A 70,437-nucleotide genomic window follows, 5' to 3' on the forward strand; every position below is an offset into this window, starting at 1 on the left:
TTGTTTTACTTTGCATTCTCCAAGTTTGCACCCCACCCACCCTCCCTTCCCCACCTCCTCCTTCTGCCATCATTATTCTCATTCTGTTGTGCTCAAGCCTAAGGAGAAATGGAAGGCTGCTGCTATTCACTTGACTTCCCTAGAAGAGCAGAGACTCCCATTAGCATACCTAGGTATCAGCAGGGTTCAACTGTTCAGCATTGGACTTTGGGGAGATGGGAAAACTTATCTGTATTCCACCTAGCCTCACAGCCTTCTTCTCCTTCCTCTGTGGCTGCCCAAGTACAGGTGTTAAACATCAACCAGGCGGATGCAGGGACCTTGCCAGTGGACTCATCCCAGAAGGTTCGAGAAGCCCTGACCTGTGAGCTGAGCAGGGCTGAGTTTGCTGAGTCCCTGGGTCTCAGGCCTCAGGACATGTTTGTGGAGTCCATGTTCTCTTTGGCTGACAAAGATGGCAATGGTTACCTGTCCTTCCGCGAGTTCCTGGACATCCTGGTGGTCTTCATGAAAGGTAGAAGCATGGACGATGGTAGGCCATTTTGGGGTTCTGTAAACAGGGAAGTAGCCTGAATCCCCACCTCCACACACACGTATTTTTTTTTCCTCTCAGGCTCCCCGGAAGATAAGTCCCGACTGATGTTCACCATGTATGACCTGGATGGGAATGGCTTCCTCTCCAAGGATGAATTCTTCACCATGATGCGGTACCAAGTGGGCCCTGGCAATCCTAAGACAGCCTGATGGTTTCAATGGGAAAACAAGTCCAAAGGAGGACAGGCAAGGCTAGGTGTCCACCTGTGTTGAAAGGGGACATTACATCAGAGACTCTCAGAGCACTCACAGTTTACCTTGTCCACGCCTCTGCCTTGAGCAGGATCTATATTTCCATTGTCCACAACAGCCAGAAAAGTCTCCCTAGCTAACACGACAACAACGAAATACCAGTGTGGCCAGGCGCCAGTGGCTCACACCTGTAATCCAAGCTACTCAGGAAGCTGAGATCTGAGGATTGGGGTTCAAAGCCAGTCCGGGCAGGAAACCCTGTGAGATTTTTATCTCCAATAAACCACCAGAAAACCAGAAGCGGCACTGTGGCTCAAGTGGTAGAGCTCTAGCCTTGAGCTGAAGAGCTGAGGAACAGCACCCAGGCCCAGAGTTCAAGCCCCATGACTGACAAAAATAAATAGCAACAACAAAAAACACCAGTGTAACCAACAGCAAAAGTTCATATAATCCTTTTAGATATCTTTGAATTCTTGTCAACTCTTTTGTTGTATGCTGAACACTGAGCTTTACATGATGCAATGATGGATGAATGAAGGTTGTTCACCTAATGTTAATCAGTATGACAAGCTGGTAGGAGAAACATGGGGAGTTTCAGTCCTTTTATTCTGTGTGTGAAACCATGTTTGTTTTTTGTCAGTTGTGGGGCTTGAACTCTAGGCATGGGCACTGTCCCTCAGCTCTTCAGCTCAAGGCTAGCACTCTACCACTTGAGCCACAGTGCCACTTCCAGCTTTTTCTGTTTATGTGGTGCTGAGGAATTGAACCCAGGGCAAGGCATGCGAAGCAAGCACTCTACCATTGAGCCACCTTCCAAGCCCACCATGTCTTATTTGTATGTGCCAATTCTGGGGCTTGAACTTAAGGCCTGGGTGCTGTCCCTGAGCTTTTTTTTTTTGCATAAATCTAGTGTTCTACCACTTGAGCTATATCTCCATTTTTGGTTTTGTGGTGCTTAATTGGAGATAAGAGTCTCATGAACTTTCCTACCTGGGCTACCTTCTAACTGCAATCCTCAGATTTCAGATTCCTGAGTTGCTAGGATTACAGGTGTAAGCCACTAGTGCCCAGCCCATTTCTTGTTTTGATATGCCAAGAAAGACCAACTTTGGGCATCATGAACTTCTCATTCCTGAGGACCCAACATCAGTAACACACCCCGCTTCAGCACCACCAGGGCATATTTCTCTTTGTTTTTTTTTTAACATCTGTTTCTTCCATATTGACATTGATACAGAGCAGGGATCTGATACTTAGCTCAAGGAGTAAGACAGAGTGAAATAAATGAGCAAATAAACAAGGAATGAAAAATAGCAGCCCAGATACATTTCATGTTTCTGTCCCTCTACACTTTTACCTCTTACAGTCTAGATACCCCAGCTAGACACAGGCATGTATGTGTGTGTGTGTGTGTGTGTGTGTGTGTGTGTATGAGAGAGAGAGAGAGGAGGCTTGAACTCAGGACCTGAATGCTGTCCCTGAGTCTCTTTGTGCTCAAGGCTAGCACTCTACCACTTGAGCCATAGCCCCACTTTTCTGACACGGGCTCTTAAAAGAGCAAAACAGCCAGGTGCTGGTGACCCCTAGCCATTACCTTTCCCAGCTTAGGGTGAGTTAGCCAAGCTGAATTTATGAACTTAGCATGTTTTCAATGTTGTTTCTCAGGTCACTGGTAACCACTTTAAGGAATATGGGGTCTGCTCCTCCCTGTACTTGGCCTAAGCCTGACCTCACTGGGCAACAGGTTGTTTGTCTCTTGTCCTCCAGATCCTTCATCGAGATCTCTAACAACTGCCTATCCAAGGCCCAGCTGGCCGAGGTGATGGAGTCCATGTTCCGAGAGTCAGGTTTCCAGGACAAGGAGGAGCTGAACTGGGAGGACTTCCACTTTATGCTTCGGGACCACCACAGCGAGCTCCGCTTCACACAGCTCTGTGTCAAAGGTAGAGTTGGAGGTGTGGGAGTGTATAAAGAATGGTCACAGTCAGGTAGGGAGTGTGTCTTCAAAGCAGTTGTCCTGATGGACAAGACCCAGGTCTAATTCTTCTCTGCGTCCTTAGTGCCTTATACTGAGTCTGACATGGAACCAAGGGCTCCGTGTCAAGTAGTATTCTGCACAAAGTTGCTCACTGGAGTCACTGGAACTCAGCCTATACACTTTCCAAAGCTGTGGGCATTGACCTGGACTGTATCTGGCCAGAGGAGGACTTACTCTATTCTTTACACAAAGGACAGACAGGATTGCATCTAGTTGCCCTATGTACATACAGTCGATTCTTTGTGGGGGAGAGGGAGGAGAATAGGGCTAAAGGCTGAGATGTACACATGACCCAGAGGGGTTGAGAGAAGAACGCAGTTTCCCACCATGTGGAAGCCAGTCCAGTTTCTTCTTCTCCTTTTTCAGGTGTTGGAAACATCTTTAAACCAAATATCAGCTCTCGAGTCTCATTCATCACTCGGACTCCTGAGAACTGGTATTGGGGAACAAAGCACTGGGAGGTCTCCTTGGCTAGGGCCCCTGCGCCAATCAGCCCCTATGGTCAGATGTTTGCCCCAAGAAAGTAGTTCTTATCGACATGGCCAGTTTCAACCCAAATCCCAGTTGCCTCCCAAGCGAATACTTCCTAGGAGATTGGGTGTCTTCCTGCCATTCTAGACTCTTGTTATCCTGCGAACACATCAGCCAACCCTAACCACTCATTCCAGCATGTCCCCTGCCTGGTCCCAGGATCCCCCCCTCCCACCTCCACCCCACGCTTGCACCCAGTGCTTCTTTTCCTGGCTGGAAAGACCAGGGGTGAACAGGCTCCATTTTTCTTTTTCTCAGCTCTTACCCCAAGGAGCTGGTCCTCCCTGCCTCAGAAACCCCTGGTCTAAAGAAGAGATTTGGCAAAAAGTGAGTGCTTCTTAGAGCTCTGGGCCCAAGAAGACAAGGAGAAAAGTCTTGGGGGGGGTCTCTGGTCTTTGACATAAAGAGAGACCCTTCGAAATCTCATCCCTGATCTACCTGGTGGGGCTAGGGTGCCCAATGACTTTTCCTCCTCTCTCAGCCTCTATATCGCCTTCTCCAGCTGGCTCAGAACAACACCATAGTGGTAGTAAAGGCTCTCTTGGCCCCTGTGGCCTTGGGCACAGCAGTGGGTCTGTGCAGGGAGCAGGAGGAGGGAAGGACAGAACAAGTAAGGATGGAGAGAAAGAGTTGGGAGAAGCCGGGTACCGGTGGCCCACACCTCTAATCCTAGCTATTCAGGAGACTGAGATCTGGGGATCGTGGCTCCAAGCCAGACAAGGCAGGAATATCCGTGCAACTCTTATCTCCCATTAACCACCAGAAAACCAGAAGTGGTGCTGTGGCTCAAGTGGTAGAGTGCTTGCCTTGAGCTGAAGAGCTCAGGGACAGCGCCCAGGCCCAGAGTTCAAACCCCACAACTGACAGAAGAAAAAAAAAGAGTTGGGAGAATGACAGGTTGCCTTCTCTAGGGCAGTGGGGACCCCTGAGCTGTACACAGAAGCCCTTCAGGAGAAGATGCAACGGGGCCTTGTCGCCCAGAAACTACAGCAATTCAAGCGCTTTGTGGAGAACTACCGACGTCACATCATGTGTGTTGCAATCTTCTCAGCCATCTGTGTGGGCCTGTTTGCAGAACGATCCTACTGTAAGAGCTCTGGGCTGGGGGGGGGGTCCCCTCCCCTTGCCTTCAGGGAGGAATGGAGCTTGGGTTGCCTTTCTTGCTGCTCAATACTTGGATGGAGAACCCCGCCCCCCCTTCAGATGTTCCAAATGGGGCTCAAGAACCTACTTCTTCTTCTACCATGCCCCAGATTATGCATTTTCCTCACCACCCACCGACATTGAAGAGACCACCTACGTGGGCATCATCGTGTCCCGGGGCACGGCAGCCAGCATCTCCTTCATGTTCTCCTACATCCTGCTCACCATGTGCCGCAACCTCCTCACCTTCCTGCGGGAGACCTTCCTCAACCGCTACATCCCCTTCGATGCCGCCGTGGACTTCCACCGCTGGATCGCCATGGCGGCTGTCATCCTGGCCAGTAGGTGGCCCCTGACATTCTCCTCCTTTGCTGTAGCCCCCTACCGTGAGGAGCCAGGGAACTCCCTGTGTCTTCTTCTCTCCTCTCGGGTGTCTCTGCTCTCTCATGCAGGGCTAGAGGTCATCGGCCCTGGTTAACATCTTTGACAAGAATCTCTCTTTCAGTTTTGCACAGTGCTGGTCACGTGGTGAATTTCTACATCTTCTCAGTCAGCCCCCTCAGCCTGATGGCCTGTGTATTCCCCAACGTCTTTGTGAATGATGGGTCAGTTCTGGGGAAGGGGGTCTCCTGGGTCTCTTGCATGACCTGAGGGTATCTACGAAGACATAGATGGCCATAAGATACCCACACTGAACTCCTTCCTGAGTAAAGGTACAAAGCCAGCCCTCTGGAGGAAGATAAAAGGTGCCATGTTTGCCCTCAGGCAGGATGCTGGCTGTGATCAAGCAGAAAAAGAGCAGGAGAAGTACCTACCACATAGCTTACTATATCAGTTTACCAGCCATTCATCAGTCCAACATTTATGAGCCATGTTCTGGGTGGTGATTCACTTGCTAGAAGTGGGGATGCCAAAATCGATACAGATGTTCAACAGATGCTTATTGAATCTCTACCGCATATGTCAGTAGAGCTGTGAGCCTAGGGGTAGAGTAGTAAGTAAAATAGAAACCCTTTGCCCGCACAGAGCTTTCAAAACAGAAGACCGGATACTCAAGACAGAAAGAGAGTTTAGGATAACAGAGGAGCAAGATTGCTGAGGGTGTAGAGGAGAGGATCATGGGAGAATGAGGGCCATTAACTTCTTGGAAGGATCTCTTGGCCATCTGGGTGGAAGGGTCTGGTAACCTCAACAGTCAGGGCCAAGAGGAACAAAGTCAGCTTGGGGTGTGGTTGTAGTGGAACCCCTCCTGCCCCAGCCAGAGTTGCCATGTGCTTTTTTCCCCACAGATCTAAACTTCCCCAGAAGTTCTACTGGTGGTTCTTTGAGACGATTCCAGGTAGGAAGTGGACCAGTGAGTCTGTCTGAGAAACTCTGCTTCTGACTCCATTTCCCTGAATACACACTGGCCTGGAATAGGGCTGAAGAGATGAGAGGGGAGGGAGGGGGACATGGGGGAGTGCATTGTTATATTTTCAGTCCAGGCTGCAGTCCTGAGACCAGTCACTGACCCTATCCTCCGGCCTATCCCAGGTATGACAGGAGTTCTGTTGCTCCTGGTCCTGGCCATTATGTATGTCTTTGCCTCTCACCACTTCCGCCGCTGCAGCTTCCGGGGTTTCTGGCTGACTCATCACCTCTATGTCATTCTTTATGCCCTGGTAAGACAGTTCTGAGCTGTATCAGGCCATAGATGAGGGTCCTCAGGAGAGGGGTGGAGGGTAAAGGTGGATGCAGGAGAATGAGACCTACGATCTCAGACTGAGTCCCTGAGATTTGAGATCTTGGAGTCCAGCCTCAGGCCAGCGCTTCTGCACAGGGGTGCAGGACAGGGATCCCGCTGGAACTGAGCTATACTAATTGGCCATCATCTCCAGCTCATCATCCACGGCAGCTTCGCTCTCATCCAACTACCCAGTTTCCACATCTACTTCCTGGTCCCAGCCATTATCTTTGGTGGGGACAAGCTGGTGAGCCTGAGCCGGAAGAAGGTGGAGATCAGCATGATGAAGGTGGAGCTGCTGCCTTCAGGTACCAGCCAGCTTGGGTGAGGAAGCACCAAAGATCAGTTCCTCAGGTTCAACACAGGACAGGCCTCCTGACCTCTGGCACTGCCTCTGACACCCTCTTGGGAACTCCTGAAGCTTTCTCCGGATAGAAATGCAGCTGGCCCAAAGAAAGGCCAGAGTAGCTGGGCATCAGTGGCTCATTACGATCATTATGGGAGGTGGTGGAGATGATTTTAGGTGTCACATGACCATCACATCTTCAGGGCTCCCGTTGTAAGAAAATTGTTTCTCCTTTTCATTTGACTCCGATCCAACTGTCTCGGCGGTGTTAGTAAGCCTTTGGTTCTCACCAGCACCTCCTCCTTGTTCAAGAAAGATCCGGCAGGCCCCGAGGCTCAGCTTGGTCAAGGCATGGCAGTCACCATCAGTTCGATGGTAGCAGGTTGGATGGGGAACTTGAGTTCCCCTCTACCTGCAGGCCGGAATTCAGGGCAGTAACAAGAGGCCTGAACCGTTCATGGGAAGAAGGACAGAAAAAGAGAGAGGCTGGGTCAAGGAAGCAGAGAACTCCAACCCTTGTGCTAGCCACAAAATAAAGTTGGGGATGCTCCTATTCTCTGTCCCCAGGAACCCAGACCACATGACACTCCCTGGGCCTTTTTAGTGTGGAAAGGACAGACACCCATCAGTTGTCACCTACCCAGAAATAGACCTTCTGATCTATGCTTTTCCCCTCCTATGACACTTCCTCCCAGGTGTAACTCACCTGCAGTTCCAGCGGCCCCAAGACTTTGAGTACAAGTCAGGGCAGTGGGTGCAGATCGCTTGCCTGGCCCTGGGGACCACTGAGTACCACCCCTTCACGCTGACCTCGGCGCCCCACGAGGACACCCTCAGCCTGCACATCCGGGCAGTAGGACCCTGGACCACTCGGCTCCGGGAGATCTACTCCCCGCCAACGGGCCTAGGCTCTGCCAGATACCCAAAGGTATCTACAAATCTCCCTTTTTGGTCTCTGTCATTGGCTGAAGATCCCTATCTCTCATGCCCGGAGACCAGGCTCTCCAGCCACTCCAAGGCCAGGCTGTGAGGAGGCTGGGGTACCTTAGAGGAGAAGCTCTGGTCCCCTCCTGTCTGTGTTCCCCCTCTTCCCCCCTCCCTCCAGCTTCCATTGTGGCCTGCACACTGGGACAGGGTCAGGTTCATCTCTCTCCCGTTCTCTCAGCAGCTGTACCTCGATGGACCATTTGGGGAAGGCCACCAGGAGTGGCATAAGTTTGAGGTGTCCGTGCTGGTGGGAGGGGGCATTGGGGTCACCCCTTTTGCCTCCATCCTCAAAGACTTGGTCTTCAAATCCTCAGTGGGCACTCAGATGCTCTGCAAAAAGGTAACCCTCCCTCCCTCCCTCTTTCCCTTCCTCCCTCCCTCCCTCCCTCCCTCCCTCCCTCCCCGGTCCTTGAGGAACTCAGGGCTTGATGGTGTTCTGACCTTGCAGCAGGGTTAGGGAAGCTGTGTGCTGGGGCTCTGGGGTCTTCAGGAGCCGTTACATGCAGTTATCCAGATAACAGACTCAGAGGGAGGAAGGAGTGTGGTCAGACCCGGCATCAGGCCGGTGGGGCTTTCCAGTCTCCCAGGCAAAGGCACTTGGGATTGTACGGAGCCTGAGCAAAGTGTGTTCCCACTCAGATCTACTTCATCTGGGTGACCAGGACCCAGAGGCAGTTCGAGTGGCTGGCTGACATCATCCGGGAGGTGGAGGAGAATGACTGCCAGGACCTGGTGTCTGTGCACATCTACATCACCCAGCTGGCTGAGAAATTCGACCTCAGGACCACCATGCTGGTGGGTCACGACTGGCCAGGCTAGGGCAGGCAGAACCCGTGTCTGGGTGAGGGGGTTGGGCCTGGTGGTATCTGTGTGATCTTCCTCCGTGTCCCCTCCCCCAGTACATCTGTGAGCGACACTTCCAGAAGGTGCTGAACCGGAGTCTGTTCACGGGGCTGCGTTCCATCACCCACTTTGGCCGGCCGCCCTTTGAGCTCTTCTTCAACTCCCTGCAGGAGGTCCACCCACAGGTCAGTCATCTACTGTCACCCTGGGACTCTGGTCTTGCCCTGCCAGGATATCTTGGTCTTCAAGGTCCCCCCGCCTCCTCCCTAGCTCTGTCTTGAGCAGAGAAGTTCTATCCTGGCTAAGGTAGGGTATTGTTGCAAGAGGATTTTAACCCCCACTTCACCCCTAAATAGCTCAAGATTCCTCCCCAAAGTCTGGGGTAGAACTCTGGTCATTCTGGTCAGGCTGTGGAAGAATCTTTCTTTGGGGTTGTGAACATCACAAGGCTGCAGACCTCTCCTTTCCTTCCTTTCCCTCCCTCCCTCCCTCCCTCCCTTCCTTCCTTCCTTCCTTTCTTTCTTTCTTTTCTTTCTTTCTTTCTTTCTTTCTTTCTTTCTTTCTTTCTTTCTTTCTTTCTTTCTTTCTTTCTTTCTTTCTTTCTTTCTGTTTTTGTTTTTTGTTGTTGTTGGTTGTGGGACTTGAACTCTGGGCCTGGGCGCTGTCCCTCAGCTCTTCAGCTCAAAGGCAAGCACTCTACCACTTGATCCACACCACCGCTTCCTGTTTTCTGATGGTTTATTGGAGATAAGACTCTCATAGACCTTTCCTGGCCAGGCTGGCTTTGAACCGTGATCCTCAGATCTCAGCCTCCTGAGTAGCTAGGATTACAGGCGTGAGCCATTAGCGCCGGGCTAGACCTCTCCTTTTCTCTCCAATTACCTGACAGGTGCACAAGATCGGCGTGTTCAGCTGTGGCCCTCCAGGAATGACCAAGAACGTGGAGAAGGCCTGCCAGCTCATCAACAGACAGGACCGGGCCCACTTCGTGCACCACTATGAGAATTTCTAAGCTTGTCCTCCCTGGATCCTGCTTCCAGTCTCCCATTCCCCAGAAATGAGCTTGCCACCAATTGGGAATGGTGGCGGATGCCTGTAATCTCAGCCCTTGGAAGGCTGAAGCAAGAGGGTCTTGAGTTGGAGACCAGCCTGGGCTTCCCCCCCCCAAAAAAAAAAAATCCTGACCTGCTGGTGATATCTCTGTGAGCATTTGCCTCAGCCAGAATGCTTGTCTTTGCCTACCCATCCAGTGCTCTGGGAAGCTAGAGAAAGTCTCCGCTACCCTTGTCCTCGCTCAAGCCCTGCAAGTTGTCATAAACAATGTGGGGAAGGGACAGCTCTGCTGTCTCCACTGTTGCTCACAGTCTCAACTGTGAAAAGGTCCAAACTGGTCACTTCGGAGAACTCCTCCATTTTGTTCCTACAACATTGTTTGCAACTGGCTTCGCCAGAAGCCTTTGAAATAAAAGGAGAAGTGAGGATATCTCAGCGAGAGAATCTCCAAGCCCAGCTCAAGCACCATAATGCTAGAAATCTGGACAACCCAACCACCTCTGGGCCTTTCCTCCTCCTGCTCCAAAGAAAAGCAGCCTGACTCCCGCTTCCTGCCCCTTGGAAGAGTCTTAGGAGACCCCAGAGAAGAAAGATGCCTTTCCAAGCCCTAATGTTCCTGCTGTTGGCCAGGGTGTCTGCTGTTCTAACCACTCTGGGCAGGCCTCTCTCCAAACTGCTTGGAGCAGCCAGTCTACCAGATGTCCAGAGCTCTCTTTCAGTTCCCAACTTCCAGGGGAACTAGATAACTGACTGTCCAGGATTGCCCTGGACATAGTTAGCACCGGAAGTCTCTCATTCTCAGGCAGATCAGGGCACTTGATCACCTTACCTAGAAGCTAACCTGACATGTTAGCTCCACCAGCATTAAGATTTGTCCTTTTTCTTCTTTACCTTTTTACCCTCCCCCAGCCCCTACAAAGCTGGGCTTTGCTTATAGTAAGGTATACAGACTTTCTTTTGCCAATACTGGGGTTTTGAGCTCAGGGCTTCATGCCAACCGTGCCCCTCCCTCCTGAACTTATTTTGCTTTTAGTTATTATATTTCAGAAAAGGATTTCAAAAGGTTATATTTTGGAAAAGGATTTCAAAAGCTTTCAGAACCACAATTCTTCTACCTCTGAGTAACTGAATTACACATGTAAACCACCAGCTTATTCTTTGCCATAAGGTCTCAATAAATGATTTGTTCTGGGCCTTGAACCATGATCCTCCTATCTCTGCCTCCCAAGTAGCTGAAATTATAGGGATGCTCCACAGAACCCAGATGGAGGTATACAAATCTTAAAGTAATCATATAAAGGTTTTTCATCATTCAGGTTTAGAAATACAATAGTTCAAGAGTCCCATCACCCCAGAAACTTTCCTTGCATTCCCCTCCAGTCCTTCTTACCCCAACGCTTGGATGCAACTACTAATATGATTTCTGTCGCTCAAGTTTGGATCATACTGAATGTATTCCTATAAGCCCAGCCCATTTCATTCACCACAGTGCCTTTTAGACTCATTCATGCTGTTCTGTCTGTCAGTCAGTAGTTTGTTTCTTTTTATTGCTGAGTAGTATTCTGTTGCTGCCCCCATTCTTCTGTTGATGGGCTTTTGTGTTGTTTGGGTTTGTTTTGCTGTGAATAAACTGCTATGAGATTCTTGTACCTACCTTTTGGTGGACCAAATGTGCTCATTTCTCTTTGGTATATAGCTAAGGGATAGATGACAGGGCTGGGGGTGGAAGGTGGGGGGTGGGGTTCTCCAGTTTGGTAGAAGTTGTAATAGGAGGAGTTTCAGGCTATCTCAATCTCTCTGAGCCTGGCTCCTCTCTGCATTAGCTTTATTCAGATGCCAAATGTCTCTGCTTCCCAAGATATTGGAGATCCTTCTCTGACAACACTATAGTAATATGAGGGCAGAGCACAGGGACTCACATCTGTAAACCAAGTTCTTAGGAGGTTGAGGCCTTAGGATCACGGGTTTGACACCAGCTCGGGCAGGAAAGAGACTATGAGACTCTTCTCTCCAATTAACCACCAAAAAGCCAGAAGTGGAGTTGCCAATCAAGTGGTAGAGCCCTAGCCTTGAGCAAAGAGTTCAGGATCAGTACCCACCCAAAAACAAAACAAAACAAAAAAACCAATCCCCAGGAATCTAGCAACTAGTCAAAGAAAACAACAAGATTCAAGGGCAATGACTGGACTAAGAATATCATGAAGAAAGTACAAAGTCATTGTGGTTGAGGAAATGGCCTTTGGGGCCACCAAGCTGGGGCTCCAATCATACCACGCCAGTTACCTTTATCCAGGTTCCATTACTGTTCTGGGTCTCAATTTCCTCCCCCGTGAGGGTAAGATGATACAGTGTTTGTAAAACTCAGAAAGAAATATGATCCCCTATGACTTCTCCTGCAGCTCTACCTGCCAACTCCGAGACACCAATGCAGAGATACAATCAAGAAGGATCATATGAACATGAGTATAGGACTTGGTGAGGGGTTGGAAGGGAGAGAAAGAGATCTCTTAAGATGCTGGAAGTTGGGTGCTGGTGGCTCGAGCCTATAATCCTAGCTACTAAAGAGGCTGAGATCGGAGGATTGTAGTTCTTAGCAGTCAGGGCAGAAAAGTCCCTGCGAGACTCTTATCTCCAATAAACCACTAAAAACACTGGGAATGTGGCTCAGTGGTAGACTGTTTGCCTAGCATGCATGGGTTTGATTTCTCAGTACCACATAAAGAGAAAAAGCTAGAAGTGGTCCTGTGGCTCAAGTGGCAGAGTGCTAGCCTTGAGCAAAAGAAGCTCAGGGACAGTGCCCAGGCCCTGAGTTCAAGCCCCAGGACTGGCAAAAAACAAAAACAAGAACAACAACAACAACAAAAACAGAAGTGGTTTTGTGGCTCAAGTGATAAGAGTGTTAGCCTTGAGCACAAGAGGCTGGAGGATAGAACTCAGGCAATGAATTCAACCCCCACAGCTGACAAAAAAAAATGCTGGCATACGATGTTCCTAGAAATAATTTCTCCAGCCTCAGAAAATGAGAGCAGCTTTAAAGAAAAGAATCATAATCTTAGCTGGGTGCTGGTGGCTCACGCCTGTAATCCTAGCTCCTCAGGAGGCTGAGATCTGAGGATTGCAGTCCAAAGCCAGCCTGGAAAGTTCATGAGAGTCTTATCTCCAATAAACTACCCAGAAAAAAATGAAGTGGTGTGGTGGCTCAAAGTGGTAGAGCACTATCTTTGAGCAAAAAGAGGCTCAGGGACAGTGTCTAGGCCCTGAGTTCAATTCCCAGTGCAGGTGCGCACGTGCATGCGCACACACACACACACACATACAGAGAAGGAATGGAAGTCTCAAAAGAACATTAGAACATAAACAGAAAAATTATCTGAAAGGCTTGCTGATGGCATACTTAATGACCCCGAGGGCAGTTAACTAGTGGTAGGATTCACTATCATGAAAACAACTAAAAGAATGGATAGGAAGATCTGGCAGAAATAAATACCAACATGTGGATGAAGTTATTGGAGGAAATCTGAAATCCATGTTTCTCTAGAGCAATATTAAAAGACAACTCAAGGCTGGGAATGTGGCTTAGAGTATTTGTCTAGCACGCATAAGGCCCTGGGTTCAAATCCTCAATACCACATAAACAAACAAACAAAAAGACAACTCAATTGTTAATAGAAATCAGTACTAGCATTGGCTAGTTGGTAGTTCAGTGGTAAAGCATTTGCCTAGCACACACAGAGCCCTAAAAGGAAATTAATAGTAGAGTACCTAAGTCCAGTTATCTATCTATCTATATGTAAAAACTTCTTCTGATAAAGGAACCAGTTTTAAAAGTCAAGCATGGAGTTTCATGCCTGTATTCCCAGCACTCAGGAAGTCGAGGTAGAAGGAACAGAACTTGAAACTAGCCTGGGATATAGAATCCTGTTACATGAAATAAATAAGTAAACAATAAATAAAAGAAAACCAGCTTTGAAGCTAACTTTTTGGCTTTGAAAGCTACGAAGTTGAAGTCATGTTTTCTTCTGAGCGAATGTAAAAGGACAAAGACAACTAAGTCCTCCACAGGAACCACATAGAAGGAGGGAAAGGAAAGCAAAAGGAGGAAGTGAACACAGGCAAGCCCAAGGAGGAAGATGTAAAGTTGATGGGAGTGGGGGAGGGGAGAGGCTGCTACTCAGTACTTTCTAGGTTGCTGGTGATCATCCTACCCTCCCTCTCAGAAAAGGTGCAGAATTCTCCCAATACAGTAGAGACAGGTTTGAAAAACAGCCATCAAAAGTCAATGCATGGGCTGGGAAGGTGGATCAGTGGTAAAGCCCTTGCCTTGCATGCATGATGCCCTGGGTTCGATTCCTTAACACCACATAAGCAGAAAAAAGCCGGAAGTGGCGCTGTGGCTCAAGTGGTAGAACGCTAGCCTTGAGCTGAAGAGCTGAGGGACAGTGCTAAGGCCCAGAGCTCAAGCCCCATGACCAAAAAAAAAAAAGTTAATGCATAACATTGACCAAAAAGACATGTACTCTTTACCTAACTTATGCAACTGTAACCCCTCTGTGCATCACCTTTATGAAAAAATTAAAAAATTTTAAGTCAGTATAAAGACAAGTATATAACTCAAGTGGTAGAGTCAATGTACTAGCCAGATATGGTGGTGCACATTGATCATTTCAGCACTTGGGAGGCTAAGATAGAAGCATCATGAGTTTGAGGCTAATCTGGACTGCATAGAAAATGTCTCAGCAGGGCCTGGGAATGTGGCTTAGTGGTAGAGTGCTTGCCTAGCATGCATGAAGCCCTGGGTTTGATTCCTCAGTACCACGTAAACAGAAAAAGCCAGAAGTGGCACTGTGGTTCAAGTGATAGAATGCTAGCCTTGAGCAAAAGAAGCTTAGAACAGTGCCCATACCCTGAGTTCAAGCCCTGGGACAGGCAAACAAACATACACACACAAAAATATATCTCAGCAATGAATTCTTGTAAAATAAATATTGAATGATTCTGCAGGCCTTCTGAATTTCATAACCATATATTTCTTTTCCAGTTTCTTTTCCTCTGTTTCTGTTTCCTCCATCCTCTTTTTTTTTTTTTTTTGTCAGTTGTGGGGCTTGAACTCTGCACCTGGGTGCTGTCTCTCAGCTCTTCAGCTCAAGGGTAGCATTCTACCACTTGAGCCACAGAACCACTTCCAGTTTCCTGGTGGTTTATTGGAGATAAGAGTCTCCCAGACTTTCCTGCCCAGGCTGACTTTGAACTGTGATCCTCAGATCTCAGTCTCCTGAGTAGCTAGGATTACAGCTGTGAGCCACTGGCACCTGGCTCCTATCTGTTTTTTAATAGGCTATCTTTGGATGGTTACATTGCATATGGATAACCTTTCTTGAATGCAAAGTTATTTATATTATCACAGTTATATCTTGGTATAAAGTTTATTCCCCCTTCACTTTTTTGGAAGATTTGCCATTTCTTTTTCTAAAGCTTAAGCTCAATATTTATTTACATAAGGTTGTTACTTTCTCAACATTTCATAGTTGAAATTGCAGGCTTTTTTGATTTATTCCTTTTTTTTTTGTTGGTCATAGGGTTTGAACCTTGGGCCTAGGCACTGTCCCTCAGCTCTTCAGCTCAAGACTAGTGGTCTACCACTTGAGCCACAGCACCACTTCTGGTTTTCTGGTGGTTAATTGGAGATAAGAATTTCATGGACTTTCCTGCCTAGGCTGGCTTTGAGCTACAATCCTCAGACCTCAGTCTCCAGAGTACCTAGGATTATAGGTATGAGCCACTGACTCCTTGCTTTGATTTATTCCTTTTGAGAAGAGGTAAAGTTGCAACTGGAAAATTCATGAAGAACCCAGAGGTAAAACTCATAGCTATTCAAAGGAAAAAAACAAAAACAAAAACAGCAAAACACCATCTCCAAGCAGGGATGAAAATACAGACATTGTAATCATAGGCATAATGAATTCCTCAGAAAATAAAAGGATCATTGACTTGGTTCAGTAATAGAATCCAGAAGTGGCTTGTCTCATGTCTGCAATCCTAGCTACTCAGGAAGCTGAGATCTAAGGATTGAGGTCCAAAGCCAACTCAGGGCAAGAAAGTCCTTGAGACTCTTCTCTCCAATTAACTACCAAAAGAGCAGGAAGTGGAGCTATGGCTCAAGTGGCAGAGGGCTAACCTCTGCCACAACACAGTGGTCCAGCCTGTAATCCCAGCCGTGATAGAGACATAAATAGAAGGATTGTAATCTGAGGCTGGCCATAGCAGACTACTACTTTTAGAAAAACAACTAAAAGTAAAAAGGGCTGGGAGGTGTTACCCAAGTGGTACAGAGACTCCAGAAGATCTGACGAAGACCAAAACCACAGATGCACTCATCTAAAAGGAGGTGACAAGGACTTCCCTGTTGTGGAAATCACTTGCTGCTCAGCAAATAAAGGATCATTGGCTTAAAAGACCAAGAGCGAGAGAAAGTAGCTGACTTCTTGGAAGCAGCCTTTGCCGGGTGTGTTTACTGTGCTTCCATGGCTCTGTGATTTCACAGCTCATCCTGTCTGGGGTTCAGAGGCTCGGCTGGGGCGGGGACATGAGTGTGCAGTTCCTTCCTCATTCAGCACCTCCTCATGGCTACAGCCAAAGGCCTGTGAAGAAGAGGTACTCAGCTGTGGGAACCTGTGTCATTGCTTCTGTTTTTCTGCTTTTGAGCCTGAGAACCACCATTGAAACTGTGACTTTTTCTTTTTTTGCCAGTCCTGGGGCTTGAACTCAGAGCCTGAACACTGTCCCTGAACCTCTTTATGCTCAAGGCTAGCACTCTACCACTTGAGCCACAGCATCACTAAGTAGCTTTTTTTAATGTAGTTTATTAGAGATAAGACTCTCACTGACTTTTCTGCCCAGGCTAACTGTGATTCTTAGATCTCAGCCTCCTGAGTAGCTAGGATTACAGGTGTGAGCCACCATGCACCTGGCTCAAATCTTTTCTTCTACAATTACCTTCTCACAATTTGACATCCATCCCTGGAGACAGAATGTTTTCCACACACTCTCAAATATGTGTATGTGTGTGGGGTGTAGGTGTGAAACTGGGATTGTTTCATCTTTTTTTTTTCTGCTATAAAGTGGAGTAGCAATAAGTCAATGATTAAAGGATTTAAGACACCTGGTCTTTGCAGGTAGCTGCTAGGATGGTTCCCTTCTTTTTCATTGCAGTGTAGTATTCTGTTGATAGGTGGCAATAATGCCCAGAGTGGTTTCAGTGAGGTTCATCACAGACTATGCAAGAATTTACACAAATTAAATGGCTCAAGTGATAAGGCACTAGCCTGAACTAGAAACAAGCTAAAGGATAATGCCCAGGCCCTGAGTTCATGTCCTAGAACTGGCATCTAAAGACACTTTAAACACACACACACACACACGTTTAAAACAGATGGAGCAAGTTTATTTGAGAGTGTCCTAGCTTCTCAGAAGAGAAGGGTCCCAGGACTGAGTGTCTACAATGATTGCTTGGGTCTACCAAATATATGGGTCAGTCTCTCCACCCCCTCCCCGCCCATCGTTGATTTGATTGGTCGAGTCATGGTCATGGATGCTCTACGATTGGTTCCCTTCCCTATTAGGGCGGGTGCAGAAGTTTCCTTCTGATTGGCACCCACCGTGGAGAGGCGGGCATTTCACCTCGTCGCGGGCGGCGCATGCGTTAAAGGCCCAGCGCGCCTGTGGCCTGACCCGGAAGGAGATCTGTTTTTGTGCTGCGTCGTTCTTTTCCCGCCAGCCATGTTGGCCTTCGTGCCCGCTGCCCATTTCCAAAGGTGGCAGGCACCTTTGCAGAGTGAGGCCTCGGAACTAGAGGAATGGGCCACACTGCTCGTGTAAGAGCCGAAGAGAGAGGGTCTGTTGCGAGCACCCATTCATCCTGCCCAGAACTTCCGGATGGCTCCGTCGGTCCCTGTGGTGACCCTGAGGTAGGTGTGATTTCTCCCATTGAAGAGATGAGGAAATGCAGGCGCTCACTGCTGGCTCTTGCCTGCAATTCCAGCCAGTACTCAGCAGGGTAAGAGCTGAAAAGCCTGGTTCAAAGCTAGGCCGGGCAAGAAAGTCTGTGAAACATTGATTGATTGATTGTTTAATCTCAGCCACCAAAATATCAGAAGTAGAACTGTGGCTCCAGTGGCCCAGTGTTAGCTAAGGGTCAATACCCAGGCCCTGAGTTCAAGCCCCCAGAACAGGCACAAAACAAGCATCATCATCATCAACAACATCAGAAAACAACTCAGGGAGAAGGTCTGCCAGGCCCTGATTTCAAGTACTGGCACTATAAACAAAAAGGATGGGGAAACTCAAGCCTTTGAAGAAGTCACTTGAGTTGGTCAAGGTTTTGAGTCAATCAAGTAATTGAATTCTTCATTCTAGAACCCAAGACATCCACTGGCTTCTTTCCTGACCTTCTCTTCCAAGTTAGTACATGGGCGTCTTTTCCCCATGTTCCCCATGTTGCCCCATGAGAAGATGTAAGTCAATGGCAGCCAACCTCTGCTTGGGGAAAAACAAAGCTTTCTGGCATCCTGGTTTAGTTGGGTGTCTAGGTGTGGAAGTTAGGGTGTGGTAAGGTTAGGGATGGCCGAGTGGGCGGGGGTCTGGCTGTAGCTTGTCTGTTCCTTTGCTTCTTTGAAAGCCTAGAGGCCAGTGCTGAGTCACATTCCTCTTGGATTAGTGGTTCTTTGTTGCTCAGCTTTTTCCTCATCCACCTTCCTCTTTCACTTTCTGTCTGATAACCTGTTGACTTCCCAATTACTGATAACAGTTCTTCCAAGAAATTCTTCCAAATTAGTCCCTGATAAGTACTGTTTGTTGGTAGCCCCATCCCATTCCATCACGTAGTGGGTGACAAGGGAAATGATTCACTTTGGGGATTCTGAGAGCAAATCTTGAAAAATCTACATTGTTAAGATAGGTAACCATGTCATTAAATATATATTATATGTGGTACGAAAATAAAATAGTAAAGCGACAATTGTATTTGAATCTGAGTCCCTCAAGGGTCCTATAAATTGCCAAGCTTCTTGGGACCTGAGGATCCAAGATTTGCATTAATACCTCATCCAACTCATTCTAAGCCATCCAGATTTATACCAACTTAAGACAGTCCAGAGCTACAAAGGAACCCTCTACAACCACTGGGGTTCTATCCTCAGCAGCCCTTGAGTACTCCCTTAGATCCAAGTTCTTCCACATGTACATGGCCTGGGTAGGGTATCTCCAGAGTTCATTGTTCTCAGTGTCAATACTCTAATTTCTTTTTAATTTGGTCAGTCGTAGGGCCTGAACTCTGGGTCTGGGCATTGTCTTCAGCTCTTCAGCTAGCTCTAGCACACTACCACTTGAGACATAGTACCACTTCCGGCTTTTTCTGCTTATGTGGTGCTGAGGAATTGAACCCAGGGCCTCATGCACGCAAGGCAAAGCACTCTACCACTGAGCCACTTTCCCAGCCTCAGTACTTTAATTTCTTGTTTGTCAGGTCTACTCGAGGCTTGAGGTGTGGCTCAGTGGTAGAGTGTTTGCCTAACATGCACAAAGGTCCTAGGTTCCATCCCTAGCAAAGAAGGGAAGGAAAGAGAAGGAAGGGGAAGGAAGGTACAGAGAGATATGTAGTCTCCAACCCAGTTATTTTCATTCTAAAATGTAACAAGCACATGTCTGAGTTCTGTCACTCAAGAGGCAATGACAGGAGGCTTGCGAATCCAAGTCCACCCAGGGCAAAGTTAGAAAACAGCAAAATAAACAAGTAAATAAAAGGGCTGGTGTAGTGGCCCAAATGATAGAAAACTTAACTAGCAAGTGTGAGGCCCTCCATTCAATCCCCAGTAACACAATGTATAGGTGTGTATGTATGTATGTGTGTATGTGTGCGTGTGTATTTGTGTGTGTTTATATCTGTTTGTTAGAATGATGACATTTAAGCCAAAGTGGGACCTAAGATAATTAGGGAAAATTGATTAGTGTATGATATAAAGACATCATTGTTAATCTGGTGGATATAATGATGAGAATTATTTAATCCGTGTTTTTTTTAAGTTATAAGTGAAAATGGAAAAAAGTAAATGCTGTCATTATACTTATGAATATACGTACATGTTTTACATGTAAAGAGATTGTCAAGGGAAAAGCTGGAAGAGAGTACTCCGGCATCTTTCTTCCTGTGATTCATGCCTGGCACCTCAATAGCTTAACATCTTTAGCAAATGGATTATACTGACTTTCTCTTTTTTATTTTTCTGCCTTTATTTTCTTACAATGCACCAACTTGCGTGAAAAGGGATTATGGTATCTCCTGGTGACGAGGGCACAGTAAACAGCTGATGTGAAGTGCCTTGGGATTGTAACCAGGAAGGAGTTGTGAAGAGGCCTATGGGAAAGGCCGTAGGCACTGGAAGGACTAAGCAGCTAGCAGCCTGTCGGGCCAGCGTGGGCTGGCGTGAGGGATCTGTTCCTCCATCATGCCTCAGAGGTGACAGGCCCAGTACAAACCCACCTATCTGAAGGCCCACCTTTTTCCTACCCTCTGCCCCTACCAGGCTTCTATTATGGAGCACAAGAAGGCCAGTTAGTTGCCACAATAGTGAAGTCAGCAATGAGTCTGACCTGCCAGAGCCTACATCTGGGCTGTGTAGACCCTTAAGACAACACACCTAGGAGCCTGAAGCCAAGAGGCAGGACAAGGTGATACCCAGGATGCGAGTGTTTTCCCAGGCAGCCCTCCCCCCACCCTTCACTCTAGCCACGGAGACAAGACTAGAAGTGGAACTTGAGAATGCCCCTGTCAGTCAGTCCTAAGGCCTCCTCACTCCCCAGGCCCTCTGGGTGATGGAGACAAAACTTGCTACCTCTCAGAGGCTGCGCTCTTGAGGACACAGCCTTCAACCAGCTCCTCCTTGATGCATTGAATAATCTCTTGGAGGTAACATATCCTCATACCTGTACCCACTTTTAGGTGCCCAGGGAAGGAGCAGAGTATCTGACTTAGCCAGGGCTTTCAGGCCATAGGTAAGCCAGGGTTGGATGCTACGGTGTCAGAGACCATCTACTGATGTCTGGAAAGTGCTTCCCATGAGCCATGAGCTCCTTGGCCAAGCCACTGCACTATTGCTGCCCCTTCTCCATCCTATTTGAATGGTTTGCAGTATGTAGTAAGGAAGATGGAGATGCTGTAGACCTGTCACCCAGAGTACATATCAGTCACCATCTGTAACCTGTAACGGCACCTCACCCAGCTTCAGTCCCCAGCCTGATGTTCAGAACTGGGCAGGCGTTGCCTGTTGTTTGGCCTCTGTACTGGACCTACTGATACCATGAGCCTGCGTCAGTTCTGGAGAAGGGCAAATACTCCACTCATCCTGGCATCTCCCTGATCCTGAGCCCGACCTCTGGCTTCAATAAGGCTCCCTTTATGTAAAACAGGGAGCCGAGAGAAAAGAGGAACGATGGCTCAGATTCAGGGAGTGTGTCCAGAAATGATCTCACACCAGCATTTGCCATGACCACAGGGTGGGAGCTGTTGCTGGAGTCAGTGCACTCCTTCCTTCTTGGGATGGGGGCGAGGGGGGGCGCAGGGGGGAGCATGAGGTCATCCTCCCCTTTTCACCTTCAAGGTTGCATGTAGGGTCCTTCCCTGCTCTCCACCCTTACACCCCCACTCGATTCAGTGCTGGGAGTGCCGGCTGGGTGGGGTCCTCAGTGTTGACAGAAAGTGAACCAGTGCCTGGTGACAGAGCACACAGAGGCTGCCAGGCCTCCCAAGGTTGGGGAACTCGCGGGGAATTCATATTCTTGTTCCGGGACTGATTCACTGAGTCAGTCAACACTGATTGAGCACCTTGTGGAGGTGGTGGTAGGGAATGCCTGGGCTGGCTTCGAACTGGGATCCTCAGGTCTCAGCCTCCCGAGTAGCTAGCATTAGAGGTGTGAGCCACCAGCGCCCGGCTGTTTGGTGTGTTTTTGAGACAGGGTCTTGCCATGAAGTCCAGGATGTCCTCAAACTTGTCGTTCTCCTGCCTAAGCCCTTCAAGTGCTGGAGTTACAGGTGTGACCACTATTCCTAGCTCTGAACTACTTTTGATCTGCCCATTCACTCTTCATAGTCACACACTGGCATCTGGGACTAGAAAATGGAAGTTATCAGGATCTTGGCTTTGAAGACCAGGCCTCTTAACTGCTAAAGGAACCTTGGCTGTGGAAGGGGATTGAAGAGAAGCAGGTGCCAAGTGTGGTCCTAACTAAATAGAACTAAGAGAAGGAAGGACCAGGTGGGCTGGGCTACATGGCTACTGAGAGTGTGCAGAGACAGACGTCTCCTGACCCTATCCTTCCAGGGGTGAGAGAAAAGCAGTGTATGGCCTTGATCAAATTACTTTGTTACCTGCAAACTATCATAATGAGTTTGGCTTGCTGTGTGGATTGAATGATTTGTGTAGATTTCCAGCAGTTAATGAAAATCCTATTTAGTGCACAATGTATACTCGGTAAAGTCCTGGGATTCTTCCTTCTGTGAGGCAGATAACCTAAGTCCACTCCTCCACAAACGGACACAAACAACAGCTGTAGTCAGATACCAGAAGCAGAGAATTTATTGCCCAAAGCAGTTTGATGAATTTTAGGCACTGGCCATGCTGTTTCCCCATATAAACCCTCTGCCCACATCTGAAGTAAGGAATTAAAGGCTGTAGCCAAGTTCCATCACAGCTACTATATCCTCATTCTTGATTATTAATCTCAAAAATCACCAAGGGTGTGATTGGCCTTTTAAAATGTTATACAGGAAAAAAGTAACAACCCAAGATTAAAATAGGGTAAGTTTAGAGATACCCTTCCAAAAGACAGGAAGATACCAAGAGCCTCAACTGCAGTGATCAGAGGGACCATTTTTCTTCCACTTACAATGACCAGAATTGAATAGAATTGTCTAATAACTGAGGGAGCCTAGGAGGGGTTAGGGTGGGGATATAAAATCCTCAGGTAGTTGACCAAGCTCTTTTGGGCTAGTCAGGAAGCATTGAAGGTCTCCAGGTTGACTAGCAATAGAGGCCATGCTTCAGGTAGAGTGGGGGGTGGGAGAAAGATGGTTAGACACTTTGCAAGGCATTCAGCCTCAGGGCTGCCCATTCCCTGGCAGTCCCCGTGGTACCAGAAACACAAGGGCAGAATTTCTGTCCCCACCCAAAGAAGAGAAGAAGGGCAGCTCCTAACCCTCGGCTGCCAGACATTGCTCTGTGTGCAGGACTTGGCTTAGCACAAGCAGGTCATTCTGGGTACAAGGTCTCCAAACGCTACCTATTTGCATTTTCAAGGCACACTAACTCCTCTGTAAGGCTCTGTGCTTAATGAATTACATTAATTATTCTTGTCATTCAGAAAAAAAAAGTTTGTCACGAGGCCCACCCTGCTCAGCTAGTTAGCCCTGAGATGCTGAAAGGGTAGGAAGAGGGTACCGCCCAGTTCACATCAGGGATCCTGGTCATTAGGGTCACACTTGATCATGACTTTCAGCCCTACTCCCTGTTTGGATGTTTCAAAGGCCTCCATGGCTTTCTCCAGAGGAAACCTATGTGTGACTAAGGGCTTCACGTTTATAGTCTTGGATGCAAGCATTGAAATTGCCATTGGCCACCTGGAAGAGATCACAAGCATTATACTGAAACTTCAGGAAGAGACAGGTCCCCGGAAAGTACCGAGCACCAAAACACCTTGACCACATTGATTTCTAGCACTGTGCTTCTCTAAGGCAAATTTTATAGACTGTTGCTTGAGGAAAGCACCTAATCGCTCGCAGGTGTAGGAACCATTTCTAATTGTCCCGTGGCCCATACCCCATCCCTTCATTTTACAAGGTTTATCATGAAGCATAGGATTGCATTGGCATGAAGATATACAGTGTATCCTACAGAAGCCTCTGTGAAAAAGGCAGTTAGGATAATCCAGTCACATCCACTAGCAGCTCAGCTTGGCAAAGTTTACTAGAAAACAGATGCTCTATTGAGGAACTGGACTTACAGACCCTTAAGCTGGGAAAGATGTCCCAGATCGAGGGCTCTAGAAGATAAAAAAGTAGTGTATAGGATGTGGGTGGGATAAATAAGACTCTGTTCTCCAAAATGGAACCTGGGATTCACAAGTGTGAGCCAACGGACTTGATTTCTTGGGCTTGTCCTCCTTCTCCTTTATTATTATTATTTTATTTATTTATTTTTTATTTTTTGTTGGTTGTGAGCATGAACTCTGGGCCTGGACGCTGTCCCTCAGCTCTTCAGTTCAAGGCGAGCACGCTCTACCACTTGAGTCACAGTTCCACTTCTGGCTTTTTTCTGATTATGTGGTGCTGAGGAATGGAACCCAGGGCCTCATGCATGCAAGCAAGGCAAGCGCTCTACTACTGAGCCACCTTCACAGCGCTCTTCTTTAAATTTTAAATTGAATTTATTTAGCTAGCCCTGGGGCTTGACCTCAAGGCTAGTACTTTACTAGTTGAGCCACAGCTTCACTACTGGCTTTTTGGCACTTATTTGGAGATAAGTGTCTCACAGACTTTTCTGTCTAGGCTGACTTTGAACTGTGATCCTCAGATCTCAGCCTTCTGAGTAGCTAAGATTACAGGTGTGAGCCACCAGTGGAGGGGACCTGGGTAACAGCAGCAAACAGCCAGTAGTGCATGCCTCAAATTTCCCCTCCCTGTCTCTCCATCAGGGAAAGAAGTACATGTTCTCTCTTTGGAGCACTATCATATCACATGGCTGTCAGTGTGGCCAGGGAGTGCCCCTCATGAATAAACAGGCAGAGACTCATAGTCTCAGAGGCTGGGTGGGCCTGCCCTGAACTGACTGGCGGCTGGCCACCCCGGCTCACCCACAGCATACTCACGTGTTGCAGTATCGAAATACACCCTTGATGTCCACCTCCCGGGCGGCTGCATGCACTAGGGGTACAGACACCATCTCAGCACCCATTCCCACAAGCACCAGGGTTCCACCAGAGATAGTGGCCTGCAGAAGAATCATAAAAGCAAGAAGACCCAGTTGAAAAGAAAACATAGATTTTCACTGAGACCTGCAATGTCACACAGATGTCTTCTGCCTGCATCTGGCGTGCGTGCAAAAAGTTTGAGAGGGGTTGATTCTCATTCTATTCCTGAAATCTTCAACATGCCTATCAAACTTGTCAGAGCAACATAGTAAACATCAGCTTTGTAGGTCCTGAAACAACATATTTGACCAATGGAGAAGAACCAGGTACATCTTTCAGAGCCTTAAAAATTCAGTACCACAGGGCTGGAGGTATGGCTCAAAAGATGAGTACCTGCCTAGCAAGCCTGAGGCCTTGAATTTAAAACATTAGTACCACAAAAATAAATAAGTAAATAACCTCAATAGTAGATATTGACATAAGCCACTTCCATATCCTGGCACGACTTCAACAGCCACCTTCTGAGCTCACCAGCAGGGAAAAAACTGCACCCAAACAGCTGGGCTCCTGGAATTCTGTAGTTGTAAAAATAACTTCCTGGCTGGGCACTGTGGCTCATGTCTGTAATCCTAGCTACTCAGAAGGCTGAGATCTGAGGATTGCAGTTCCAAACCAGCCTAGGCAGGAAAGTCCCTCAATTAACCACCAGAAATCCAGAAGTGGCTCAGTGGCTCAAAGTGGTAGAGGGCTAGCCTCGAATGCAAAATCGCCCTGGCCCTGCCTTCAAGCCCCACGACCAACAACCAAAAGAGTAGAGCTGGCTGGAAAGATGGCTCAGTGGTAGAGTGCTTGTCTAGCATGCATGAAGCCCTGGGTTCGATTCCTCAGTACCAAGGAAGGAGAAAAAAAAAAAGCTAAAAGTGGTGCTGAGGTTCGAGTGGTAGAGTGCTAGTCTTATTTTTTATTTTTTTTTAGGGTCCGGTTGTGGGGCCTGAACTCTGGGACTGGGCACTGTCCCTCAGCTCTTCAGCTCAAGGCTAGCACTCTACCACTTGAGCCATAGCACCACTTATGGCCTTTTCTGTGTATTTGGTGCTGAGGAATCGAACCCAGGGCCTCATGCCCACCTTCCCAGCCCTAGAGTGCTAGTCTTGAGCCAAAGACAGTGCCCAGGCCCTGAGTTCAAGCACTAGGACTAGGGGAAAAAAGGGTAGAGCTATAAAAAAGATAAGTGACACAGACCCATTCTCAATGACGTATGGAGAGGGTTTTGCAGTGCTAGGAGCCAGAGGCAGAGCCTAGGTCTAGAGCCAAGTAGGGGTGACTCCCGCTGTTGAGCTGCGGGACCCGGGGATTGCCTCTAGGCTAGTCTGTGGTGTGTAACAGTCATAGTAGTTGGACTCGGAGTTTGGCTGTTTTATTTTTGCTGATGTGCAGTCACAGATATTGCTGTCCTTTTGGGTAAATGGGAGAGAAGGGTCAAAGTTGTGAGTTGAGCTAAAGAAAACTTTTTTTTGTACTGGTACTAGGGGTTTAACAGGCTTTTTTGCTCAAGGTTGATACTTTGCCACTTGAATCACAGCTCTATTTCAGGTTTATTGATGGCTAATTGGAGATAAGAGTCTCAAAGACTTCCATGCCTAGTCTGGCTTTGAACCACAATCCTCAGATCTCAGCTCTGAGTAGCAATGATGACAGGCATGAACCTGTCTATCAGCCTAGTGCATAGAAAACTCGTGACTCACCCACAGTCAGCCATGCCAAACTGCCAGGAGTTTTAACAGCTTTTGACCACATGCCCAGCATTGCTCAAGACTATCTGACCACTGTGAGTGTGACTAGTACACCAAGGAGGTGATCAATCCTCTATGCCGAGGAGCATCTCACAAACAGCATCCATTGAGCATGGGGCAGAAACAAGATGCTCAGATATGTGTGTATGTGCTGCTGAAGGCTCCACTTGCTACTCAGGAGAGATGCCATTTCAAGCTGCTGAAGCCCCTGGCTCTCATTCCTCTCCCTGCCCATCTCAGATTGGTCCAGTGGCCTGCCACTGGACTTCTACCATCAACAACTGGAAGAAACATCTGTTCCCAAAGGCACTCATGTCAGAGCAGACGAGCAAAGAAAGATGTGCCCTAAGTCCCTCAGCTGTCCCAGTGTGCCTCTGTACTGGGCAACCACTGACCTGCCATCCGCTTCAGACAGTCGATAAACGATCCCTGCTGCTATTGCCCTCAAGATGCCTAATACCTAGTACTTGCATTCAGCAAGTACCTAAGGTGTAGTAGACCTATCACGCATGGACCCATCATCCCTTCTGAGTTTTTGGTTTCGTCTTGCCCCTTCCCACACAGCAACTGGTCTATGACATTAGAGCAAAGGGCTGGCTGACTCCAGATGAAACTCAGGACAGGGCTAAGTGACACCTGCTGGTCCCTGGGGCTACTCCCTGTGTTCCCAAAGCCACCAGGAATCTTGATAGGAGGAGGACTAGGCAGCTGTACCAGGCTCGAGGATGTGCCACCACCAGAGGGGTTAGCCTGATCAATACTTTTCACACTGCAGTGTCCTATGTGTGGACCGGCTGGAAGCCCGTGCTCCTGTGAGGAAGCAGTCTGGGAGGCAGGCAGTTCCTGGCCAGCTGCCTTCCTTAGCTCAGCTCTTTCCGTGTGATCACAGTTGCTTCCTTTTGTTTCTGGAGCCACGGGAGAGCATTGTGAAAAGCTCAGGCATTGACTATAGCTGATGACTATAAGACTTTATAGAGCTTGAAGCTAGGTCAGCAATGTAACTCTCAATGTGGTGCCTGAGGGGCTGGGAAGGTGGCTCAGTGGTAGAGTGCTTGCCTTGCATGCATTAGGCCCTGGGTTCGATTCCCCAGCACCACATAAGCAGCAAAAGCTGGAAGTGGTACTGTGGCTCAAGTAGTAGAGCACTAGCCTTGAGCTGAAGAGCTCAGGGACAGTGTCTAGGCCTAGAGTTCAGGTACCATGATCGACCAAAAAACAAAACAAAACAGTGTGGTACCTGACTTGTGCAGATTAGACATCGTGCTATAGAAAGCAATGAACACAGGTCCCTCACAATATACAGTAGTTCTGGGAACCTAGAAATTATCCTTTTCCCTCTTTTCCTTGTGCTTTGATCTGTTGATGCAACTCTCCACCCCAACTCCTTGTCCATTTCCCATAAATTGCTGATGGGTGGGACCCCTGATTTACAGTAAATCAGGCATTGGCAGCTTATCCGTTTCTAGTTCTAGGTGACAGCACAATAGGAGACAACTTTGACCCCAAGAAATCACTTCATCTTTGTGATTAACTGAATTGACTTTTGCCCAATAGCAATGGCTCACACATTACAACTTTCCTCAGTAAAATAATCCAGGAATTTCCCACTGGACTAAGGTATGACTTCTGTTCCTCCTGCTAATAGTAAAGCAAATGCTACCATGTCCACATTAGAGATTAAAAAAAAAACAAACCAGAATTTTGAGCTGGGTGCCAATGGCTCACAACTCTAATCCTAGCTATTCAGGAGGCTGAGATCTGATGATTGCAGTTTGAAGCCAGCCCTGGCAGAAAAGTTGTGTGACTCTTTATCTCCAATAAACTACTCAGAAAAGGCCAGAAGTGTTGCTGTGGCTCTAGTGGTAGAATGCTAGTCTTGAACACAGAGAGGCTCAGGGACAATGCTCAGGCCCTGAGTTCAAGCCTAGGACTGAGGGGGAAAAAAAAAACCCCACAAAATTTTGGGAGCAGGATGTATGGCTAATTGTAGACTGACTGTCTGGCAGGCATGAGGCCTTGAGTTCAAACCTCAATACTGTCCAAGAAAAAGAAGACAAACTATGGAGAGTACTGCTTGGGGGAGGGAGGTGTCACACAGCAAATTAGTGGAGAAGCTTGAAAATGAGTCTCCTTACTTCTGCTCTCTTTATTGCCTGAAGCCGCCCCCCAGCTCAGCGCCTGCAGTCCACTCACATAGATCCCCGTCTGGATGGAGGACTCTGCCCCTGTGCACTCGATGGTGACTTCCGGCTTGGACCCCAGAAGTTTTTCCACTTTACTGGCAATTTCCTTAGGACTCTCCTTGTTGATCTGGAGAATGAAATCAGCTCCTACTTCCTTGGCTTTACTCAACCGAGAGGCATTCATATCTAAAGGTAAGCCAAAATTCCTTTTAAACTGAGAAAGGGGATGACTGATAAGGGAAAAACACGTGTATGATCTGATGGCAACAAAGCTGTACTGGAGGTGATGCTGAGCCCGAAGCACTCTGCACCCTCACCCACTGCCACACAGCTTCACAAAGTCCTCTCCTCACAACACACTCACACACACACACCTTTACATCTGCACAAGGCCCTGTGAACACCACAGCTCTTCACAACTACACAGTACTTCCACACATATTTGATCCTGTAGTACATACGGACACAGCGCATACACCCTTACATTTTTACGAATTTATGATGCATGCCACCACTACCATACCACACACACAAACCTTGTTTGCCTCCTAATAGTCAAACAGTCCAAGGGCTGTGTGTCCACACATGAAGGACCATATCCTATTCTCCCCAGCTGCTACCTCTCTCTTCACAACCTCAGTCCTGAGTTACTCATCCCCGGGGGGACTTTTCAACCCTAGAAACCAGGAGAAGAGGTAGAACTCCTTAAGGAACCTAGTGCCCTGACAAGTACCTGTGGTTTGTTCCTTACAGGGTAAGCAAGTGTTGGAGGTTTGCCTCTAGTGTTAGAATGGTGGAACCCCTAAAGACCCAATACAAGAGAATTGGATTCATTAGGGTTACTGCCCATGAAAGGGTTAATGCTGATCTTGCAGAGAGTGAGAGTGATGAGTTTCTCTGGCTTCTTGTCTTAACTTGTGATTTTTCTTTTGTTGTTATTGTTGTTGTTGTTGGTCATGGGGCCTGAACTCTGGGCCCGGGCACTATCTCTCAGCTCTTCAGCTCAAGGCGAGCGCTCTACCACTTGAGCCACAGCGCCACTTCTGGTTTTCTGGTGGTTTAGTGGAAATAAAAGTCTCACAGATTTTTCCTGCCCGGGCTGCCTTTGAACCATGATCCTCAGATCTTAGCCTCCTGAGTGTCTAGGATTACAGGCGTGAGCCACTGGCACCCGGCAAATATTAAAGTAATTGTACAAAGGGGTTGTTCAGTTAACAGATACATGATACCTTCTGCATGTGCTTCTGCCAGCTGCATAGGGCCTTCCCTAAAGGATAAACCAATGGGGCTGCCCAGTCTCTCAGCCTCTGAAACAGTGAGCTAAATAAACCCCTTTCAAGGTACCCACCCTTGGGTATCTTGTTATAGGAACATAAAGTAGACTAATAATGAAAGCAATGGGTCTCACACTCCTGCCCTGAATTCTACTTTATGCAGCAAGTAAGCAAGCAAACAAACAAAAAAACCCACAAACCCAGCTTTCATACCCGTTACCAGGACTTGAGCTGCTCCCATTGCCTTGGCCACAATCAGATTAACCAGTCCAATTGGCCCTACATTAAAAAAAAAAAAAGATGTTTGTAGATTATTCAGTATCAGCTCTTCCTATAGTCCAGTGTCACGGGCATTCATCTGAGGCCTCCAGGGCCCAGAGGAGGCAGCTAACTGAATCCCTTCTGCCGGCAGTGCTGGTACTATCATCTGACCGGCAAAGTGCTGATCATTGAGTTAGATTCTGGAAAGGATCTTAGCATTTGGAGGGGGAGTCACATGGAAGAGGGGTCTCCACATTCCCAATCAGTAAAACCGCAACCATATAACCAAGTGTCCCCCATTTCTTACCAGCTCCACACACCAGGATCTTGTTCCCCAGGGATACTCCACCTCGACGGCAGGCATAGATCCCCACGGAGAGGGGCTCAATCAGGGCCCCTTCCTCAAAGGTGACATTGTCAGGGAGCCTAAAGAGTTACCCAACATGCAGTTAGATCCTCTGGCTTACCTACACTAACAACAGTATATTATTGTAGCATAATTATTACATAATTATTGTAGCATATTATTATTACATAATTATAACATACTTATTACATAATAGTAATAACATTGAGTATTATTTATTTATGGCAAGACAATGTGCTTAGCACTTTACACACATTCACTCATATCCATCTCAGAACACTTCTATAATAGATACCATTATTTCTACTTTTCTGATGAGGAAACTGAGGCTTTGTGGATAAAGGACTTGCCCCAAAGATTCAAAACTATTCAGGTTTTGAATTCGAAGCTAGATACGTCTGCTTCCAGAACACAGGCCACACTCCTCTCATGCAATGATTCTCTTTGGAGACTCACTTCAGAGTTCTCAGTGAACACATTTTATTTGCTGTCAGAAGCATGGTGAGGTAACAGCAGGCATCAATCTGTTGTTTGTCCCCCACTCTATGTTTCAGAGGAGCCACGTCTGGTGACAGCAGTGGCCTGGCTGTCCAGGACTGGTTAAACTGGGAACAGAGCCTGTTCCACTTAGCTCATTCAGTGCTGTGTCACTTTCACCACAGGGTTCTTGGTTTTCACTTCTGAGTTCACTGGCATCTCAACCCCATCCTCAATCCCGCTGATGATGACAGTAAACATTTGCAGTAGGCTTTAGAGGTTAGAGAACTTACTCACCCATTATCTAATTTAATCCTCTGTATAACAGTATTGGGCAGGCAAGACAGGTTTTATTTTTACCTTTATCTTACAGAACAGGAAACTGAAGCTCAATGACATTAAGAGTGGCCCAAGGTTGGAAGGCTAGTTCCAGGCCTTGAACCAAGGTGTCCTAGTTCTGTATCTTCTGCCTGACCCCACATTAGCTGGTTTTTGGTTCTGTGGATAGTATCTCATTTCTGCTAGTTCCTTGCTGTCCAGTATTTACTGAGTGCCCCCCAAGCCTACACGTGATGCAACACAAAAACCTTCAAATTCCCAAAAGAAATACACAGTAGCTAGCCACGTGCATACGTATGCTCATCCCCAAGTCTTGTGGTCCTCCTGTCTCTGTTTCCAATCCTCAACTAAATAAATTCCAAGCCTGTGGTTAGCAGCCTCACTTCTTCCTTGTCCCTCAAGTTTTCTTACATCATCTCCCCCACTGTAGACTCCACAGGCATCAATTCCATGAAAGGGGAAAGAACTGGAAATGAAATAATGAACTTGCCCTCATTCTTTAAAGATTCCTCCCCCCCCCCCCACACATACCACATGCTCTAGACACAATAGCCTGCCACTTCACGTCTGGATTCCCACAGATCTCCAATGGTTCTAAGCCGGTTCCTTCTCTGTCCTTCCTTTGACCTCTTAGAATTACAACAGGCCTGGCACAAGTGGTAAACTGCCTGTCTAGCAGGTACAAGGAACTGAGTGAGTATAAACACCAGTACCCCTCCCCAAAGAACAGCAAGTACCCTTTCCCTTAAAAAAATCCAGTAACATAAGCAATGTACTCATTATCTTGCCCATGTAATTTTAACCCCTCTGTACAGTATTTTCACAAAAAAAAATGTTTCAAAAAAAAATCCAGTAACCCCTGCCCCCCCCCAAAGGAAAAGAACATCAAAGAGAAGTGGAATTGGAGATGGCAGGGTGATGAAGGCTGAGTATCCCCTCAGATACATGAACAGGAGTTCTATAGCTGGTTCCTCTGTCACTGGTCAGGGGTTAGATTCCTGGGTCCTCTCTCTCCACCATTGTCCAGTGGGGGTTCAGAGAGAATGGAGAGGAGAGAGTTCCAGGCTTCTGACTATCCCTGACCATTCATGTTTGTTATGAACACCAGAGAACAAAACAAGTTGTTTTTTATAATATGCCACAGGAAACAGACAAAGGAGGAAAGAATGACCAAGAAGCAAGGAGAAGGAAGCAGGAAGATAGAAGATAGGAGGGTAGGAAAATAAAGAGGTAGTAGTGATGTAGGAATGCATCCTCACAAACAGGTATCAGAAGAGAACTAAGGTCTAGGACTACACGAGTTTCAGGGGCAAGAAGTATCCTCAGAGGGGGCTGGGAAGGTGGCTCAGTGGTAGAGCGCTTGCCTTGCATACCTGAGGCCCTGGGTTCAATTCCTCAGCACCACATAAGCAAAAAGAAAAAAAAAAAAGCCAGAAGTGGCGCTGGGCTCAAGTGGTAGAGCTCTAGCCTTGAGCTGAACAGCTGAGGGACAGTGCCCAGGCCCAGAGTTGAAGCCCCATGACTGGACCAAAAAAAAAAAAAAAAGTATCCTCAGAGAGGAAGGTCAAGGGTTACATAGCCCCCAGAGATCCTTGGGTGCTCTGCTCTCCCAGAGCACTGCCAACCAGTATACACCCCTACACCAATCCCTACACACAAGCTACAGCTATCTCAATTGCCAGTGCCAGGCCTCCCTCTCAGATCTAATCTGTACCTCCATTGCTGGATGACAAGACCATGGCTGACTCAGCTTGGCACCATTTATCTATGCGCACCAGGTCTGTGCCAGCTTCATATGGAGTACTTGGTACACGTTTCTTATTGAATCTCATCCGCTGTTCTGTGACAGAGGTGCCAATATTATGTCCACTTCACAGGCAAGGATACTGAAGTCACAAAACTTAAGGCATTCCTTCAAGGATACACAGTATGTGATGGAGATGAATAATTGACCTTGAACTTTACCACTGTGTTCTTCTGCCTTCCATGAAAATAGTTTATGTCTGTGTCTTTGTGACTTCAACTCAGGATCTGGGCACTGTCCCTTAGTAGAGCCATAGCTCTATTTCCAGCTTTTTTTTTTTAAAGTTGGTTAACTGGAGGTAAGCATCTCATGCTTGGGCTGGCTTAGAACTAGGGTCCTCAGATCTCACCTTCCTGAGTAGCTAGGATTAACTGTCAAAGCCACCAGCACCTGGCTTATTGTTTGTATCTTGACTTGGACAGATTCCAAAAAAGATGGGTTGATTCAGCAACCACCTACTGGAAGGAGGAATTGGCCCACAAAACTGCTTTCCTCCAGAGCAGGCTCAGGTGTTGACTTAAACTCACACAAGGTCTCTGGTCTGTTGATTATTTCCAAGACTTCTAGTGGGCACCCCATAAAAGTTATCAGACTGCCCCTGTGACTGGCTCCCATACCAGCTAAGAGTCATCCCTGGGACCAGGTTGGGGTGGAAGGAAAATTTGAGTCAGGTCAGCAGGGAGCCACACACTAATACCACAGAGCTCCATTGTGTGGCATCTCTCAGTCACAGCTTCTCAGCCCAGGGCCATTTCAGATAAGAGGTGGACCCCTGTCCTGGATCTGCTCTGTGTCTGGATCCTTTAGCCCTTGGATGAAACTGCAACAATAGTGTACACCTTGTGATTATACGGCATGCAAAGCACCTATTGTATTATACAAAGGCAGGTCTGTAGTAATTGTCTAATTTAGTCTCCTGGTGATTAAGTGAAACTGCAGCAGAAGAAGGTTCAATCATGTCCTTAAAGTCACTGAAAAGGCAAGAGTGGATTCAGCACACCAAGACTCATACCATGGCAGGACACTACAACTTTCTGGGGACAATAGTGGAAACCAAAATGGAACCATGCGTTCTCTCTAGGATGGCTGGAGGGGATGAGAGATCTTGGCACCAATTTTGTATTCTTCTAGATTAAAATCTACCACTGAGTCAATCTAGCCACATCAGGCTACCCTCCCTCTGTGCCACCAAGATGGGCGGGCCCACTAAGGGTGTGCTTCATGTGCATGAACTGAAAATGATGAAATCACTGGGACATAGAAGCATCATAGAACAACCAAGAGGAGAGAGGTCCCAGCAGCTGGAATGTGAATACTAACTTGTAGCAGAAGTCAGCATTATGCTTGTAGAATCGGGACAGATTTCCATCGTCAGGGGGAGTGGCACAAAAGAAAATGGATGGGGTCAGATTATACCGCCCGATCTTGCAGAAATAATCATTTTCTCGGGGAGACCCAGGCTCAATGGCAACACGATCACCTGGAAAGGAAAACCAAAATGGACTGCTGTGTTTGGCAAAGGAAGCAGAGCTTTTTTCTTAAAAAAAAAAAAAAAATCTAGGGTCTGGGAGTGTAACTTAGTGGTGGAGTGCTTGCCTGGTGTGCATGAAGCCCTGGGTTCAATTCCTTAGTACCACATAAACAGAAAAAGCCAGAAGTGGTGCTGTGGCTCAAGACTTGAGCAAAAGAAGCTCAGGGACAGTGCCCAGGCCCAGAGTTCAAGCCCCAGGATGAAAAACAGAAAAACAAAAACACTATCCCTCCCTTCCCTTCCCTCTCCCCAGTACTGGGAATGGTGCCCAAGGTCTTATGTTATTAAACAGGCACACTAGCACTTGAGCCCTCTGGCCTTTTTTTTTTTTTTTCCTTTAAGCAGGCGCTACACTGCTTGAAGCACAGCACCACTTCTAGCAGTTCTAGTTTTCTAGCGGTTAATTTGAAATAAGAGTCTCATGGGCTTTCCTGCCCAGGCTGGCTTTGAACTATGGTCCTCAAATCTTAGCCTCCTGAGTAGCTAGGATTACAGGCATGAGCCGCTGGCACCCTGCCTGCCTCCATCTCCTAAATTGGGATTAAGGCATGTGCCACACGTAGCTTTTTTTTTTTAAATACTGGTCCTGGGGCTTGAACTCAAGGTCTTGGTACAGTCCCTGAGCTTTTTTGCTCAAGGCTAACGCCCTACTACTTGAGCTTCTTTCTTTTTGGTGATTAAATGGAGATTAAGTCTCAAGGACTGTCTGGCTGTGGCTGACTTTGAACCTTGATCCTCAGATCTTAGCCTCCTGAGTAGCTAGGATTACAGGTGTGAGCCACTGGTGCCCAGGATTGAATTCATGATACTAAGCATTTATTAGAACTTACATTTAGATAACCCAGTATTTGGAGACATGGTCTCACAAGTAAGACTCAATCGTAAGTGGTTATTGGACGATAGGAACTTTTGGCTCTGGAACAACCCTGTGACAGCACAGATGCTTTTCCAATGATCACTAATGATGGCTGGATCCTAGAGTTAAAATCTTAAGTGTAACCAACCCCTCTGTACAGTATCTTTACAATTAAAAGAATCCATCAAAAAAAAATCTTAAGTGAGATATGTGCTTAATGTCTTTTGAGCTAATGTGGCTTGGGGCTCTTGAGTTATGACTAACACAAGATTGCATCGCTCCTGCTACCCTCCCTCTTCTTTCAAGTTAGCTGACATCCTCTGTCCAGGCCTGAACAGGCCTCTCTTGTTAACAAAGTAAAACTAGCCCACAGCTAGCTATGCCGAGGCAGCTGGGCTGTAATTCATGGGGTCAGGGATAACTGCCCAAAGCTGAGGATTCTTCCCTCTGGAAAATAAATTAAGCCGATCTAGGGGGAAATACAGCCATTTGCCCAGACTCCAATAAGAATGGAGGATTGCATTTAAGGCCTTAGTTCCTAGCCAGTTGAGGCATTTTGTGGCTCCTGTTCATATTGAAAACTGTATTTAAGGCAATGCCTCTTCTCCAGTTGAGGCAGCTACATTTCTCTACCGCTTAATCTCCAGGCAGTGGAGATAAAGTTCCTCATTAAAGGAACTAAAGCCTAGATAAGACTTGCCAACACTCCTAGCATTCTTTTCCTCTGCCCTTAACACCACCTGTGACTTAGTACTTGTCTGTCCCATCTGTGTCCCCTGTGGATGGTCAGATGAATACAAGTAGGGGCCAGCACCATTGTATTCATTGTTGTACACCAGTGTTTAACAGGGCCTGGTCCAGGGAGAGCATCTACAAACACTTAGGTGAAATGATTACCTATGCCTTAACTGAAGGACCTTGCTGACCTGGTTTGAGGTGCTTCACCGATGATCCCACTTTTATGACTGTTCCTGCAGCTTCATGCCCCAGCACCATTGGCTTTTTCACAATGAAATCCCCGATTCGACCATGCTGCCAGTAGTGGACATCTGAGCCGCAAATTCCAACGGAGTGCATCTTCAACAATACCTCTGATGGAGACAGGAAAGGGGGAAACTAGTAAGGGAAGGAGCCACATTGCTGTCACTGAAGAAGGCCCAGCGATTTCCCTCTGGAAATCTCAAGGTCAAATTCAGACCATAGAGTAAAAACAAGTTAAGAGTATTAAGGCAGAACTGCTTCCTTAACCAGTGATGGGTAGGTAATTTTATGTGTCAATTTGATCAGGCTGTGCTGAACAGTTAGTTTAGGCAAGTGCCAGTGTAGATGTTGTTTTGAAGCCATTTTTTAAGGTATGATTAGCAGTTAAGTCAGTACATTTGTGTGTGTGTGTGTGAGAGAGAGAGAGAGAGGGAGAGAGAGAGAGAGAGTTATTCAGATTTGAACTCAGAGCCTTGTGCTTGCTAGGTAAGCACTCTACTACTTTAGCCACCCCTGTTTAGTTTAATTTCTCTGGTAAGGCTTGGCAATTTTTGCCTGAGGCCACCCTTAGACTACAGTGAATAGGAGCCAAGACTCCTAGCTGGCTTTTTGAGATAGAGTCTCTATTTTTTTGCCCAGGCTGGCCACAAACAGCAATCTTTTCATTTCCATTTCCCTCATAGGTAGTATCCACTACCACACTTGGCTAAATCAGATTTTGAGACCAGATTATTCTGTATAAAATAAATGAACAAGATCCAATCAGGTGAAGGCTTAAAAGGAAAGAGAGAGATTTCTGGAAAGATGGGATTGATTCTTCCTGCTGCTCTGGCATGCAAACCTCAAACCTTACAATCTCCCATAATCATAGGAGCCAATTGCTTAAAATAAACTTCCCTTCTCTCCGTTTCCCCTGCCTGTCTCTGTGTATGCACATACATGTACATACACACAGATCTTATTTGTTCTTTTTGTCTGAAGAGTTCTAGCCAGTCATGGTGTAAAGGAAATATTAGGAGGAAGCAATATACCAACCATTTAGGCAAACAAACAGTACTTTAAGAGATAACTGTTTCCAGAAAATTACTACACTGTACCTGATTCATGAGAACAAATGTGGCACTTTTGTTGCCAACATATGCTGAGTAACAGGCCAATTTCTTCGTGCTTTTTTTTTCTATAAAGAAAATTCCTCCACTAGCTTTTTGGTATGCCAGTGGTACTATATAGACATACATGATATATGATCAATGGTGGATTTTTTTCTTTTCACTTAATCTTCAAGTTTTGAATCAATGAATGAGTATACTATTATATACCAACTATGACCAATTAAGCTTGTGTTAGGTAATACTATGAAGTCATGTATTTAATCATATTGGTGTTTCTTTGTTGTAGATACTATGTTATTTACTATTCAAATTGGCATATCTATACTTAGTTATTATATTTTGATATTAACATCCTGAGTCATTTAAAGTACACCAGAGTGGTCTCCAGTGACTGCTATCCTCTGGCCACGTAGCATTCTTGGTGGCATGGATTTTTTCCTTTTGGGGAAATGTGTCCAGATCCCTCAAATAGAGTTGGTGTTTGAAGGCTACTACCTCAACTGAAGATCTGTATTTGAGTTGGACAGAACTACATTACAAATGTTGGCATCATTTAAGCAGCCATCCCTCTGCTTCAACTGGGTAACCTGCCAACTCTACACCTGACCCTTCTCAGCAACCACAGTTCTTAATTACTTGCCTTAGTTTCCCACTACTTAAGGTGATGGAGTGTGGGATGTAGCTCAGTGTAGAACACACACTTAGCATGCCAGCAAATCTGAATTCAGCCACCATCACAATAAGAAAAGGTGGTTTTCCAACAAGAAGTTCTTCAAAAATCTCTGGTGGACCTATGACCAGGACCTATGGTCCATTCCCTGTGTTTCCATCATTGTTCAGTGGAGAGAGCCTGGATGAGTGCTACCATGGAATACATTAAAGGCAGTAGAATGTCACTTCTATAACAGCATTTCATGAGCTGGGCACCTGTCTTACTAGGTCAGAAGTGGACATGTGGCTCAAGTGATAAGAGTGCCAGTCAAGTTGGAAAAAGCAAAGTGAACAAATGAGACTCTTTGTCTATAACCTTTATCCTCTGAGTCAATTTAGCAGGATATAAATCCTTGTATCACAGTTTCTTTGCACAGATAGACTTCTGTGTTGCAGCTTCACTGTCAAATTCCATTGATTGAAGACCTTGTCTCAAAATTAAAAATGATAACTGACTTTCCTTTTTCTTGTATAACTTTTTTTTTCTTTTTTTGGGGGGGAGGGGGATCTGGTCGTGGGAACTGGCCTGGGCACTGTCCCTCAGCTCTTCAGCTCAAGGCTAGCACTCTGCCACTTGAGCCACAGCGACACTTCTGGCTTTTTTCTTTTTGCTTATGTGGTGCTGAGGAATCGAACCCAGGGCCTCAGGCATACAAGGCAAGCACTCTACCACTGAACCACCTTCCCAGCCCCTCTGTGAGACTCTTATCTCCAATAAACCACTCAGAAAACCAGAAGTGGCGTTGTGGCTCAAGCGGTAGAGTGCTCGCCTTGAGCTGAAGAGCACAGGGACAGCACCCAGGCCCAGAGTTCAGGCCCCATGACCGACAAAAAAAAAAAAAAGGAAATAAGCTGGGCACCGGTGGCTCACGCCTGTAATCCTAGCTACTCAGGAGGCTGAGATCTAAGGATCACGGTTCAAAGCCAGCCTGGGCAGGAAAGTCTGTGAGACTCTTATCTCCAATAAACTACTAGAAAACCAGAAGTGGCGCTGTAGCTCAAGCGGTAGAGTGCTGGCCTTGAGCTGAAGAGCACAGGGACAGCGCCCAGGCCCAGGGTTCAAGCCCCATGACTGACAAAAAAAAAAAAAAAAAGAAGAAGGAGGAAATAGATGTATTCAGGTAATTTTATTATAGGCCAAAAGTAAAGAAGAAAACAGTGTCTGCTGTTTTATAAATGGAAAAATAGGAAAGAAAATTAATGTAGCAGCAGCTGTATGAACACTACATGCCCTAAACCATTTAGTGTTCTGATGATACTTTTAGTTAGTTATTATCTTATTTTCAAGATCCTCATCCTACCACATAAAAGAGTCTGGGCTTTTAGCCCCAAACCAACATGCCCTGTCTTGTTTCATTTTATGACTATATCTCTGACTCTTCTTTATGCTAAAAAACTGTGAGAAAATGTTCATTAAACAAACCTTATTCTAGGAAAGCTATTCAATATGGAGATTGATGAATTGTACAGTAGATGGTCTCCAGGTAACACTTAACTGGAAACAGATGCATACTTCAGATTTCAACTTATTTTTTGAGAACCAATTTATTTGTCTCTAGAACTTCTGTCTTGATTCAGCAAAAATTACTTGCAGGAATCTCAACTGAATTTTTTTTCAGTCATAGGGCTTGAACTCAGGGCCTGGGCACTGTCCCTGAGCATCTTTAGTTCAAGGCTAGCACTCCAACACTTGAGCCACAGTGCCACTTCTGTTTTTTTTTTGGTGATATGGTACTGAGGAATCAAACTCAGGGCTTCATGCATGCTAAGTGAGCATTCTACCACTAAGCCAAATTTCCAGCCCTCTCAACTGATTTTATGGAACAAGTTATATAGTTAAGAAAATCAAGCAGGGCTAGAGATATAGTTCAGTGGTAGACCTCTAATTCATGATAAACCTTGGGTTCCTCAGTACTGGAAAAAAAAAGAGAGAGGAAAGGATGCTGGGAACGTGGCTCAGTGGTAGAGTGTTTGCCTAGTATGCATGAAGCCCTGGGTTCAATTCCTCAGTACCACATAAACAGAAAAAGCTCAAAGTGGCACTGTGGCTCAAGTGGTAGAGTGCTAGCTTTGAGCAAAAAGAAGCTCAGGGTCAGTGCCCAGGTCCTGAGTTCAAGCCCCAGGACTGGCAAAAAAGAAAAAAAAAAGAGAGGAAAGGAACAGTAAACAGACTCAGGAGGCCTGGAATAGCGATTAAAATAGGGATAGTATGTGAACAGATTTGAAATACATTCAAGCTAGATATTAAAAACAGAATAATTTCAATGAAAACTGCTGATTGATAAAGTTATAGAGGAAGGAATAAAGAAACAAGGTCTGTTGGGAATAGGTATAAGTGGGAGGGGTTGGGCTAATGAGGGTAAATGAGCCTGAATAAAAATTTTAAAATAAAAAGATATAGATTTATTTAAAGCAGTCAGATATCAACTGGCATTTCCCTTCCAAGGGAATCTGCCTCAGAATTTTCTTTCCAGTTACCAGTGTATAGCCAAGAGGTGAAATCAAACTTGCTAGAGAATGATAACTGACATATAATTTTCTCCCTCCCAATTCAAGCATGACAAGACAAGCAAAGGAGAGCACAACACTGCAGTCTCAGTAAAGGTGTTCGGGGGTGGGGAGTGGGGGGGGAGGATCCTTTGGAATCCAAGATAGCCTTTGTTTGGCCACCTCTGGGATCAACACCCCTGACTGTTCGGGACACTGAGTTTTCTCCATCAGTCACTCACTTCCCTGAACATGTTGTTTCTGTGAAAAAGTCTTAAATCCTAAGTACACATTGCTTGCCAAACATTGATAAAAAGAGTTGTTGTCTGTGTCTTATCACTTTAAGTCAATAACTCAACTGACCTTTGATTATCAAAGCGGAGGCAGCCTTCAATCTGATGATCTTCTCACAGATGCTCAGGTTGTGGACTGAGGTGTGGCAGGGTGAGGGTGGACATCATCCCAACTCATCAAGGACAAGGAGGGGGACCTGAGTGGCTGAGTTTGAACTGTTCATAGATACTTTGCCAGTTGTCTCCAGCCTCTGGCTGATTCCAACAGACTAGAAGTGGGATTCCAGGGATGGGGGGGATTAGGAACCACCAGCAAGGATCTGCCCTAGCCAGTGGGGTGGTGGTATTGTCCCTAGATACAGACCTGTCACCCACCACTCCAGAAAACCTACATGCATGTCTGCTAGGCCCCATGGGCTCGCCCAGTGACAGGCCTGGAAGTAGTGGAGCCAAGGTGTCAGGGGCCCAGCCCTGGTGTGCTCCTCACCTTCAGTGTTGGTTGATTAGGGCAGGGGGCAAGGCTCCTAGAAAGAAAGTCTTGGGCTGTTCTACTTGTTGGAAACTGGCTGTCCTAGGTTACGCTGTCCTGGTGCCCCCTTTGCTAATTGAAGGATTAAATTCTGGAGACTCACTCTATTTTGATATTTGGATTAGGATTAGGACATGATTTACAAACCCAAATATGATCTTCATTTGTTAGGTCAAATGAGGATAGTTCTGCTGGGCTTGGCGGTACATGACTGTAATCAACACTTAAGAGGCATGGGGCAGCCAGGCACTGGTGGCTCATGCCTGTAATCCTAGCTACTCAGGATGCTGAGATCTGAGGATCACAGTTCAAAGCCAACTCCAGGCAGGAAAGTCTGGGAGACTCTTATCTCCAGTAAACTACTAGGAAACCGGAAGTGGCACTGTGGCTCAAGTGGTAGAGTGCTCACCTTGAACTGAAGAGCTGAGGGACAGCGCCCAGGCCCAGAGTTCAAGCCCCACAACCGACAAAAGAAAAAAGAAAAGAAAAAAAGAGGCATGGGGCACTCAAAAATACCCTATACCCAAAAGAAATAAAATAAAAAAAAGAAGAGGGGGAAAGGAGGAGAGGAAAGGAAAGAATAGGGATACACTTTACATCAAAAACTTAGGGGGCTGGGAATGTGGCTTAGCGGTAGACTGCTTGCCAAGCATGCATGAAGCCCTGGGCTTGATTCCTCAGTACCACATACACAGAAAACTCTGGAAGTGGCACTATGGCTCCAGTGGTAGAATGCTATCCTTGAGCTAAAGAAGCTCAGGAACAGTGTCCTTAGTTCAAACCTCAGGATTGGCAAAACACACACACACACACACACACACAAAACCACACAAAAAACAAAACAACAACAAAAAACATCTGGGACTAGTCAACAGTCTAAAAGAAATTTTCTGATTCTTTTTGTTTTGCGGTGTTAGGGATCAAGTTCAGGCTTTCAACATGTTAAGTAAGTAAGTATATAGAGCTCAGTGTGTCTCAGGCTTACCTAAAAGTCATAATCCTTTTTCCCTAGCAAATGCTGTGACTCCAGGGCCCAGCCCTGGGTCTGTCACTATCTCACAGAGCAGCCCACACAGATGAGTCTTGTGGAGAATGGACTTGGTCCTCAGCCTGAAGCATACTTTGCTTATTTCTTTTTAAATGGAGGTAAAAGAAATAAGAGATTGGAGAAGAGGGTTCAGGGAGCAATATGCTGTGTGTTATGGTTTAGGTATGATGTGTCCTCCAAAAAGGCCCATGTGTTGGGGAGCTTTGTCCTCAGATGGTGGCACTAATTTGAAGGCTCTATCTGGTCCCCAGTTCCTCTGCTTCCTGTCCACCAGGAGGTAAGCACTCTCCTCTTCCACATTCCTGCTGCCATGATTCTTTCTGCCTCACATAGGCCCAAAATTAAGGGAGACAAGGACTATGGACTAAAACATCTGAAAATCATGAGCCAAAATAATTCCTTTCTTCCACTAGTATTTTTGCCGCAGTCACACAGTTACACAAAAGTAATCTCTTCAACTAAACAATATAAAACAAAATAGCAGTTCAGTTTCCTAAGAACCTACCATTTGGGCCTGGTTCAGGAACTGGATAGTTCTCCTAAAAAAATAAAACACAAAAAGTTGGTTAGCATGCACAATAACTTAGCTTTGTAACTAATGAGTATTTCTCATTTTAAAATAATTTTATTGTTGTACAGAGGGGTTGTTATTTCATAAGTCAGATAGTGAGTACATTTTATTTATTTATTTTTTGCAGGTCCTGGGGCTTGGGCTCTGTCCCTGAGCTCCTTTTGCTCAAGGCTAATACTCTACCAGTTGAGCCACAGAGCCACTTTTGGCATTTTCTGTGATTAATTGGAGCTAAGAGTCTCACGGATTTTCCTGCCTGGGCTGGCTTTGAACCATGATCCTCAGATCTTAGCCTTCTGAGTAGCTAGGATTACAGGCGTGAGCTACAGGTGCCTTTTCTTTTTTTTCTTTTTTGGGGGGGGGTCCGGTCATGGGGCCTGAACTCTGGGCCTGGGTGCTGTCCCTCAGCTCTTCAGCTCAAGGCTAGCACTATACCACTTAAGCCACAGTGCCACTTCCGGCTTTTTTCTTTTTTCTTATGTGGTGCTGAGGAATCAATCCCAGGGCCTCAGGCATGCAAGGCAAGCGCTCTACCACCACTGAGCCACCTTCCCAGCCCAGCCTGGCCTTTTCTTTTCCCTTCCTTTCTTCCCCCTCTTTCCCTCTTCCTCTCCCTCTCTCTCTCCTTCCCTCCCTCCTTCCCTCCTTCCTTCCTCCCTCCCTCCCTCCCTCCCTCTCTCTCTCTCTTCTTTCTTCTTTGCTGTCCTGGAGCTTCAATTCAGGGCCTGGGTCCTATCTCTGAGCTTCTCTGTGTTCAAGGCTAGCACTCTACCACTTTAGCTACAGTACCACTTTTGTCTTTTTCTGGCTATGTACTAAGGAATTGAACCCAGGGCTTCATGCATGCTAGGCAGGCACTCTACCACTAAGCTGCTGCTGCTGCTGCTCCTCCTCCTTCTCCTCCCCCTTCTCCTTCTTCTCCACCCCGCTCCTCCTCTTTCTCCTCCCTCTTCTTTTTGGACAATGTCATCCCTCAGTTTTTAGATTCCCCCAGTTTTCCCCTCCATTTTTAAAACTGGGTTTCATTTAATTATTTCCTCATAGAACAAACACAATTCTCAGACAAAGTATGTTGAACAGCCACATGGAAAGGTGTGCTGGAAAACCTGTCCAACTTTTCACCACTGATGAACTGAACAACTGACCCAAACCAAGGCATGCACAATACAAAGCATACACAGAGCCACACTGTCACATGTCTGACGGTGGCATAAAGTTCTGAAGCTGGGCCTGCCTGTGAACTATTAACTGTTCTACAAGCCAAAGTTCAACCCTAGAGAACACTTCAGGTCCAGAAACAGCTGTCAACTTCATCCAACCCACTAGTGCAACTTGCCCAGGACCAAGAAAAAGGCTGTTTAGATGATAATCAGGCAGAAGGGATGTTTGGTCTGCCTCTAGGTCTCCACATCTGCTCTCCTTACCAGATCCTTCCATCCTGACAAAACATGTTCTTACATGCCAATTTGTTTGTTCTAGCCTACTCTTTTTTTAAATTTTTTTATTTTATTTATTTTGTTACCCCCTCCATTGTTTTCCCCCTACCATCCCTTCCCTCCCTACCTTCCCTGAGGTTTTTTTTTTTATTGTGATTAAGTGATTACATAATTTCCCGAATTTCACAGTATTGTGGAATAATGATGCTCATTTAAAGTCACAAGTTCATTCTAACTTTCCTTCTAGCCTACTCTTACAGAGAAAGGACTCAAGGAGTTTCTGGCAGGTGCAGGAGGGCTGTGTGTAATCTGTAGGCAGCTGGGAAAGTATCTGTGCTTCTACTTTCTTGTTCTATCAGAGAATATCTGTTACAAATCTCCCGGATAGTTTTAGGGGTCCTTGTCAATGCACAGAACCTGCATTTTGGCCACTCTCAAAGGTGCAAAAAGCAGTCTGGTCTATTCTGGTGTTCATCACAAATAGAGCAGAATTTGCCTACCAAACTCTTTCTCCCCAATACCAAGATAAGAAGGTCCTGGTGACAGGAGGACCATTGAGTGACCAAATCCAAGTGTTCCTATTACTAGTTTTTTTTTTTTGTTTTTTGTTTTGCCAGTTGTGGGGCCTGAACTCTGGGCTTGGGCGCTGTCCCTGAGCTCTTCAGCTCAAGGCTAGTGCTCTACCACTTGAGCCACAGCACCACTTCTGGCTTTTTTCTTTTTGCTTCTGTGGTGCTGAGGAATCGAACCCAGGGCCTCATGCATGCAAGGCAAGCGCTCTACCACTGAGCCACCTTCCCAGCCCGTATTATTAGTTCTTTGAGGGCACAAGAATCAAAGGAAAATGTAGTGTTTACAATGCCTGCTCTGGGCCAACAGTCCACAGTTTGTAGTTTGTAGATAAAGAGACCCAAGGCTGAGAAGTTACATAACTTGGCTAAGATCATATCATGGATTAACTAGGGCTCAACCCATGTGTGTCTGACTTCCATACTTAGGCTTCCACTGTATCCTAGTACACGCTCACAGTGGACTCTCTTGTCCTTCAGGTGATATAAAGAACTGTCTCAGTCAGGTCAGATTGATAGGTAGGCCCCATACAGAGTAGTCTCAGAGGAGATACTGCTCAAAGCTTCCCTAAATGCTTTTACAGGCAGCCCACAGCATAAAAACACATACTCATGATTTGTGTGTATGCTGGTTCTGGAGCTTGAACTCAAGCAACATGAGTGCTGTGTCTGAGCTTTTGTGCTCCAGTCTAATACTCCACCACTTGAGCCACAGCTCCACTTTTGGCCTTCTGGTGATTAATTGGAGATAGGAGTCTGATAGACATTTTTGCCTGGGTTGGCTTCAAACCAAGATCCTGAGATCTCAGCCTTCTGAGTAGCTAGGCTTAATTACAGGCATGAGCCACGGGTGTCCCCTATCCCCCCAACCCACCCTATGACATTAATAGACAATTCTCCAGATCATTCAAGTGTGGACTTGCCATTTGGGAACATTGGGGCGGTAAGATTCAAGCTCAGAGAAACAGTCCAGGTCCACCAGAAATTACTATTGTACTGTAATCTCTGTTCTTGGACTGTAGGTAAAGCTGCAGTGCTTCTCTGAAACACTAGAGTGTGCTGTGCTGCAGCTTGTTTGTTTTTTTCCTTAGTAAAGACACATCCTTAAGACTTCAGATATTATCCCTGCATAGCAACTTTACTTTTCCCTTCTCTTTCTTGCAGATTCTAATCACACTTAAAACTCAGGTTCAGTTCCTGCCTCCCTTTGTTGCAGGAGAGATGCCAAATGAGGCATTAGACCTTACTGCCATCAACCCTCAAGACTGAGTGTTGTGTTAAAACAAAAGAAAGAAAGAAAGAAAGAAGATTGCTGGGCACTGGTGGCTTACACCTGTAATCCTAGCTACTCAGGAGTTTGAGATTTAAGACTCACAGCTCAAAGTCAGTCTGGGCAGGAAAATATATGAGAGACTCATCTCTAATTAGCCACCAGAAAACTAGAAGTGGAACTGTGGCTTAAAGTGGTAGAGCACTAGCCTTAAGCAAAAGAGCTCAGGGAGGGGGTGGGAAGGTGGCTCAGTGGTAGAGTGCTTGCCTTGTTTGTATGCATGAGGCCCTGGGTTCAATTCCTCAGCACCACATAAGCAGAAAAAGCCGGAAGTAGGGCTGAGTCTCAAGTGGTAGAGCACTAGCCTTGAGCTGAAGAGCTGAGGGACAGTGCCCAGGCCCAGAGTTCAGGCCCCACAACCAGCAAAAAAAAAAAAAAAGGAGCTCAGGGATAGCACCCAGGCCTTGAGTTGAAGCCCTTCAAAAGCCAAATAAAAAGAAAAAAAAAGATCGTCAATCTTAAAATTGTAAACACTATTCTAAGCACCTTGTGAAGCCCACATTGTTTTTTAAAGCCTAGTCACTAAAACCCCTTGCTCTGATTTTGCTTCCTTAGTATGTTGGCTACAATCCTGTTTACTTAATCTCCTTTTCTATCTCAGATTTCAGTGGTAACATGCTTTTTTTTTTTTATCCTTTCTCATTTCTCACAGTTATTTAGGGCTGGAGATGTAGCTGGGTGTAGAATGCTTCCTTATCATGTCCAAAAACGTGAGTTTGACCTCCAGCAACAATACATACCCACATTCACACAATCACATACACAGGCTTCTGGGCTCCTCTGAGATCTCAGACTTCTGTTTGCATCCCTATTCTTCATTCCCAAAGGTTTTAGAGTCTGACACATTCAAGGATTTTTTTTTTTTTTGGTCTGTCATGGGGCTTGAATTCAGGGCCTGGGTGCTGTCTCTGAGCTCTTTTTCTCAAGGCTAGGGTTCTGCCACTTTGAGCCACAGTGCCACTTCTGGTTTTCTGGTAGTTCATTGGAGGTAAATCTCAAATCTCACAGGGCCTTTTTTTTTTTATGCCAGGGCTGGTTTTGAACTGCGATTCTCAGATCTCAGCCTCCTGAGTAGCTAGGATTGCAGATGTGAGCCACCAGCACCCAGATAAGGATTCTTAATCTTTCTATAAGAGAATAGCAAAGGCTAGAGGAACTTCATGCATGAATGCATACATGGATACATGCATGCATGCATGCATACATACATGCATGCATGCATACAGTGTAGGTATGTCAGTTATGTCTAGCGTGTTTCAAGTTAGAAGTACCTATCTGAATCTCATCTGTAGTCTCCCCCTCCTTATAGCCATTCGCACAGCCATCCACCCCCACAGTAACTCATGGAAATGCCCCAGGAAGACCTCTTTGGGCATCCAGGACTATCTCAGGTATCTCTCTCATCCTATACCCTGTCTTGCCCTATTTGTTCTAAAGTCAGCCAGAATATATATTTCCTAAATATGTCATCATTGGTTCTCTTTCCTCTACTTTTACCTATTCACCTGAGTTCACACCCTCCACCTGTCCCATGTGGCTTTTTGCTGGGTCCACAACACAAAAAACAGGAAGATACTTTTCCCCTCCTCCAGCTGACCTATGCGTGACCATATGGAGTTCAGACTCTGGAATGGTCTGTCCATGTGCTAACTGGGCTCTCTGCCACCCACAGTGTACCTTGGGCAGTTAACCTCTGTGTCCTCAATTTCCTCCTCTGTATAACAAGCGTCATAAAAGGGAAATAAGCTTGCTCTTATGACAAAAGCAATAAAAGTGATGGGCTAGGAATGTGGCTTGGTGGTAGAGTGCTTGCCTAGCATGCATGACGTCCTGAGTTCGATTCCTCAGTACCACATACACAGAGAAAGCCAGAAGTGAAGTTGTGGCTCCAGTGGTAGACTTTTAGCCGTGAGTAAAAGAAGCTCAGGGAGCCCCAGGACTGGCAAAAAAAGAAAGGAAAGGAGAGGAAGGAAGGGAAGGAAGGGGAAGGGAGGAGGAAAGGAAAGGGGGAGGAGAGGGAAAAGAAGGAAGGAAGGAAGTGGTTTTTCACAATCACCTCCTACAGTGGTTGAACCAGTTCTAGACAACTGTAAAGGGCAAAGTTGTTAAAATTGTTTTTGGAAAAAGTTATATTCCCATTGTTTTTAGCCAACTGTTCTTTAAAAGGCTGGGGAGTTGGAAGAATAGGACTCGAGCCTTAAGGCTTGCTTCTCTCAGTTATGAAAAGAAGATAAAACCACCCCTTGGATGGAAGGCCAGCAGGCGGGACAGGGAATAAAGAAGGCAGTAGCCCTCAGATTTTCAGCAGACATGCCTGCCACTTGTTTCTACCTGTCAGGTCCCCTGTGACCCTTAGGGGCTGTCCTGCATACTTACAGAGAACAGGAAGTCCCATTGTTGCCCCTTTCCTTGGGTACTTGAAAGGTGTTTGGGGGGTAGGAAGAAAAGCCAAAGGTTCCCCAACTGGCCCTTACTTCAGAGGATTTGTTCTAGCTGTGGGTCTGGCACAGCAGGGGTTCAGAGTAGGTGGTTGGATGCACTCCCATCATGCGCTAAGCTGGTTCCTTGCCCAGGCTCTCGCTAGTCCTGCCTTTGATCTGCAGATAACAATCGTGTCCAGTGACCCTGGAAAGCCTATGCCCCCTCCTATGGCTAACGGTGCCTCCCTCTCACTGTAACTCCAACCATGTCAAGCAGAGGCCAATTTCCCTTTCCTGCAAGATACCACACAAGACCTAATTCCTATGGGAACTTGAAGAGACTTAAGTTTGGATGTGTTCGGTACTTAGGTGTTTAAGAGACATCCAGGGCTGGAAATGTGGCTTAGTGGTTGCCTAGTATACTCGAAGCCCTGGGTTCAATTCCTCAGTACCACATAAATAGACAAATCTGGAAGTCACACTGTGGCCCGAGTGATAGAGTGCTAGCTTTGAGCAAAAGAAGCTTAGGACAGTGCTCAGGCCCTGAGTTCAAGCCCCAGGACTGAAACAAACAAAAAAAGAAGAGACATCCAGATTGGGTTGACCTTTGTTCTAGGGACTGGTGCTTAGGTAACATCTCCAGTAAGATCTTTCCTGGTAGCTACCAGATTAGGAAAGTGACTCCTCCTCTCCTTTCCTCCTCCCTATCTTCCACTCCCGCCCCCTCCACCCCCAACTAAACTCAGACAGTATAGTCACGGGACTATTTACTTCTCAACATTAATCAGAGTATAAAAATTATCTCCTGGGGCTAGGAATGTGGCTCAGTGGTAGAGTGCTTGCCTTGCATGCTTGAGGCCCTGGATTTGATTCCTCAGCACCACATAAGCAGAAGAAAAAAAAGCCAGAAGTGGTGGTGTGGCTCAAGTGGTAGAGCGCTAACCTTGAGCTGAAGAGCTGAGGGACAGCGCCCAGGGCCCGAGTTCAGGCCCCACGACCAGACCCAAAAAAAAAAAAAGAACATAGACACAGGTTAACTTCCTAGATGGTTCTTACTGCCTATTATCAACATTGAATAATTGCTCATTGTGCTCATGTCTACATAATTGTACATTTACATGTTTGTGTGGTTTTTTTTTATTGCTGAGCTGGGCACAATTTTTATAGGTATTCTCCTCAGAAATTAACATTCTCTATGCCAATCTGGTTTGGAGGAAACTCAGCTTTAAATGCATGGGGAAAGACTTCTAATTTGGATGTCAATACAAGATACATATGTGTATATTTCACCTTCTCTATTATGCAACTTTTTTTTTTGGCCAGTCCTGGGGCTTGAACTCAGGGCCTGGGCACTGTTCCTGAGCTTCTTTTGCTCAAGACTAGCACTCTACCACTTGAGCCACAGTGCCACTTCTGGCTTTTTCTGTTTATGTGGTACTGAGGAATCAAACCCAGGACTTCCTGCATGCTAGGCAAGCACTCTACCAATAACTAAGCCACATTCCCAGCCCCTGTTTTAAAATGTGCAGTTCTCATGGACTTTTATCTCCTGCCTAACTCTACTACTAAGCCACATTACTAGCACCATTCCCTCTTTTTTTGGGGGGGGGTCCGGTCATGGGGCCTGAACTCTGGGCCTGGGCGCTGTCCCTTAGCTCTTCAGCTCAAGGCTAGCGCTCTACCACTTGAGCCACAGCACCACTTCTGGCTTTCTTTCCCTGCTTACGTGGGGCTGAGGAATCGAACCCAGGGCCTCAAGGATGCAAGGCAAGTGCTCTACCACTGAGCCACCTTCCCAGCCCCACCATTCTCCTTTTCAAGATGAGGAAATTGAAGCCAAATAAAAATTGTTGATCCACAAAATTACAGCAGTAGAGGCTGAGACTAAATGCTATTCCAAGGCTCCAGGTTGACATTGACATCACTACTGCTTAAAGACTTCAGGGAGCTGACACTGATGGGCTGTTTGCATTGGCTTGACTGCTCCTTCCTCTTGCTCCATTTAAAGTCCCAAATCTTCTCCATCTAAACCAGAGAGAAAGCTGAGTGCTCAAAGCTAACACATATAATCCTAGCTACTTGGGAGGCTGAAATCTGAGGATTGCGGCTTGAAGCCAGCCTGGGCAGAAAAGTCTGTGAGAACCTTATCTCCAATAAACCACTTAGAAAAAGCCAGAAGTGGTGCTGTGGCTCAAGTGGTAGAGCACTAACCTTGAGCACAACACAAAGAGGCTCAGGGACAGCGTTCAGGCCCTGAGTTCAAGCCCCATATCTGATAAAAATTATATAAAATAGCAAAAATTCTTGAATCTGAGATTTTTTTTTATTTTTTGGTGCTGGCTTTGGGACTTGAACTCAGGTCCTAGGCACTGTCCTTGAGCTTGAGCTTTTTCTGGTTGAAGGCTAGCCCTTTATCACTTGAGTCACAGCTCCACTTCCATTTTTTTGGTGAGTAGTTGGAGATAGGAGTCTCTTGGACTTTCCTGTCCTGCCAGACTTTGAACAGCAATCCTCATATCTCAGCCTCCTGAGCACCTAGGATTACAGGTGTGAATTTTTCTTCTAAATTTAAGAAAACCAGGCCTGGGAATGTGGCTTACTGGTAGAGTACTTGCCTAGCATGCATGCATGCACACACACACACACACACACATACACACACACATACGAAACAAAGGCAGGGTTTGACTTTAAGATGAGTGTGTCTCTTTGCTCTTAATTATTCTTAGTGTTACATTTTTATTACTTAAGCTTAGGGTCTCTAAGAATGACCTGTTTTTTAACTATGTGACTATTATAATTAGGCATCTCTTTCAGGAAAGAATGCATTCTGCTTTAAAACTGATGTTTAGCGGGGTGTGGGTGGCACACGCCTGTAATCTTAGCTGCTCAGGAGGCTGAGATCTGAACATCCAGGTTCAAAGCCAGCCTGGGCAGGAAAGTCCGTGAGACTCTTATTTCCAGTAAACCACCAGAAAACCGGAAGTGGCATTGTGGCTCAAGAGGTAGAGCCCTAGCCTTAAGCTAAAGAGCTGAGGGACAGTGCCCAGGCTAAGAGTTCAAGCCCCATGACCAACAAAAAACAAAAAAAACAAAAAAAAAAACACTGATGTTTAGGGCTGGGAATGTGGCTTAGTGGTAGAGTGCTTGCCTAACATGCATGAAGCCCTGGGTTCAATTCCTCAGTACCATATAAGCAGAAAAAGCCAGAAGTGGCACTGTGGCTCAAGTGGTAAGAGTGCTAGCCTGTGCAGAAGAGCTGAGGGACAGTGCCCAGGCCCATAGTTCAAACCCCTCAACCGACAAAAAAAAAAGTGGCATCTGGGAAAAGCCTTTGGCTAGGGTGGATATGAAGTAGAAAAGGTAAAAGGGAAAATAATTGTGATGTTTTTACCTTGGTCAAAATGATGGTGTTTGCTGTGTGCCAGTAGCTCATACCTTTAATCCTAGCTATTCTCGGGCTGAGATATGATCACAGTTGTAAGCCAGCCCCCAAGGAAAAAGTCCTGAGACTTTTATCTCAAATTAGTCACAGTAAAAAGCCAGGAGTGGTGTTATAGCTCAGGTAGTAGAGCACTAGCCTTGAACAAAAGAAGCTTAGGGACAGCTCCCAGGCCCAGAGTTCAAGGCTCAGGACCAGAAAAAAAAAAAAAAGAAGAAAAGAAAAAAATTAATAAAAGGTGGCATTTGAAAATGCCTTCTTTTGGGCTGGGAAGGTGGCTCGGTGGTAGAGTGCTTGTCTTACATGCATGAGGCCCCACATAAGCAGAAAAAAAAAGCCAGAAGTGGTGCTGTGGCTCAAGTGGTAGAGCGCTAGCCTTGAGCTGAAGAGCTGAGGGACAGTGCCCAGGCCCAGAGTTCAGGCCCCACGACCGGACCCCCCCCCCAAAAAAAGGGGGGGAATGGTGCTAGTAATGTGGCTTAGTGGTAGAGTTAGGCAGGGCCTAACTGCAGCACTTGCAGTTTTCTGGTGGTTTATTGACGATTAGAGTCTCACAGACTTTCCTGCCTAGGCTGGCTTTGAACCTGATCCTCAGATCTCAGCCTCCAGAGTAGCTGGATTACTGGTGTGAGCCACTAGCACCCTGCTCAAATGCCAACATTTTGTCCAAGACATTTTTTTGTTTTACCTTGATCCTCCCCAGGGAAAACAGGACCCACCCCCTCATAACTCCCCTAGTATTCTTCTTCCCAGTTGCTATCTCTGGTTCACTGTTAATACAATCAACCCAACCAAAACCACTAAAGAAAGCTCTTCCAGTCTCTAAGGGCACTGTCCCCCACTTCTTTCCTTCCCCCTAGCACAGGCAAGCTTAGTCAACAGGTTATCCCACAGAGAACTATTTGGTACTTGAGGGCAGGTGCTGTGTCCTTTTCCCAGTGTTTGGGAAAGATAAGCTGGCAGCCTTTCATCTAATAAAGGTGGTATAGAGTATAGCACTTTTTCCTCAGAATACCACTGATGTTTACTGAAAAACACTGATAATACTGCTTAAGTCAGGCCCTTGGGTGGAGGCTCCAAGGTGAATAGAAACAGCACTAGGATAGAACTTCTAAGTTCTTATCTAGGCTCTGAGAAGGAACTATCACCTTGAAGTAGTATATTCTTTACCAGATAAAGTCTCCGTTCCTCAGTGGTCAAACATTCTGGCATCCACAGAGAGAAGTCTGTAGATGGAAGTAAAGGGAATCCAACAATCTGAAATTGCTCAGTCTGTCTCTGTGGAGAGACAGCCAACTACAGATTCTTAAAACAGCCAAGAACTGGTGTTGTAGACAGTACAGAGGCTCTCCAATTTAGATTCCCATGCCTATTCTTTGAAGGAGGGGCGGGGAGCAGCAGTGATGGCTGGTAGCGGCCTCATTCACTGAGTGCCATCCCAGCCTCATCAGAGCTGGACTTTGCCAGGGGAATTCTCACATGACCACAGGCGATTCAGCAATTCTCAGAACTTTGGTTCCCATAGCCAGGATCAAGGTCTCAGCCAGACCTATACAGAACCTTCCTATAGGGTACCAGATCTGAAAGGAAAATGACTAGAAAGCAGAAACCACACGTGGATTTAAGGTAGATAAAAGATAAGCTACATCCTCATCCAAAGCCGGCACTTTCTGAGCACTCTCACAATTGCAGTACTCAGTCTTGGAAGGTTTTCTGTTTTTGTTTTTTAATCAGGTCAAAGGAGATTAAATCTTGTATCCCTCTCTCTGTTCTGCGTTGCCTGCCCAGCCAGAGAAGTTCACGGTAGGTCCGGCCACATTCCCTCTTATCTGTCCCGTTTAAAAAACCAAAAAGACGCAATTAGCAAGGGTCTGGACCGTGACTTTGAGCAGGCACGGAAAGAGGGAGGCTTCCAGATATTTCCAGCAGTTCTGGGGGCAGGCCACGTGCCAGGCACGGGACTGAGGTTCGAAGACACCAGACCAGGTCCCTCCTTCAACGATAACCTCAAACTGCCACCCCACCCCCACTAGCCCCAAATCAGCGCTGATCGGGGGCTGCGGAGCGCGGGGCCATGGCTGGGGCCCCTCCGGGTTGGGGCCCGCGCCGTGCTGGGGCTCCACGGCTGGAGCTGGGGCCCCGCCGTGCTGGAGCCCCGCCGGGCTGGGGAGCCCCGGCCGCGGCCGGCCCGGGAGGGGTGAGGCCGGGTGGAGCGGGCTTCCCACCCTTCTTCCTTTTTTTTTTTTTTTACCAGGCGAAGGTCCCCGGGTCCGTGCACCACCAGTGAGAGGTTCTCGGCCTTCGCTGCCGCCGCCATGTCGCTTTCTCCCTCGCTCAGTAGTGCAGGCTGCAGCGGAGGCCGCGGTCTGCGGGGCAGATGGTGGTTCTGGTCAGTCACCCGCGGGGCGAAGGGTCCGGGGTCAGGGGCGGAGGCGGGGCCTGGACTTGGAGAAGCGCGCGCACTGGGGCGCGCGGGCCTGGAGGGCCAGGGGCGGGGTCACCCCCCGATCTTGACAGCTGAGGGCGGGGCTGGCGCGAAGGGGCGGGGCCTTCCCCTTGACAGACAGCCGGGGGCGGGACTGGCGCCGAGGAGCTGGGCTCGCCTGGCCCGGTGGTGGGGGTGAGAGGGTGCGCCGCGTGGTGGGCAGCCGCGCACCTCCTCCCGTCTGCCACGTGCTCTTTCTGTCCGCAGCCCTTAGACCAGATTGCCACCGGCAGCTCGCTGCAGAAAAATGGGCTTGGGGAATGTGGGCAGTGGTAGTGAGGGCAGGTTCTCAGGACCAACACTGTCAATCTAAGCCCGAGGTGAGGCCCAAGGGTCTGTCACTAAAGTGACAACCATGGCACTGCAGGTAGCACACTGTGTGCCTTGCAAGATGCAGGATCCATGTTGGGTCCGTGACCCCAGCATCCAGCAAAAGGTCCAGCATGAGTCGGTGTGAGAGAATGAATGAATTCGTGCATCATCCTAGGGGCCAGTGCCTCGGTATGTAGAGAATGGAATGAATGGGCCCTTTTATTTGGAAGCAGCCTCTCCTCTCAGAACAACTGTGTGGTTTTTGGTGGGGTTTGAGCTGCCTTCCCAGTAGACTGCTCCCTCTTTCAAGGACTTCCAGGGACCCCACCCCCTCAGCTTGGGGAGGGGGGAATCTCTCCCCAGTCCTTGTCCCTGAAGATGTATCTTTGTGGCCCTGACTGCATGCTAGATCCAAAGGTCCCAAGCATGTCTTTCCAATAGGTAAAGCTGGAGGAGAAGGCTCTAGGAATGACTTAAGAGTTGAGGGCCACTTGAAGTAGACACTTCTAGATTTTTATTTATTTTTTAAAGTTTTTTTTTTTAGCCTTTCAAATTTTTTATTACTTCTTGATTTTTAGGTGAAAAAGCAGAACTCATGCAAAAGATAAAAGGATTAATTGGTAAAGATTCTTAAGAAACTGATCTTCACATTTTTTAATTTAGAAACATTCAATCCATGAGAATGAGTTAACTTTAGTTAAAACAAAAGTGTGAAACCAGGGCTGGGAAGGTGGCTCAGTGGAAGAGCGCTTGCCTCACATGCATGAGGCCCTGGGTTCCATTCCTCAGTACCACATAAGCAGAAAAAGCTGGAAGTGGCGCTGTGGCTCAAGTGGTAGAGTGCTAGCCTTGAGCTGAAGAGCTGAGGGACAGTGCCCAGGCCCCGAGTTCAGGCCCCTTGACCGACTCCTCCCCCCCAAAAAAATATCAGTATATGGACACTTCTAGCCTTCTAAATGTAAGAGCCCTGAAAGTTATACATAGCAAGGGAAAGAAAAAGATAAGATAGCAAGACTGTAGGACTACAGTTGTATTAATAAGAAATTTAATTGTGGCATTAAAATATTTATTGCTGGGCTGGCTATCAGTGGCTGCTGCCTGTAATCCTAGCAACCAGGGAGACTGAGATGTTAGGATCAAAGTTCCAAGCTAGCCCAGGCAGGACAGTCCCTGAGACTTACCTCCAATTAACCACCAAAAAACAGTAGTTGGAGGGCACCTGTGGCTCATGCCTGTAATCCTAGCTACTCAAGAGGCTGAGATCTGAGGATCTCTGTTCAAAGCCAGCCCAGGCAGAAAAGTCCATGAGACTCTTATCTCCAATAAACCCTAGAAAACTGGAAGTGGTGCTGTGGCTCAAGCGGTAGAGCACTGGCCTTGAGTTGGAGAGCGCAAGGACAGCGCCCAGGCCCAGTGTTCAAGCCCCAGCCAGAGTTCAAGGCCCACAACCCACAAAAAAAAAAGGAAGTGGAACTGTGGCTCAAGTGGTAGAGCACTAGTCTTGAGCACAAAAGCTCAGACAGTGCCTAGGCCCTGAGTTCAAGCCCCAAGACCAGGACACACACACCACACCCACACAAACACACACCACAAAACTTCATTTGTATGTGTAAATTCAGCACTGGTCGTGGGGCTGGGAATGAGGCTTAGTGGTAGAGTGCTTGCCTAACTCATGAAGCCCTAGGTTTGATTCCTCAGTACCATATAAACAGAAAAAGCCAGAAGTGGCACTGTGGCTGAAGTGGTAGAGTGCTAGCCTTGAGCAAAAAAAGCCCAGGGATGATATCCAGGCTCTGACTTAAAGCCCCAGCACTGGCAAAAACAAAACAAAACCAAAAAAACTTATGGTCTTATTTCTGGACAAGTTAAAAATGCCACCCAAACAATGCCTCAAACAAGAAAAAGTTTTTTTTTAAAGCCTCTTAGGACAGCTAGATTGTTGTTATAGAATTCAGATGACTTGTGGCAGTTCTATACAATTTCCTAACAGAAACCAGTATTCGTCACTGTGAGAAACAGACTTGCCCAGGCATTTTACTCAATAAACCATAAAGTGCTTTTTTTTTTTTTTTGACAACAGAGAGATAAAGTGCTTTCTTTGTCTCTGTGGTGGCCTGCCTGCTTGGCATAGTTTCTCTAGACTTCTGCTTGACTTGCTTGTTTGACTTGCCCAGACATCACAGGACTAAGACACTCTTCTCCACTAAATACAGCTTTAACAAGTTGTCTAGAAACTTTACTTGGAATTTAAAAATTAAAATGCAGGATTCAGGTCTTGGGACATGGCTTAAGTGGTTAAAGTACTTGCCAAAAAGAATAAGGCCCCGAGTTCAAACAGAAGGAGAGAGAGACAGAGACAGAGTGACAGAGAAAAAGAAAGATCATTCAAGCCCAGGCTGAGGTCTGAGGATTGAGGTTCAAAACCAGTCCTGAGACTCTTATCTCCAGTTAACGAGCAAAGAGACAGTAGGGGTATGGCCCAAGTAGTAGAATACTAACCTTGAATAGGAAAAGCTAAGCAACGATGTGAGGCCTTAAGTCCAGGCCCTAATATAGGCACAATTCCCCCACCTCACCCCTGCCCTTACCCCCTCCCCAAAATAGGATTCACTTCTCTGAAGCTACCTATGTAGAAAAAGGAAATGAACACATCATAAATATGGAGCCATTGAAGATCTAGATTATATAGTTTACTAACAAGAAAAATCAGTGTACTACAGGACTTTGATGTTCCAAAGGTCAGAACAGTTGGGAAATCTTTGGCAGTACTTGGGAAAATCTCTTTTGAAACTTGGTTGTGGACAGTCGCTTCAGCATAATGAAGACTGAACTTTCATCTTAGACTAATCTGGGGTAGAATTACATCAGTCTTTGTTTTGTTGTTACTATTGTTGTCATTTGAGGTAGGATCTCAATATTTAGCTCAGGCTGACCAGGATCTTAGTATATAGTCCAGACCAGCTTCAAACTCACAGTCTTCTTGTTTTAGCCTCCCAAGTGCTAGGAGTGCAGGTGTGATCACTACACCCAGCCACAATTCTTATGATTTATTAGGTTACTCTAAATGTGAAAAGGGTTGGTTTTTTTTTTTTTGTGCCAGTTCTGGGGCTTGAACTCTAGGTGTGGGAGTTGCCCATTACATTTTTTTTTTTGGTCCAGGCAAATGTTCTACCACTTGAATCACAGCTCCACTTCCACCTTTGCTTTTTTGGTGGTTAATTGAAGATAACAATTTCATGAACCTTCCTGCCCAGGCTGGCTTTGAACCTTGATCCTCAGATCTCAGCCTCCTCAGTAGCTAGGATTGCAGGTATTAGCTACCAGCAACTCAGCCTACAAGTTCTTTTTTAAAGTAAGGAAAAATATTGACTACTCCATAATGCTCATCTGTGGAAATAGACAGTATGTTAGGATGAAATCCCAAAGTATCTTGAAAACTTAGAATAAATCATATGGCTCAAATAAAAGGGATAATGTCAGATACCAATAGAAATAACATAGCTATTTTAGTTTGGATCTTGAGTATTCCTCAAAAGGTCCATTTGCTGGACATTTGGTTCAGTTTGGCACAGTTGTGAGGTGGGATACACATGAAGATGTGGGGTCTAGCGGGAGGATCGTTAGAGGTGTACCCTTAAAGAAGACTCTTTGGCCTTCCTCATATCTCTTTTGCTTCCAGCCATGGATGAGTGGCTTTGCCTAACTATTACTTCCCAGTTGTGTTGCCCCAAAACCAGGTAACCTTGGACTTAAACTTCCAAAACAGTGAGCCAAAATAAATCTTGATTATTTCAGCCTTTCTAAAAGGATAAACCAAAATAACCTTTTTCTCCTAAGTTGAGTTCCTCAGATGGAAGAGCATGGGCCACCAGTGCCTGGCTCTCTCTCTTTTCATACTTTTTATGCTAGAACTGGAGCTTGAATTCATACTTGATGGGGCTAGGAATATAGTTTAGTGTTAGAGTGCTTACCTATCATTCAGGAAGCCCTGGGTTTGAATACTCAGTACCGCATAAACAGAAAACGCCAGAAATGGTAGAGCAAGAGCAAAAGCTCAAGTGGTAGAGCATTAGTCTTGAGCACAGAGAGGCTCTGGAACAGTGCCCACGCCCTGAGTTCAAGCCCCGGGACTGACAAAAACAACAACATAAAAAATCCAAAACCCACAAATTACCATTGAGACTCGCTAGAAATGAAAACATACATACATTTGGAAATTATTAGTAGTATTAACCAGTAACTCATCACTTACTTAATTCTGTAAAACCCTATAAAAATCTAGAAAGAAAAATAATCCAAGAGCGGAGTACCAGTGGCTCATGTCTATAATCCTAAATACTCAGGAGGCTGAGATCTGAGGATCAAGATTTAAAGCCAGCCTAGGCAGGAAAATCTGTGAGACTCTTTTATTCTTTCTTTCTTCTTCTTCTTCTTATTTTTTTGGTTGGTCGTGGGCCTGAACTCTGGGCCTGGGCGCTGTCCCTCAGCTCTTCTGCTCAAGGCTAGCACTCTACCACTTGAGCCATAGCACCACTTCTGGATTTTTCTGCTTATGTGGTGCTGAGGCATCGAACCCAGGGCTTCATGCATGCAAGGCAAGCACTCTACCACCGAGCCACTTTCCCAGCCTGTCTGTAAGACTCTTAACTCCAGTTAAAAAAAAAACAAAACTGGGTGTTTAACTGGTGGTAGAGTGCCAGCCTTGAGCATGAAAGCTCAGGGACAGCTCTCAAGCCTCAGTACCAGCAGAGAGAGGTGGGAGGGGGTGAGGAAGGGGATATAGGAAGAGAGGGAGAGGGAAAGGAAGAGATCAGTTACAAAGGATGAAAGAAACAAGAGGAAATAAAAATTACAAACTATTTTTGTTTTGCCTTTTTTATTTAGTTATACAAAGGGATTTCAGTTCAACACATCCATTTATGAATAGAATAAGAACTACACACAGGGACTATGAATGTGGCTTAGTGGTAGAGTGCTTGCCTAGCATGCATGAATGGGTTCGATTCTTCAGTACCACAGAAACAGAAAAATCTGGAAATGGCACTGTGGTGAAGAGCTCAGGGACAGTGCCCAGACCCTGAATTCAACTTCCGGGACTGGCAAAAAAAAAAAGAGAGAGAGAGAGAAGCTGTGTTTGAGGGCACATACCTATGTGGAGGCAGGAGGCATACTTTTTTGTTGTTGATGGTCATGGGGCCTGAACTCTGGGCTTGGGCACTGTTCCTCAGCTCTTCAGCTCAAGGCTACCACTTGATCCACAGTGCCACTTATTGGAGATAAGAGTTTCATGGACTTTCCTGAACCTCAATCCTAGAACTCAGCCTCCTGAGTATCTAGAATTTTTTTTTGCGGGGGGGTCCAGTTGTGGGGCCTGAACTCTGGGCCTGGGCACTTCTGGCTTTTTTTTCTTTTTGCTTATGTGGTGCTGAGGAATCGAACCCAGGGCCTCATGCATGCAAGGCAGGCGCTCTACCACTGAGCCACCTTCCCAGCCCAGACTAAACACTTTTAACTCCAGGAGGCTAGCCTAAGATACTCAGGGAGACATTATTTCAAAAAAAGGCCTAGATACTAATGTTGAGACTGTAGCCTTGACATGTAGGAGAGCCTGGGAAATCAAGAAAGTCACATTGAGCCTCATGATGCCTCATGCCTATAATCCTAGCAGTTCAAGAGGCTGAGATCTGAGGATCTCAGTTCCTAGCCATTCAAGAGGCTGAGATCTGAGGATCTCAGTTCGACATCAGCCTGTGAAGGAAAATTCCTGAGATTCTTTTTTTTCTTTATCTTTTTTATTTCATTATTATTGTGAGATTCTTTTGTGTGTGTGTGTTTGGTCGTGGGGTCTGAACTCTGGGCCTGGGCGCTGTCCCTCAGCTCTTCAGCTCAAGGCTAGCGCTCTACCACTTGAGCCACAGCACCACTTCCCCCTGCTTGTGTAGAGCTGAGGAATCGAACCCAGGGCCTCATGCATGCAAGGCAAGCACTCTACCACTGAACCACCTTCCCAGCCCATGAGCTTTTTGCTCAAGGCTAGCACTCTACCACTTCAGCCACAAAGCCACTTCCAGCTTTTTTTGTTTATGTGGTACTGAGGAATTGAACCCAGGGCTTCATGAATACTAGGCAAACACTCTACCACTAAGCTACATGCCTAGACCCAAGAGACTAATTAATCAGCAGAAAGCCAGAAGTGGTGCTGTGGCTCAAAGTGGTAGAATGCTAGCTTGAAGGGAAAAAGCTCAGGGTTGTTGTAGAGGCCCTGAGTTCAAACCTCATGACCGATAGAAAAACAAATTATATTGGAGTTTGGTTTAGTCCTCATTTATTCACACAGGAAGATACCTTCTCAGAGTCTTTACTTCCTCACAAAAAAAGGCAAGTGGGTTCTTCTCTAAGGTCCTTTCTAGCATGGTGATTTTAAGGTATACTGCATGTTTATCTCAGGTAATATAATAGTTTATTTATAGTTTATTATTTTTTATTATTACACATTTATTAGCAAAAAGCTATTCACATGAAATTATTAAAGTTTCACTCCCTGTGTTTCAAGTGAGAAGCAGAAAATCAGAATTCAATTTTTAAGTCAAAATAAGATGAATAGTATCATAAAGCTCAATATTCACAATAGTGAAATACATTGTATTTTATATTGCATTTAGTGAAAAATATAATGGGATATTAGAACCAAAAGAATTATTTGACAGAGAGAGAAGCAGATGGGGGTGGGAAGGAGATTATAAAATAGTATGTTTCAGTGACAATCACTCCATGACAACTATGTACTTAAAATTGGTGAAACATATTGCAAATATTATAGCCTGGGTAAAAAGTCTAGCCCAATATCAGAACAACCAAATGATTTTGAATTTCGTAAAGTCATATGTTGAGGAAGTTAAGAATTTTTCCCCTTTTCCTGGTGCTCCAGTCCTAAAGGGGAGCTTCTTTTAAAAAATTACATACAAATCAAGGGCCAGTGGCTCATGCCTGTAATCCTAGTTGGTCCAGAGCCTGAGATCTGAGGATAGTGGTTCAAAGCCAGCCTCGACAAGAAAGTCCTTGAGACTCTTACCTCCAATTAACTACCAAAACAAAAAACAAAAAATACTCTACTACTTGAGCTGCTCAAGTGGTAGAATGCTAGCTAAAACAAAACAAAACAAAAAAACCCCACAAACCTCAGAGGTAGTATCCAGGCCATGAGTTTAAGCCCCAGTACTGGAAAAAAATAAATTATATATATATATATATATATATATATGTATTTAGCAATATTTTATGAAAAAAGAGATACCCATATGGAAGGACAATTTAACTTAGTATTTCTTCTTCATTTTGTTTTTTATAGCAGACATATTAATTTCATCTTGAACATGATATGCCAGATATCCTGAGCTTCCGGGAATGAAGTCATGTAATTCCCCAAGGTATTTCTTCATGGCATCAATTGATATATAATCTATAAATAATAGAAAAATATATTTGAAATCCTACCATACTATCTGCTTTTCAGTGTGTTCTATTTGTTAAATTTTTAAAAGATTATTTAAAAAAAACTAAGAAGAAATAGTTTCAGTAAGAAGATTCTTTATGAAATCTATAGTTGATGAGAAATATACTCTTTCCTCACCCTAAACCTTCTATTTTTAAACCTTCTATTTTTAAAACAAAGATTCCTGATTAGCCCTTTAACTACTGGAAGTGTGACATCTAGATGTAAGCTGTAACATAAAAGAACCTAGAACAAAATAACTGTAACTGGCTTAGAAGGTGACCACTTTGAACTACCTGTACAAAGATTCACTAACAGCACAAACGACTTATCTTCCCCACTAGAACAGGCCACACTTTCTGGTGCTGCTAATGTTGAGATAACAGGCTTTAGTGGAAAAAAAAAAAGGGTAAATCTATATTACTCAACAAAGGTTATGGGTGTGAGCAATTTTTATGTAATTAATAATCTGGAATAGATATGATTATCAAAGAAAGAAACCCTATCCAAAAGCTGGAAACCTAAGGTTTCAATGTTATGTAACAATTATTTGAATGAATACACTTTATGTGTAATGCAAATGTTCGTGGTTTACTCTAAAATTTAAATTAATTTAAAAGTAATTACTATGAAAAAAAATTCTAGTAGAGTTCCAGTGATTGAATTTACTATGAGGAGCCTGAGCTAGTACTACATCTTGTGAGGTATGAGTTATGCAGCTGACCATGAGCCCGACCTGGGAATGAGCAGATAAAAACAATTCCTGGCGGGGGCTGGGAAGGTAGCTCAGTGGTAGAGTGCTTGCCTAGCATGCATGAGGCCCTGGGTTCAATTCCTCAGCACCACATAAACAGAAAAAGCCGGAAGGGGCTCTATGGCTCAAGGGGTAGAGTCCTAGCCTTGAGCTGAAGAACTGAGGGACAGTGCCCAGGTCCAAAGTTTAGGTCGAAATAAACAACAAAACAATTCCTGGCAACTAGGGACATAAACAATCCTTGGGCAAATTGCAGGCAGGTGCTGGAGGGCATGGTGACCCAGTAATCAGACCACAGATGGTATTTGTTTGAGAAAGGAACCTTGCAGTTCAGCACATATCTCCTAGAGACTCCCCTGTGGTGCCAGCCAACCAGTTTAAAGTACTTCAGCCCTTTGATCTAACCAACAACCTGTTTCTGGTCCTTTCCCGCTTTGTAGTGGGACAATTACACTATAGAGTTGTTTTATGATTTTCCCATGATGTGTAGTGATATGTTACAAGATGCTATGATGTGTGCAAAGTCCCTGCCCTCCCTAAAAAGTGTATAAAAAGTGCTGTAACCCTGGGCTGGGGGCCTCTTAGCATCACCAGTTACCTGGTGCTTGGAGGACCAAGCTTGAGCTTGCAATAAACGACTCTTTTGCTGTTTACATTGATCTTGGTCTCTGGTGGTCTTTGGGGCATGGGGGGGGGTCCTCCAGTCCAAGTACAACAACTACAGCACTACCACCAATACCAACAGAATAAATATGTAATTTAAGTTCATAGGTTAAGAATTAACTTTGAAAAAAAAAAAAGAATTAACTTTGAGGGGCTGGGAAGGTGGCTCAGTGGTAGAGCACTTGCCTTGCATGCCTGAGGCCCTGAGTTAGATTCCTCAGCACCACATAAGCAAAAAGAAAAAAGCCAGAAGTGGTGCTGTGGCTCAAGTGGTAGAGCCCTAGCCTTGAGCTGAAGAGCTGAGGGACAGTGCCCAGGCCCAGAGTTCAAGCCCCATGACCAACCATAATAAATAAATAAATAAACCGTACTTTTAGTCCAATCACATTTCAGTACAGTTGTCTATGTTTCAGTTTCGACTATGGCTTCAATTTTGACCATGCAGTGAAGTCTCCCTAAAAATGGCAAACAGAGGCTGGGAATTTGGCTTGGTGGTAGAGTACTTGTCTAGCATGCATGAAGTCCTGGGTTCAATTCCTCAGCACCACATAAAAAACCAGAAATGAAACTGTAGCTCAAGTAGTAGAGCACTAGCGTTAAGCAAATGAAGCTGGGGGACAGTTCCTAGTCCCTGAGTTCAAGCCCCAGGACCAGAAAAAAAAAAAAGGCAAGCCAGGACTGGGGCTCACACCTGTAATCCTAGCTAATCAGGATGCTGAGATCTGAGGATTGCAGTTCAAAGCCAGCCTGGTCAAGAAAGGGACACAGTGATGTGAAGGGTAAACAAAGGAGGAGGCTGCAATGCTTGGTAAGAAATGTACGCATTATCCTGCCCATGCAATTGTAACCCCTCTGTACAGTATTTTCACAAATAAAATAAAATAAAAAAAAGAAAGGGACACAGTACCCAGGCTCTGAATTCAAGCCCAGGACATGCAACAAACAAACAAACAAATAATCAAATAGTGGCATTTTGGAGAAAGAATTGTAGATGTTCCTGACCCTTTCTCCTGTACCTGGCTTTGTGCATGTCTTCATCCATATCCTCACTTACAATTATCTATATACTAATAGCCATATTTGATTGGTTTCCTTACGTTTTATTCTCTCAATTTCAGCCTCGTTTATCTGTCTTCTCTTTTTTCTTTTGGTTGGTCATGGGACTTGAATTCTGGTCCTGGGTGCTGTCCCTCAGCTCTTCAGCTCAAGGCTAATGCTCCACTACTACATGAGCCACAGCACCGCTTCCAGTTTTCTGAATGGTTTATTGGAGATAAGAGTCTCACAGACTTTCCTGTCTGGGCTGGCTTTGAACTGTGATCTTCAAACCTCAGCCTCCTGAGTAGCTAGGATTATAGATGTGAGCCACCGGGGCCTGGCTCTCTGTTTTCTCATTATACAGGGTAACCATGTAGGAAAGCAACAAGCCATTAATGGACTTTTGGATATCCGTAAGTCTCCTTAAATTACATATAAAATTTGGCTATTTTGCGTGTGTGTGTGTGTGTGTGTGTGTGTGTGTGTTCTCTTGTGTGCATGACTGAGGTTGTCCGTATACTTAGATTCCAAATTAGGGTATTTAATTAGGACATTACATTGACACAAAGTATTTTTGAGGCCACCAGTTTCATTCCCACGGGGGCGGGGGGAACCTGATTTCAAAATAATGGGCATAAATTGTAACTGTATAAGTAGGGTCAAATGTTCACTTTATCTAAACAAGTATTTGGGTCCGGTCATGGGGCCTGAACTCTGGGCCTGGGCACTGTCCCTCAGCTCTTCAGCTCAAGGCTAGTGCTCTACCACTTGAGCCACTGCGCCACTTCTGGCTTTTTTTCTTTTTGCTTATGTGGTGCTGAGGAATCGGACCCAGGGCCTCATGCATGCAAGGCAAGCGCTTTACCACTGAGCCACCTTCCCAGCCCTAAACAAGTATTATTATAAGTACAGAAAATATGAGTCCCATCCTTGGGTCAATTCTGCAGGCCAATTTTTTTAACATATAAATGATGCCTTGCCATTATCATGTACAATAGAGGAGGCTACACATTTGAAGTACAATAGCAGTTTTATTCTTGACACTCTTTGTTTCATCCCTAGCTGGATTTACTCTAAATTTTATTTTAAGTTACCTGTTACCATGTTGTTCACGGGATAATTCTGAAGAGGGAAATACATCTGCTTTTCTATAACTGGAGTCTTTATAAAATGCTTTTCTGTGCTATAAAATGAAACATAGATATATGATATTGGATTATGTATTATAAATTTTGGATTTATATTACAAATTAAAAGTTATTCTAAACCGGGCACTGGTGGCTCACTCCTATAATCCTAGCTACACTGGAGGCTGAAATCTGAGGATCATGGTTCAAAGCCAGCCCAGGTATGAAAATCAGTGAGACTTTTTTTTTTTTTTGGGTCCGGTCGTGGGGTGTGAACTCTGGGCCTGGGCGCTGTCCCTCAGCTCTTCAGCTAGCGCTCTACCACTTGAGCCACAGCTCCACTTCTGGCTTTTTTTCTTTTTGCTTATGTGGTGCTGAGGAATGGAACCCAGGGCCTCAGGCATGCAAAGCAAGTGCTCTACCATTGAGCTACCTTCCCAGCCCTTCAGTGAGAAAACCAGAAAACCAGAAGTTGTACTATGGCTCAAGTGATAGAGTGCTAGCCCAAAATAATGTTTTAACTCATTTAACCTTCAGATTTGGGGAACATACTAGGAAGGAAAAACAGCACAGTGGTTGAGAGTTTAAAATATGGACCAGCTAGACTAGTTTTCAAATTCAACTTCTGTCCTTGAATAACATTGGATAAATTATTTAGCTCTCTAAGTATGTTTCCCCAATTGTAAAATGGGGTTGTATTTACTTATAAATGGAAGAAGCAAATGAAATGTTGTGAGTTTAGCTCACTAATATGTTGTATTTAGCAAGTTTTCAATAATAATTTACCACTTAGTAAGTGCTTAGTATAGCTAGTAGTATGCCACTAAAATAAATGCTTCATAGGTAGGTTACAGATATATTTATGGTCACCATATACCTTTGATGGTTCTGACAAAGAAAAGGCTCCGAGCTGAGAAAGTGACTTAGTGGTAGAGTGCTTACCTAGTGTGCATGAAGCCCTGGGTTTGATTCCTCAGTACCACATAAACAGAAAAAGCTGGAAATGGCACTGTGGCTAAAGTGTTAGAATGTTAGTCTTGAGCAAAAGAAGTTCAGGGAAAGTGCCTGGGCCCTGATTTCAAGCCTCAGGACTGGAAAAAAAAAGTTTCTAGATAAGACACTTGAGGTATAGTTATATACTTAGTGGTTTCTTCTTTTCCTCCCCATCTTCCCCTGTTTTTCCCCTTCCTTTTCTTTTTCTTTATCTCTCTCCAATTCTTTTTTTGAGGATCCCACTAAGGATGTAGCCCAAGGCTCCCTTGAATTCACAGTTCTCTTAATTCAGCCTCCCAAGTGCTGGGATCACAATCATGTACCAGCAAACCCGCAGTCACACTTAATCATTTTTAATTCTAGATTTCTTTTTCTGTAAATGGGATGATAATATCAATCCCACAGGAAACTCAGTGCATGAAGATAGCTAGCTATAATGAAGTATATAAATTCAATACCTTTTGAATAAATTTTGTGTGTGCTCGTTTGTTAGTTCACCACTTTCCCTCAGGGTTGTTACTTCATTTGATGCTACTTCCTCATTCTACAGACAGAAAAATAAATCACATTTGAAAAATTCAGCATACCAATGAACCAGTGTTTTTAAGGAAAAAAATAAAATGACAGATATACCAAAAGTCTTAAACATCTTTATACTTTTAGCCCCATTCAGTCTAGGGTTTTTTTGTTTGTTTTTGTCGGTTGTAGGGCTTGAACTCTGGGCCTGAGTGCTGTCCCTGAGCTCTTCAGTTCAAGGCTACTGCTCTATCATTTGAACCGCAGTGTCACTTCTGGAGTCCTGGTGGTTAATTGGAGATAAGAGTCAGGGACTCTTCTGCCCAGGCTGGCTTTGAACCTGGATCCTCAGATCTCAGCCTCCTGAGTAGCTAGGATTACAGGTGTGAGCCACCAGCACCTGGCTTTTAGTCTAGCTTAGTAGAGATGCTTACAATATTTTGTATACACACTGATACAATGATATATACTACACAATTTTAGTACAGAAAAAAGACCATATTTTTTTTTAATTCCAGGGTGAGATTATAATAGATAAGTAAAGCTTTGGTTGTGATAGTCTTATTACTTCTTAGTCTTTAAAAAATAAGGAAATAGGTATCTTGGATCCTGTATTGAGACCAGGCCTTGGGAGGTTGAGGGAGAAGCACTGACTAGTTTGAGGCCTTCCTGAGCTAATATAAGCCATAGGTAAATTAATACAGGTAAATAAGACTACATATAAGTCACAGGCACAGCTAAATTTGAGCAAGATGGCAAAAACTAAAAACAGTATTTTATACATTTCTTGAGAAGTACTAATTTAACAAATGTTACAGCAAGGAATTAATCAGAATTTACACCGGCAGGAAATAGCTGATAATTACCATGTACTACTGTTCCCTAAATATTAGTGACAAAAAAATTCACAACTTTTTAACATGAGTACTTCTGTTTACTCACAGAACAGGGCTAAGGGAATAGTTCAGGTGGTAGAACAACCTAGCAAGCATGAAACTTTGAGTTCTAACCCTAATACTGCAAAACAAAACAAAAAAAACTCCAAATCTTGAATTTTGTCAGTGCACTACTACAAAAACAATGTCTAGCCAAATAATATTAAAGAAAACCATGCCCTTTAAAATCCTTAATTTGGCTGATTACTACTAACATCTTGCAAGCAAACTGTGTGGTGTGTTTGTGCGTGCGTGCATGCATGTGACAGTGCTGGAAATTGAATTTAGAGCCTGGGCACTCTCCCTTAGGTTTTGGATTCAAGCTGGTACTCTAGTATTTGATCTAAAGCTCCACCAAAATCTTTTTGCTGATTAGTTGGAGATAAAAATCTCTAGCCCTAAACCACCAGGGCACAGATGGCTCACGCCTGTAATCCTAGTGGCTCCAGCATAGAGCGCCTTGAGCTGAAGAGCTGAGGGACAGCGCCCAAGCCCAGAATTCAAGCCCCACAACCGGGGTGGGGTGGGAGTGGGGGTGGGGGGAATCTCCAGCCCTGTGCTGGTGGCTCATGCCTGTAATCCTAGCTACTCAGGAGAGTGAGATTTTAGGATTGCAATTCAAAGCTAGCCCAGGCATGAAAAGTTTATGAGACTCTTTTTTTTGGGTCTGGGTCCGGTCATGGGGCCTGAACTCTGGGCCTGGGTACTGTCCCTCAGCTCTTCAGCTCAAGGCTAGCGCTCTACCACTTGAGCCACAGCACCACTTACGGCTTTTTTCTTTTTGCTTATGTGGTGCTGAGGAATTGAACTCAGGGCCTCATGCATGCAAGGCAAGCACTCTACCACTGAGCCACCTTCCCAGCCCCTCCAAGAGACTCTTATCTCCAGTAAAACACTCAGAAAAACAGAAGTGGTGCTGTGGGTCAAGTGGTAGAGGGCTAGCCTGGAGCTGAAGAGCTGAGGGACAGCGCCCAGGCCCAGAGTTCAAGTGCCACAACTGACATAAAAAAAAAAAAAAATCTTCCTGTCTAGGCTGGCTTCAAATGACAGTTCTCAGCTGGGCACCGGTGGCTCATTCCTGTAATCCTAGCTACTCAGGAGGCTAAAATCTGAGGATTGTGGTTCAAAGTCACCCCAGGCAGGAAAGAATGTGAAATTCTTATCTCCAATAAACCACTCAAAAAACTGGAAGTGGTGCTGGTAGAGTGCTAGCCTTGAGCTGAAATGCTCAGGGACAATACCTGGGCTGAGTTCAAGCCCCATGACCTACAAAAACAGAACAAACAAACAAAAAACCCCACAGTCCTCAGATCTCAGCCTCCTGAGTAGCTGGATTACAAGAATAGGCCAGCAGTGCCTGGCTCAGGAAGATATTTTTAAGACTTCATTGCTTTCAGAAAATTTTCAAATGCTAGGTTTCAGAGAAGTATTCACATTTATTCTTACCTTTTCTGTCTGAAAATGTTGATCTTGTTCCCAAATAAAACCACCAATTTTTCTTCTTATTTCTGTGGTGAGAACAGCAAATTCAATACAAGTAATTTACCAGTGGCTCATTCCTGTAATCCTAGCTACTCAGGAGGCTGAGATCTAAGAAACACAGTTCAAAGTAGGCAGAAAGGTTCATGAGACTCTGGTCTCTAATTACCACCAAAAGGGAGAATTGGAACTATGGCTCAAAGGGCAGAGTACTAGCCTTGAGCAAAAAGCTTCAGGAACAATGTCCAGGCTCTGAGTTCAAGCCCCAGGACTGGAACAAAAATAAAACCTATTTGTACTAATTGGTGAGTAACCATTAATCTTAGAATGACTATCTGACCTGATGTGATCTTTTTTTTTTTTTTTTTTTTTGTCAGTCGTGGGGCTTGAACTCTGAGCCTGGACACTCTCCCTCAACTTTTTA

At 45.6% G+C, this 70,437-nt stretch overlaps 3 protein-coding genes across 3 annotated transcripts in view; 1 reads left to right on the forward strand and 2 right to left on the reverse strand.

Moving 5' to 3' along the window:
* The window catches only part of Duox2 (dual oxidase 2), an 18,923-nt gene extending 9,430 nt beyond the window's left edge, over positions 1 to 9,493 (forward strand). Inside the window, 17 exon segments of the mRNA XM_013009974.1 lie at positions 289 to 514; positions 614 to 707; positions 2,554 to 2,729; positions 3,191 to 3,260; positions 3,614 to 3,682; positions 4,267 to 4,442; positions 4,609 to 4,839; positions 5,004 to 5,103; positions 5,788 to 5,837; positions 6,032 to 6,159; positions 6,376 to 6,529; positions 7,263 to 7,495; positions 7,736 to 7,894; positions 8,194 to 8,349; positions 8,454 to 8,582; positions 9,287 to 9,317; positions 9,320 to 9,493. Of these exon segments, the coding sequence (XP_012865428.1) occupies positions 289 to 514; positions 614 to 707; positions 2,554 to 2,729; positions 3,191 to 3,260; positions 3,614 to 3,682; positions 4,267 to 4,442; positions 4,609 to 4,839; positions 5,004 to 5,103; positions 5,788 to 5,837; positions 6,032 to 6,159; positions 6,376 to 6,529; positions 7,263 to 7,495; positions 7,736 to 7,894; positions 8,194 to 8,349; positions 8,454 to 8,582; positions 9,287 to 9,317; positions 9,320 to 9,399 (2,262 nt within the window). The 3' untranslated portion in view covers positions 9,400 to 9,493.
* Positions 9,494 to 22,053: 12,560 nt separating this feature from the next.
* On the reverse strand, positions 22,054 to 54,636 carry Sord (sorbitol dehydrogenase). The gene is made up of 9 exons (XM_013010248.1): positions 54,471 to 54,636; positions 42,957 to 42,990; positions 36,217 to 36,381; positions 34,224 to 34,383; positions 30,224 to 30,342; positions 29,869 to 29,934; positions 28,392 to 28,567; positions 24,364 to 24,485; positions 22,054 to 23,116 (listed from the first exon to the last, which is right to left on the reverse strand). Exons 1-9 carry the CDS (start codon positions 54,534 to 54,536, stop codon positions 22,951 to 22,953), a joined length of 1,074 nt encoding a protein of 357 aa, XP_012865702.1. The 5' UTR covers positions 54,537 to 54,636; the 3' UTR covers positions 22,054 to 22,950.
* A 7,696-nt stretch (positions 54,637 to 62,332) lies between these two features.
* LOC105980987 (chromosome unknown open reading frame, human C15orf43) overlaps positions 62,333 to 70,437 on the reverse strand; it is a 35,943-nt gene continuing 27,838 nt past the window's right edge. Inside the window, exons 4-7 of the mRNA XM_013009975.1 lie at positions 69,981 to 70,042; positions 67,542 to 67,627; positions 66,058 to 66,146; positions 62,333 to 62,475 (exon numbers count right to left, since the gene is read on the reverse strand). Coding sequence (XP_012865429.1) covers positions 62,333 to 62,475; positions 66,058 to 66,146; positions 67,542 to 67,627; positions 69,981 to 70,042 — 380 coding nt within the window. The remainder of the gene's footprint in view (positions 62,476 to 66,057; positions 66,147 to 67,541; positions 67,628 to 69,980; positions 70,043 to 70,437) is intronic.

The sequence above is a fragment of the Dipodomys ordii genome, unplaced genomic scaffold, assembly GCF_000151885.1.
Source record: "Dipodomys ordii isolate 6190 unplaced genomic scaffold, Dord_2.0 Scaffold11, whole genome shotgun sequence".
NCBI lineage: Eukaryota > Metazoa > Chordata > Mammalia > Rodentia > Heteromyidae > Dipodomys > Dipodomys ordii.

Bases quoted from the DNA above. Each gene is read 5' to 3' on its own strand.
- Sord (XM_013010248.1), bottom strand. From the start codon at position 54,536: ATGGCGGCGGCAGCGAAGGCCGAGAACCTCTCACTGGTGGTGCACGGA. The intron at 29,935-30,223 runs GTAAGAAATGGG...TTTTTAATGTAG, and splicing joins GATCCTGGTGTGTGGAGCTG to GGCCAATTGGACTGGTTAAT. The intron at 28,568-29,868 runs GTATGAAAGCTG...GCTTACCTTTAG, and splicing joins AGCTCAAGTCCTGGTAACGG to ATATGAATGCCTCTCGGTTG.